Source organism: Myotis yumanensis, unplaced genomic scaffold (genome assembly GCF_028538775.1).
Source record: "Myotis yumanensis isolate MYYU_CA2020_CCGP unplaced genomic scaffold, mMyoYum1.0.hap1 SCAF_1, whole genome shotgun sequence".
Taxonomy (NCBI): domain Eukaryota; kingdom Metazoa; phylum Chordata; class Mammalia; order Chiroptera; family Vespertilionidae; genus Myotis; species Myotis yumanensis.
Genome location: NW_027223752.1, coordinates 113,617,307 through 113,682,626, shown reverse-complemented (window position 1 = coordinate 113,682,626; position 65,320 = coordinate 113,617,307). Strand labels below are relative to the sequence as shown.

General features: G+C 51.2%; 2 protein-coding genes across 4 annotated transcripts; one reads left to right on the top strand and one right to left on the bottom strand.

The window, feature by feature from the left end:
• Positions 1-12,931: 12,931 nt before the first annotated feature.
• Positions 12,932-48,968, bottom strand: CSPG4 (chondroitin sulfate proteoglycan 4). 3 transcript variants are annotated; one of them, XM_070429944.1, is made up of 11 exons: positions 48,831-48,885; positions 38,598-38,665; positions 29,141-29,304; positions 24,183-27,710; positions 22,570-23,052; positions 22,059-22,235; positions 20,275-20,473; positions 20,059-20,193; positions 19,781-19,947; positions 16,076-16,259; positions 12,932-15,778 (listed from the first exon to the last, which is right to left on the bottom strand). In XM_070429944.1, exons 3-11 carry the CDS (start codon positions 29,267-29,269, stop codon positions 13,956-13,958), a joined length of 6,825 nt encoding a protein of 2,274 aa, XP_070286045.1. In that variant the 5' UTR covers positions 29,270-29,304; positions 38,598-38,665; positions 48,831-48,885; the 3' UTR covers positions 12,932-13,955. The 3 variants fall into 3 exon arrangements, with proteins under 3 accessions (XP_070286045.1, XP_070286046.1, XP_070286041.1); XM_070429945.1 differs by having other exon boundaries at positions 38,598-38,736; positions 48,831-48,881; XM_070429940.1 differs by lacking the exon at positions 38,598-38,665 and having other exon boundaries at positions 48,831-48,968.
• A 10,017-nt stretch (positions 48,969-58,985) lies between these two features.
• Positions 58,986-62,658, top strand: CIMAP1C (ciliary microtubule associated protein 1C). The gene is made up of 4 exons (XM_070417531.1): positions 58,986-59,106; positions 59,939-60,049; positions 61,162-61,275; positions 62,066-62,658. Exons 1-4 carry the CDS (start codon positions 58,986-58,988, stop codon positions 62,545-62,547), a joined length of 828 nt encoding a protein of 275 aa, XP_070273632.1. The 3' UTR covers positions 62,548-62,658.
• The last annotated feature ends 2,662 nt before the right edge of the window (positions 62,659-65,320 follow it).

Below are 65,320 nucleotides of genomic sequence, written 5' to 3'. Positions count from 1 at the left end.
CATTTCCCCTAAGAACAGGAACAAGACAGGGATTCCCACTCTCACCACTCCTGTTCAACATAGTACTGGAAGTATTAGCCATTGCACTTAGACAAGAAGAAGAAATAAAAGGCATCCAAATTGGAAAAGAGGAAGTAAAACTGTCCTTATTTGCAGATGACATGATATTATACATACAAAACCCTAAAGTCTCCATCAAAAAACTACTAGACTTAACACACGAATTTGGCAATGTAGCAGGATACAAAATTAACCCGAAGAAATCTAAGGCATTTCTATACACCAATAGTGAACTTTCAGAAAGAGAGACTAAAGAAACAATCTCATTTATCATTGCACCAAAAAAATTAAGCTACCTAGGAATAAACTTAACTAAAGAGGTAAAAGACCTCTACTCAGAAAACTACAGGACGTTGAAAAAAGAGATAGAGGAAGACATAAACAGATGGAAGAACATATCGTGTTCATGGATTGGTAGAATCAACATCATCAAAATGTCCATACTACCCAAAGCAATCTATAAATTCAACGCACTTCCCATTAAAATACCAACAGCATACTTCACAGACCTAGAACGAACGCTCCAAAAATTCATCTGGAATAAAAAAAGACCCCGAATAGCTGCAGCGATCCTGAGAAAGAACAAAGTAGGTGGGATCTCAATACCAGATATAAAGCTGTATTACAAAGCCACTGTTCTCAAAACTGCCTGGTACTGGCACAAGAACAGACATATAGATCAATGGAATAGAATAGAGAGCCCAGGAATCGGCTCGAACCAATATGCTCAATTAATATTTGACAAAGGAGGCAAGAACATACAGTGGAGCCAAGATAGCCTCTTCAATAAATGGTGTTGCGAAAATGGGACAGATACATGTAAGAAAATGAAACTAGACCACCAACTTACACCATACACAAAAATAAACTCAAAATGGATAAAGGACTTAAATGTACGACAGGAAACCATAAAAATTCTAGAAGAATCCAAAGGCAACAAAATCTCAGACATATGCAGAAGCAATTTCTTCACTGATACAGCTCCTAGGGCACTTGAAACTAAAGAGAAAATGAACAAATGGGACTTCATCAAAATAAAAAGCTTCTGCACAGCAAAAGAAACCATCAACAAAACAACAAGAAAGCCCACTGCGTGGGAAAACATATTTGCCAACGTCATATCTGATAAGGGCCTAATCTCCAAAATTTATAGGGAACTCATACAACTTAACAAAAGGAAGATAATCCAATAAAAAAATGGGCAAAGGATCTAAATAGAGACCTTTCAAAAGAGGACATTCAGAAAGCCAAGAGACATATGAAAACATGCTCAAAGTCACTAATCATCCGAGAGATGCAAATCAAAACAACAATGAGGTACCATCTCACACCTGTCAGAATGGCTATCATCAACAAATCAACAAACGACAAGTGCTGGAGAGGATGTGGAGAAAAAGGAACACTCATGCACTGCTGGTGGAAATGCAGACTGGTGCAGCTACTGTGGAAGACAGTATGGAGTTTCCTCAAAAAACTAAAAATGGAACTCCCATTTGACCCTGAGATCCCACTTCTAGGAATATATCCCAAGAAACCAGAAACACCAATCAGAAAGTATATATGCACCCCTATGTTCATAGCAGCACAATTCACCATAGCTAAGATCTGGAAACAGCCTAAGTGCCCATCACTAGATGAATGGATTAGAAAACTGTACATCTACACGATGGAATACTATGCTGCGGTAAAAAAGAAGGAGTTCTTACCATTTGCAACAGCATGGATGGAACTGGAGAGCATTATGCTAAGTGAAATAAGCCAGTCAATGAAGGAAAAATACCACATGATCTCACTCATTCATGGATAATAAAGACCATTATAAACTTATGAACAAAAATAGATACAGAGGCAGTGCTGCCTCAAACAGACTGTCAAACTGCAGCAGGAAGACGGGGGAGGGTAGGGGGGCAGAAGGGGGGGGGGGTAAGAGATCAACCGAAGGACTGATATGCATGCATATAAGCATAACCAATGGACACAAGACACTGGGGGGTAGGGGAGGCCAGGGGATTGTCAAGGGCGGGGGAAAAAAGGAGACATATATAATACCCTTTGTAATACTTTAAGCAATACAAAAAAAAAAAAAAAAGAGAGAGAGAAAAAGGTTGGAAAGCAAAAAAGCTTTTCTTTTTCAAGAGTAGAAAAGAACACAAATAAATACCCACTCCACACTTGGATGTAGCTTTGATTCTGTGAATAATTTGGATGACAGTGAACTTTGTCTACTTAGAAACCCACGAAAGACACAGGTGCTGAATTCCATTAACAACTTGGCATCTCGGTGCTTCACTTCGGCTGATAAAACCACATGTTCTACAAGGGTTGTGCTCATAATCTTATTACCTGTTAACAGGATTTGTGCTTGGAACCCTGAGGGACCCCTTCACCAACTCACTCACATGCCCAATGTCAAATGCATTTTGATAACAGTTGGTTCAGACAGAACATAAGCCCCACTAACCTGCTTAAGGAGGCTTTAAATATTGTCCAGAAACATTTCTTAGCTCATAGTTCAGAAATTCCATATTAACACGGAGAAGCAAGCAGACCCAAGTCAGGATTTAAAAGAAGCCAGTTAAATAACCTGGAATTGGTGATATTCCAAGAGTCAAATCCCTTCTGTGTTGTTGAGAAATGGCATGACACAGGTTGTACCACTCAAGAACCTACTTCTGGGGAAAAGATGAATGACTTGGTGGTCACATTCTACATAATCAAGGAGGGAGTTTCACTGTGTGAGAGACACTATTTTCAAGGAGGAAATAATGGGCTGAGGAAATGTATGTAGGTAATTTGGTCATTGTGAAGCATAAGCAGTGGGTAGATGAGTGGATGGATCAAGATCGATAGTGAAACTCAGTCAGTGTTTACTGAGATCTGCTCACATCACCCAGGTGCCTCTAGGGAAGGGTGAACTGAATGCATCCCAACCTGGGCTTTTAACGTCCTTGTCACAGCCCTGTGCCTGGGGAATTAACCTTCCCAAGGGCAGCCCTTAATCGATCACTGATGGGAAGTGGTCTATAAACTGCCCAGCTTCCACGAAGCCTTTTTTTTTTTTTTTTTTAGCAGTCTTTTCTATGTTTCCTGGTAGGATTAAAAAAAAAAAAAAAAGAAAGAAATGTGTGCTCATTGTAAAAAAATACAAATAGTACAGAAATTCAGAGTAAAAAGTGAAAATTATGTTTCACTACATTTTTTAAGGGAGTGAGACTTTTTGAATCATTTGACCTCCTAAAAGCAGTTCACATTGTTCAGTTCATTTTTATATTAAAACTTAGGACTGCATTTCTTATGGTTTTGTTTCAAAAGCTATTTTTTAAAAAAAATATATTTTATTGATTTTTTACAGAGAGGAAGGGAGAGAGATAGAGAGTTAGAAACATCGATGAGAGAGAAACATCGACCAGCTGCCTCCTGTACATCTCCCACTGGGGATGTGTCCGCAACCCAGGTACATGCCCTTGACCGGAATCGAACCTGGGACCTTTCAGTCCGCAGGCCGACGCTCTATCCACTGAGCCAAACCGGTTTCGGCTCAAAAGCTATTTTCTTCTGGAAAAAGTATTACCGAACATCAGTGACTCAAAATATTTAAACATGCAGATGCTGGGTATATAATTTCACCCTTGTGGTTTTTTGGCCTCACTCTGTGGACCACTAAGGGCTTTGCTGCTATTTGAACACAGTAATATAGTTGCCATCTCACTACTCAGTGTTTTGTTCACTAGTTCTGGAGGAGGACTGCTTTTTAAATTTTTCATTAAAAAATATTTTTATTGATTTCATAGAGAGAGGGAGAGAGAGAAACATCAATGATGAGAGAGAATCATTGATTGGCTGCCTTCTGCACACCCCACACTGGGGATCGAGACTACAACCTGAGCATATGCCCTGACTAGGAATCGAACTGTGACCTCCTGGCTCATAGGTCGACACTCAACCACTGAGCCGTGCTGGCCGGGCCTTTAAAAAAAATTATTGCTGTGATATGCCTATTGCTTTTCGACAATGATGATCTCATTGCTACAATGACTGAACACTCAGGACATCATGACAGTACTCTAACTCAGTGGTCACTAATCTTTCTGACCTCACGGACCACTAAATTCATAATTTCAAATCCCGTGGACCACTAATATGATTTTTAAAAAAAAGATAAATACATTTGTAAAATAATGATCAAAGAACTCCCATTTTATTAATATGAAATACACCTATTTAATATAACAACATTATAAATACTTATTTAATCCTAACAAAATCTTCAAAGGTTGTTTATTTGTAACAAATTTATTAAAATAAGTTTAATTTAAGTATTACACATTTTTATTTATTTTTTATTTTTTAAAATATATTTTTATTGATTTCTGAGAGGAAGGGAGAGGGACAGAGAGATAGAAACATCAATGATGAGAGAGAATCATTGATTGGCTGCCTCCTGCATGCCCCCTACTGGGGATCGAGCCCGAAACCCGGGCATGTGCTCCTGACTGGAATCGAACCCAGGACCCTTCAGTCCACCGGTGGATGCTCTATCCACTGAGCCAAACCAGCTAGGGCAATATTAAACATTTTAAGTGTGTGATATTTGCTCCTGTTTGCTTGAAATAAGTTTATGGATTTTTGGCTCAATGATGTTCATTACTGCAAGACGGAGAGCCGTATTTATTTCAAGCCGGGACTGGTACCGAGTTTTAATTGCTGTGACTGATGAAAATGTTTTTTCGCACCCTAACTGATTTGGCTCAGTGGATAGAGCGTTGGCCTATGGACTGAAGGGTCCCAGGTTCGATTCCAGTCAGGTTCTATTCTTGTTTGCGGGCACATCCCCAGTAGGGGGTGTGCAGGAGGCAGCTGATTGATGTTTCTAACTCTATCCCTCTCCCTTTCTCTCTGTAAAAAATCAATAAAATATATTTTTTTAAAAAGAAAATGTTTTTTTCGCACAAATATGTTGTTGAAAATTAAATCAAAATTTTCATTGCTTTTTCACTCAGCAATGGGTATTCATTTTTAATGAAGATCCAAAAATGAGGTCTTGATAAGGATGACTGGAATTTAGCTTTGAGACTGTTGTCAGATGCACAAAAATTTTGTGTGCAGCCACTCACCTTGGGCTCCAGCAGAGGATTAGAGTTATGTCCTGTAATAAAAGGGTAATATGCAAATCAACTGGTCGGCGGAATGACTGGCACTCCTGCAGCCCCTCGTCCCAGCCAGCCTGCCCCTGATGGCCCCCATTGGGGTGGGCTGGCTGGACCTCACCAGTGCATGAATTCATGCACCAGGCTTCTAGTATATATGTTAAAAATAAAAAATAACTTAAAAAAAAAAGAACACATTGGAAGGAATACATAGCAGATTAGGGGAAGCTGAGGATCAGGTCAGTGAATTAGAAGACAGGGTAGAAAAAAAATATCACTCAATCAGAGAACAAAAAACAATTAAAAAAAACAGGAGGACAGCTTAAAGGAGTTGTGGGGCAGCATGAAATGTAACAATATTTGCATAATAACAGTGCCAGAAGGAGAAGAGAGTGAGCAAGGGATAGAGAACATGTTTGAAGAAATAATGGCAGAAAACTTTCCTAACTTAGTGAAGGAAAAAGTCAAACAAATCCAGGAGGCACTAAAGCTCAGCCCAGTATTGCTGACATCAGCTGGGTGGGGTGTGGGATATGTATGTATGAGGGGTGGCAAACTCCTAAGGCTCCTAGAATGAGTCTTGGGTAGTTGGACAATTGAGGCTAGTCAAACTGTGGGCAACTGGGTACAGAGTTCTGGTTCAGGGTCTCAGCAGCTCCCCCGCGCCCCATTCTTAAAGAGCTGGCCCTGGAAGGTGGGCAGTGGAAGAAGAACATGCCTCCAGCCCAGCACCAGGTTTACTTGTGGAGGCAACTCCCTATCAGATCAAGCCTTCCACAGCTTCTTTCAGCCTGATCCCCCAGAACCTGTCTCCTCCAGGAAGCCTGTGTTCTGGCCTTTCCTCCTCTCTTCCTCTAAGGTAGGCCAGATGGTCCCAGCCCAGCCCACCCTACCCCCAACTTCAGGGAGAGTCCTGTGAATCATTGGAGTGGAGGTGGAGAAGGAGAAGTCAGAGTGGGGCTGCCAGCTTCTACCCAGAACTTGACTCCCTCCTTGCTGCACAACTCACTCTCACTTCTAGAACCAAGCAAAGGAAAGTGTCTTGATGTCCTCTTTTCCAGGTGGTGACTGCATGCATTGGGCTTTCCAGGAGGACTGAGCATTTGTTTAGCACATACTATGTGCCAGACATTGAGATGGCTATAATAAATTATAATAATAACAATAACATCGACTTTGAACATTTTTTAAGCACCTACAATATGCTAGTCCCATATGCTAGGCAATTCAAAACAACTACCATTATAACAGCACTAATCATATGGTCAACATTTACTATGTCCCTTGGGTTATTCTAAGAACTTTGCCACAACAACGACCCTTTGAAAAGAAGTCTTGGCCAGTTGCTCTGTTTTGATAGGTGGGAGTGGGGCAGGGGACTCCAGCTAGCCACATCTCATGGATACCGGTAAGGATGGATGGGGCAGAAATGAAGTCAGGATGTGGGGCTCTAGGCAGAGAGTAGGCATCAAGCTCCCCCAGGCCTCGATACATACTTTCTGGGGTCAGTGAGTTAGAACAGGTAGGTGGACTTCCACGAGTTCATTGGGCAGACAGTCAGCACCCCTGCCCTCTCTCCTTTAGTTCATGGGTTCTGTCCCTAGACTGAGGTTCTCAGGGAAGATCATGGGGTTAGAGGGCTGAGGTCCTGTGGTTTGGAATCTTCTTGGGGCTCACAGGTCCTGCCCCAGCTGCCTGTCTGGATGCCACGTCCATAAGACAACCTCTTAGCAGGGCTGACTTAGAAGGGGCCTTTCTGCCCTGAGTTACCACCTTCCAGGAGCACCCAGGCTCTGCCAGCTTCACCCACGTGCCTGCTTGCTCAACGTTCTTTTAGAACGGGCTCCCTTCCCCAGTAAGACTCGACAGGGTTCCCCTGCATCTCTCTGGTTCTTGGAGCTCTCTGCTGTGGCCTCACATGTCTCGCATCGCTGGCCTAACCACACTTACTACAGAATCTAGGCGTTCAGAATCCCATTGCTGAGAGATGTGTCCTTAGCATCTGGAGGGGCTCCAAGCCTCTGGGAAGTAAGCTGCATCATTGTGACAGTCACTCCTCTAAGGTTAAGCCTCTGACCAGTGGTGGTCCATGAGGTGCCAAAGATTGGGGACTGTTGGTTTAAGGAAACCTTTGGAGCAGCGGTCGCCAAAGGTCCGTGAGGTCTGAAAGGTTGGCGACCGCCGCTCTAAATGAAAGCAGGGTCCGCTAGGTGGGGTAGCAGTGGGGATACCTTTGGCTCTACTCTTCCCTTGCTCCTGAAGGTTGGGTCAGGTAATCCCTGCAGTGGTTAGATCAGCTGCTACAGTAGGAGGTTCTGAGGAGGGGCTGTAGGGCAGGAGGAGGCTGAGTGGGAGGGGCTCTGGGTTGTCTCCTCCTCCTGAGTATTTAGTCAACTTTGATTCTATCTGAGGTGGGCTGTCATGCATGATTTGGTGAAAGTGGCAGAAGCCCATGGGTTTCTGAGCAAATAGACCCGGAGTGTCTGGGTGGGAGGGAGTCATGGGTGAGTATGGAGGGAGAGAAGAATGAGCTCTGAGAGTCTGGGAGGGACAGATTAAACCTGCTCCTTAGAAACTTAGAGCCTGGGGTCAGGTCTGCCTGGGTCCTGAAAGGGATCTGGGAACCAGAGCAGCAATTGGGCTCCCAGTCGGCACCCCTGGGAATGAGGGAAGTCAGGGGAACCAGTGGCAACTTAAGAAAGGAGGTCTAGATGGGATTGGTGGTTAGAGACCTCTTGACCTGTGGGAAGGGAGGAGTTATATTCTGGTATTAGATGTTTACTGAACATCTACTATGCACCTAACCCTGGGTAAGGCTGGAGACAGTATTGAACTATGTTTACTATAAGGTACTGAAGAACTTTGCTCATGCCAGGGCCTCAGCAACTTGGAAGGGGAGGGCAGTTGGGTGCCAGACCAGTTTGGGGACCATGGCCAATATCTGTTCTGGGCGGCAGAAGGAATAGTTAGTGTGGCAGCTTCTCTTGTTTCCACTCTCTGTGGGACAGAGAGCTTTGGGAGGCCCAACACCTCCTTCCTGACCAGGCCTTCTTCCCCCTTCTCTGCTGGCCCCTGCTGCTCCCCCATGGGTGAGACAGATGCACTCACTTGTGACTTTGGTTAAACACCTCCCTTTGTCACTCTTTCTGCATGTGGGGCCCAGAGAGGTGGGGAGGGGTCAGGGAGGAAAGGACCAGCTAGTTTGCAGAAGGCAGGGTACAGGGGCTGCTGCACTTCCCAGGGACCAGTTTTTGGGAAGTAAGGGTGGGAGTGGGCTGCTTCCTGAAGACCCTCCCCATTGGATCAGACCTGGCTGCCAGCCTCACCATTCTCTGCTTTCCTCTTTGTTTCACTGTAGGCAGGAACCCCCACATCAGAACCCTATCCCCCCAAATGTGTGGGGTATATGGGGACTTTAAAAGAGTGTAGGAGAGAAGGATGGACAGCCCAGGGTTAGGTGCTTAGGGGATGTTCCATAAACATCTATTGCCATTGGAGTGAAAGACAACACCTTGGAACAGTCACGAGGTCTGACCTCCTTCCAGCTGGGTCATTGCCTGAGTGCAGTGCTTTTCAACCGCTGTGCTGCAACACGCTGGTGTGCTGCAAGAATCTAACAAAACATGCAATACCTGACTATTTAGTAGGAACACTGGCCTCTTTCCCCTTAGATTGTCAATAAAAAACAAAAAGCAGCAGCCAACACAACAATAGCCATCCACTGTGAATGAATCAGTCATACCTAGTTTTTTGTCAGACTGACAAAAAATACATATATTTTTTGTGTGCCACAGAATTTTAGTAATTAGTTTATGTGTGCCATGAGATGAAAAAGGTTGAAAATTGCTGCCTTAGTGTGATGTTGGTCTGGTCCCTGCCTCTCATGGCTCAGTTTCCTCAGAGGTCGAGGGGGAGGATTTAAGTCAGCGTGTCTTCAACTTTGCTATTTGGTTGTGTTTCAAGAACCTGGGACCTTGTTCAAATGCAGAGTGTGATTCAGCAACTCTGGGGTGTGCCTAAGATTCCCCATTTCCAACAAGTTCCCAGGTATTGCAGGTGTTCCTGGTCCAAAGTCTTTGCCCTACTTTGAATGGCAAAGACTTAGACACTCATTGAATTTGGGCCTTCAGGACTGGTCACTTGAGCCCTTTGTGACCTCACCAGACATCAGAAGGAAGCCTTGGGATTAGCTCCCAGCTCCAGGCTAACAGTGTTGGCACTCCCCAGGTTGAGATCAGGGGAGCTCCTTCAGCCCCAAGTGAGGCTGTGTTCAGGTAGAAGAGTCCCTTCTTGGCCCTGGATGATTTAACCAAGGGCTGCTCTGTCTTTAGGAGCTATTAGGACAACTGAAATGTGAAAGAACACTGTACAATCCATCAGTTATCCTAGTGGTCACAAGACCCTCTGAGGAGCTGGCACCCGTACAGTGGTTCTCAACCTTTCCAATGCCGCGACCCTTTAATACAGTTCCTCATGTTGTGGTGACCCCCAACCATAAAATTATTTTCGTTGCTACTTCATAACTGTAATTTTGCTACTGTTATGAATCTGATATGCAGGATGTATTTAGGCGACCCTTGTGAAAGGGTCGTTCGACCCCCAAAGGGGTCATGACCCACAGGTTGAGAACTGCTGCTTTATGAGGATAGCGGCTCTCAGTTAAATACTACACCTCATTGCACTGAGAATGTAAATGTGACAGGAGGTAAGTTTGGCATTTTGGGCTCGTCTTTAGTGGCTGCATAGCTGCTCCTTCCAGGGAAAGGCCCAACACTCTCTAAAAAAAGAAGGAAGCAGACAGAGCCAGTTGCCCTCTTTTTTTTTTTTTTTTTTTTTAAATATATTTTATTGATTTTTTACAGGGAGGAAGGGAGAGAGATAGAAAGTTAGAAACATCAATCAGCTGCCTCCTGCACACCCCCTACTGGGGATGTGCCCGCAACCAAGGAACATGCCCTTGACCGGAATCGAACCTGGGACCCTTCAGTCAGCAGGCCAACGCTCTATCCACTGAGCCAAACTGGCTAGGGCACCAGTTGCCCTCTTACTCTGGGGTTCCCCTCATCAGCCAGCACACATCATGGTATGGTAGTTACTCATGGCGGGTTGGGGGATCTTCAGCAAGGGCTGAGTGGATTCTTATCTGCATTTCCCATAGCAGTTTTGGCACAAAATAAATATGCTTTCTAACACCTGACTAATCATAGCAATAATTACACAGGGATGGTGTTACCTGAGAGCACTTGGGGTGGGCCAGGAACTTTGGAGAGAGGGGTCCTGTATGTCTGGTTCCTGCTCCACCCACATGCCAGGGCTTACTCACATGTATGGCCAGGAACAAGAGACCCAACCTGAGAACTCTGCAGGCACTGCCCAGGTACCTTTATTCCTTTAAGATCTATAATCTTCAGGGCCCAGAGGAAGATGTCAGCAACCCTGGAAGTTCCCATTGGTTAGCAGAAGTGGTGGTGGGGGACCATTTCTTCTACTTTCTATTGGAGGATGATGGTTCTAGCTCTGTGGGTTCCACAGCTCCAATAGCAACTTCATTTACAGGGCCAACTTGTAGAATGAGGAGAGAGGCTCAAAAAGAGCCCATTATTTGGTACCTAAGAGGTTAAACCATTTGATCTGGGCCTCTCTGGAGCCCCCTACTCTGCTCCCCACGCCCTCTCCACTACAACCCCTCCCACTGTGGGGCACTTCCCAGTTCTGCTGGTGTCACTTGGGTCTCTGGATGAGCAAGGCATCTTGGTCCTTGGCTCATTGTGGCCAGCTTCTGGGATTGTGGGAAGGCCACAAGTAAAGAGCATAAATCTCCAGTTTGTGTGTGTATGCATGTATTATGTAGGCAGGTATTTATCTCTGTACTGTGTGTCTGAAGATCTGAAGATGCACAGCTGTTTGTACAAGTGCACATTGTGTGTGTGTGTGTGTGTGTGTGTGTGTACGTATGTATGAGAAAGAGGGTCAGAAGCTCCCAGACATTCCTGATCACTTAAATACAGGTTGGCTTCTATCCTCAATGCCTGGGAGGAGCTGGGTCCTTAACAGGAAATGGTGGATTATTTTGTAAAGTGGATAGCAATCCCCTTAAGCCTCAGGGGCATATCTGAAATCTGCAAGATCCTAGCGTAGTTGTTCACACTATTCCTCTGGTGCCAGCCCACTGTCCAGCAGAGGCTTAGAAGAGCCAGAGTAGACACTGGGGGCACGGCAGGCTGGCCTGTAACAGAGAGGGTTTGGTCAATCCTCTGGGGAAATTCAAGCTGAGGCCAGATCCTGCCTGGAGAGTCTGTCACCTTGTCTCGGCTTACAGTTCCAGGGAAATTGCTTGCTCTGGGTGGAGACTGGCCCCAGATATCAGGGCCCTGAGGATCCAGCCCTGGGTTTCTGGGAGAAGCAGAGCAAAGCATGGGGTGTGGCATAGAGACACCCTTGGCAGGGCCCTGCGTGAGGCTGGCCTGGAGGGTGCTGAAGAGACCGGAAAGTCAGACCAGGATTAGAGCTCTGGGTATGAAGGGATCTCTGTGGGGGTCCTCACCTATGGGTCCTGGCTATCCTATAGGACAGGCTTTTCCCTGTGGCAACAAGAGCTGGCTGGGCCTTCTGAGAGAGTGAAGAGGATCTAGGTGGCTGGATATAAAGGCATCAGAAGGAGGGGTGGTTCAGGGGCAGCCAGTGAGGAGGACGGGATCTCCTCTCTTGTCCTAGTTTCTGGTTTAGATGTTACAGATGTTGAGGCACAGGGAAGAGGTGACTCAAACACAGGTCAGCTTCCAAAGGCTGGTTGGGGCTCTCTACTCCCAATCTGGCTGTGCTCAGGCCTCTTCCCCCTTACTCCAGAGCTCAGATACCTCTCATGCTTCTTCTGAGGACTTTAACCTGAGGTATCACCTGGGACCCAGAATCTGTCTCCATTTCCCCCAATTCTGGGAGACCCTCCAAAGGGAAAGGACCAGAGGGTGGTGGCTCCTCAGGAACTCATTAGGGGCCTTCTTGAGACCCTGTGTCTCTAACCCACCCCTAACCAAATGACAACCCCGTGGGCCACACACAGAAATAGCTTGCAGAATCCTTGCTGCTTACTCAGCTTTTGAGGAGCACCCTTGATCCTCTTGTTGGAAGGTTAGAGGCCAGTAGAAATCTTCCTTGTGAATATCTCCATGGAGCTGAGGGCAGGTGTCTAAGGTGGTTGTGTCTCAGCTTTCCCATCATCACCAGGGCCCAGGCTTGGGGTCCTCATGTCTCCCTTACTCTCCTCACCTTTGGTGCTCTAATCTCTTGAGAGGTGGGTGGAGAGGGATAGGTCTGTGGAAGCCAAAACTCAAGCTAAGACATCTAGGGCTGGACACTGAATATCTCTTGGTTTTCTTTTTTGCTTTAAGCTCTTTGGAGAGAGCCTAGCCTACGTGTACTAAACCAAAGGGCTTTGGTCCCATCCCACAGAAGAAGCAGAGATCTGGAAGGTCCCACGAGGGGGAGGTTCAGGGCTCCTGTAGCCTTGGCCATCCTGCTGGCTTGGGGACCAGGGGAGTGCAGGCTGATGTGGACAAAGGCCCAGTGCACAGTCAGACAAATAACACACAGCTGTCTAGAACAGTGATGGTGAACCTTTTGAGCTTGGCATGTCAGCATTTTGAAAAACCCTAACTTAACTCTGGTGCCATGTCACATATAGAAATTTTTTGATATTTGCAACCATAGTAAAACAAAGACTTACATTTTTGATATTTATTTTATATATTTAAATGCCATTTAACAAAGAAAAATCAACCCAAAAAATGAGTTCGCGTGTCACCTCTGACATGTGTGTCATAGGTTCGCCATCACTGGTCTAGAACCTCTGAAGCACCGTTTATCTAGGCCCAATGGAGCCGAGTGTCCCAAACTGCCTGCCCTCTAGTCCTCAGGGGAGCACAGGCATTACAGTGCCCATGGCCTCAGACCCTGCATGCTCCCTAGCCCAACCTGTTGCAGGGCCACACATGCATGCTTGCATAGCCCTCATCCCATGCAGGTGGAAATGAACTGGCCCCAGACCCTCCTTCACCCCACATGGCCAGGGACTCCATCAATCTGGGCTAGCTCAGCACCATGTTAAATACTTTCCTTGCAATCTCCCTTAAATAAACCCATCCCCAGAGCAACCCGCCCACCTTGCACTCTGAACATATTCTATTGGCTTCTGCCTTCCAGAGGGTGGAGAGGCTTTCTCTTCCTCCACTCCAGGGTATACCATTTCCCTAAAAGATCAGGGGGAAACATTTTTCTCTCAACCCTGGGGCAGAGACAAGGGGAGGCCTGACTTGGAGGGACCACCTAGGAACCCTGCCTGCCCCTCCCTTTCTTTTCTTCGCCTTGCCCTTAAGAAGGTTAGGGGTGACTCACCCAATGTCACAGACCCAGTACCCAGAGTCCTGACCCATGTAGGAGGTTGCTCTGGTTTTGATAGCCTAAAGTTTAGGTCCTAAACTAGCTTCAGGGCAGGGGACTGACCTCCCAAACCTGCCTCTGTCCTTGGCCCCTTGTAGTTCTCCAGGCATGGAGTGAGCTGGGGAGATCCCAGTTTCTGACTCCACTCTGTCCCAGACCCCTGAAACTTCCTCCCAGCACCCTCCATCCCTGGTGTCCTCAGGTCTTTCTGGCTCTGTGGACACTCAGACAGTACCAGGGCATTGGGGCAATGGGGCCTAGGCCTGAGCAAGCCTGTCCCTGGCCTGTCAGCGTCTGGGCCAAGGACAGTCCTTATACCCAGTACTGGCCATTTTTGAGGGCAGGGTTGGATGTCCGGCAGAACTGCAGAAGCTCTGGGTCCTGATGGCCCCCTAGTGGGGGCCTCTGGCCAGGCACAGCTGTGAGTGGGATGGTCTGGCCAGGCTCCATTTTTCGGAAGGTCTCCGTGTCTCCGTCTCCGGCCAGGCCGTTGCGGGGCTTGGCTGTCAGCACCTGGACGTGGTGCTTGCCTGTCTTATTGCGTTTCCGGAGATAGAAGAGCAGGGGCAAGATGAGTGCCAGGAGCAGGAGGACCAGGCACACGGGGATGATGACACTGAACATGTTGTCCTCGAGGAAGCCCAGGAAGCCCCCTGTGGCCACAGGCGGCACGGGGCTGGAGGCTGTTGGCCATGGCTCACCAGTTGGAGGGCTGCTCTCTGGCCTCCCTGCTTCTGTCTGAGCAGCCTCAGGGAGACTGAGCAGGGCCACGCTGTAGGACTGGGCCGCATTGTAAGGCTCAGTGGCAAAGTCCAGCGAGGCCACAGCAGGTGGGACACCTCTTGCCCACAGCTCAAGAGTGAGACTGTCACTTGTGGGGCCAGGGGACCTACTCTCTGGCCTGCCTACCTCCAGCCCAAGCCTTCCATCCTCAAGGTCCTGCTGTGTAAACTGCTCCACAGGTTGGCCGTCCCTGGGCATACGGACCACACGGCCATGCCTGGGTCCTACCAGGAGCCGGAAACAGGGTACACTGCCTGTGTGGTTGGCCAACTCACCTGCATCTAGGATGGTGGAGTCCAGGCGTAGGGTGGCACCCTGGGGCCATGGCCCACCTGCCCACACATGCAGCAGAGCCCTCACAGTGACATTCACTGTGGCTGATGTATTGGCACCTCTGGCCAGTGCCAGGACATTGAAGTGGTCGTGAGAGGAGGAGAAGTTGGTGAAGGCAAAGACCACCTCACCCTGGTCTACCTGGACCTGGCTGAAGGCTGTGGCTGGCTGCCCTCCCACCAGGAGATGCCCATACTGAGGCCCCTGGGTGAGGTGGTATGTGGCGTCTGGCTCCTCTTGATCTGAAACCACCCAGAGCTGCTGCCGGCTCAGTGAGGAGTGCCCTAAGGCTTGGGGCACCTCTAGGGGTGCCTGCAGCTGCACCTCAATGGTGGATGGCAAGACATCCACGGCCAGGGACATGGACAGGGGTGGACTGGCCCCGTCAGACACGCTCAGCTGGAAGATGCCTGCCACACTGCTCCCATTGGCCACGAAGGCTAGCCGCCCTGCATCCACATCACCCTGGGTGAAGTGCCTCACAGGGCCTGCACTGGCTCCTGCCAGGCTCAGGAAGCCATTGTGGGGTGCTCGTTGCACCTTGAACTCGATCTCCTCGGGAGCTGAGTCTGGGTCCACCACACTCAGCTGGGCCCTGGAGATTGAGGCGCGGGAGCCGCGGGTGAGCCGAAGTGGAATGGAGGCCTGTGGCAGAGGTGGCCGCTCATTCACATCTCGCACCGTGATGGTGAAGGCCTCTGAGGTTTGGGGTCCTGCCAAGGGGGCCCCTGCCGACCCCTGGAGGTGGGCATGAAAGCGGAAGCCATCTGGCTGAGTGCCCCCGCCACCATGGGCATACACCAGCTGCCCTGAGGCCAGCTGGGACTGCAGGAAGTGGGGCTGCCCAGCATGGAGGGGCTCCTCAGACAGCAGCAGCTGGCCCCAGGCAGGGAACTGCGTGACCTGGAACAGCACATCGTGCTCTGGGCGCTGGGATGACAAAACACTGGCCAGGAGGTTGGAGGCATCAAGGGCAGCCCTGGTAATTTTGGCTCGCTGGCCTTCGGAGACCCAGAGACCTGCAGGTAAAACACAGGCTATTAAGGTTCAGTCCACACAGGGAAGAGCCATGGACCTTCAGCTGGGGCCCCCAAGGCAAGGTTTGCCTCCCCCCTCAGACCAGGTATCCCAGGATGGGGTTCAGAGTTTTCAGGAGGAACAAGGACCATGTCTCCCTTCTGACCTCAAAGCCTCTCTATCTGCCCACCCTCTCTATAACATCCCAGGTCCTGGGGGCTGACCCTGGCCTTGAGTCCACTCCTCTCTGGGCCTCTCCTAGTGTCCTCCTAACTTTGCCAGCCTATCATACTGTTCACCTTCGTTCCTCCAGAGACGGCTGGGGCGCTGGGGACAGGCAGCCTCAAAAGATACAGCCACAGCAAGGGTGGTGGCTACATCAGGGGCAGGAGGCGAGGCCAGACGGAGCTTCAGAGTGTCATGGGCCTCCCAGAAGGGCTCAGCAGGCATCTTGTGCTCATATAGAACATTCCCGGCATACACCTGTGGGAGACCACCACCATTGGAACAAGGCAGGTCCAACCTCTGTGCCCAGCAGCTCCCTCCCATGCTGGCATCTCCCTCAGACCATCCCTGGATTATGGCGATAGCCTCCTAGCCTTATTCTACGCTCTCCCAGTTGTGCCTGCCTCTGGGTCTGTAATGTGCACTCTCACCGTCTCAGGGGCCACCACTAGGCAGTCATATGGCAGACCCAGGCTTTGCCACCTTGGGCAACCCTCTGAGCCTCTGGGGAAAGCAATATTCTACCTTATTTCTCTCAACAGTGGTCTTTCCTCTTTTGCACTGATCCTCGCCCCTCTTGCCTACTGAGTACACCTCTTTTACCGTCTCCCCTTTTTTTCATATGGTGTCAATTTTGCCCCAAATGGATCATTCCCAGCATTATGCAGCCATATTATTCTTTCTTCCACCTTAAAGAAAAACCTTGACTTCACTTTTCCCACAAACATTTGCCACCTTCCCCTTGCTGTTCTTTGTAGCAAACTGCAAAAGAGTAGCTTACACTGGCCAGCTGGCATGGCTCAGTCGTTGAGTGTAGACCTATGAACCAGGAGATCATGTTCGATTCCTGGTCAGGACACATGCCTGGGTTGTGGGCTTGATCCCCAGTAGGGGACGTACTGGAGGCAGCCAATCAATGATTCTTTCCCATGATTGATGTTTCTATCTCTTTTTTCCTTTCCCTTCCTCTCTGAAATCAATAAAAATATATTTAAAAAAAAAGAAAAAACAGCCCACACTCCCCCCATGATGTCCTAAGTGTACTCCACCCAGGCTTTGCTCCTATTCTGGCCAGGGGCACCAGTGGCCTCCGTGTTGTTAGATCTAATGGTGGGTTGTCAGGCCTCATCTTGCCTTGGATGTCATATGTGAGCATCCCTTCCTAATGCAACTTTCTCCAGGATGGCCCCCTGTCTTTGTTTTCTTCCTACCTTAGTAGTTGCTTTTTCACAGACTCTTTTGGTCCCTTCTGTTCTCCCCAACATCTATGACTTGGCCTTGAGATTCTTCTCCATATACAGGGAGGCCCCACCTGCTCTCATTTAGTCCTCAATGCCAGCTATGTGATGATCTGCTTATGTGTACCTCCCACTCGGACTGCTCTCTCTGGAACCCCAGCCTCTCATATCTACCTGCGTCCTTGGCAGCTTCTTGGGGATGTATAGTGGACATCTCAAACTCCGCATGCACCATGCAGACTCCTGGCCTGCCCCCCTTTCCATCTTCCCAATGCGGAAGATAGCAGCTCTGTTTTTCTAATGGCTCAGGCCAAACTCTGGCATCATCCCTGACTTCCCTCCTCTTCCCACACCCCATCATCTGTGGCCTGGATTATGGTGATAGCTCTCCTAACTATGGCCTGCTTTGGCCCCTGCTCCCCTCCTCCTACAATTTATTCTTAATACAAAAACCAGAGTGAGCTTTTAAAAAGTAAGGTCATGTCACTCTTGCTCAGATTGTGCAATAGCTTATCATTTGACTACAGAGACCCCATTGTGACCCCATTACCCTTTCGACTTCACCTATGACCACCCTTCCTTAGCAAGTCCAGTCCAGCCAACCTGCTGCTTGCTAGGACTGTCTGCATGTTAAACACCAGGCATATTCTTCATTTCCACAAAGAAGTTCCTCTCCCCTTCTGATCCTAATGTGTTCTCTTGGCTTATCTTTTGTTTTCTCCTTTTAGAAGACACAGAACTATTTTCACTCACTCAGAAGAAAAGGACTTGTGCAATAGCAACATGGAAACTGATTGGTGTGGAAGACTTTAGGAGAGAAGGGTTGTGATGACTGGGGAGCACAGCCTAGTTAAAAGGGTGGTTGCTTCTCATCTGATTGCTGTAAGAGGAAACACAGGCCTTTTAAAAAACTGGAAATTAGCTTTTTTTAATTGAAATTTCTAAAGGTTGTACGTTGACCATTAATTAAAAAAATATTGAATGCATTGTGCAGGCCGTTGGCCAGATGTGGCCTGCAAGGACAGCCAGGTGTGACCTTTGGCCTAGGCTGAAGGGTGGGCAGGAAGGAAATGAAGACCCCTGGGAGTGAGGGTGGGAGGCTGAATGCCTGGGCACAGGAACATCATGGGTGGGAGGGGTCTGCTTGAGGGTGGGGCAAATCACAGGCAGAGTGGAGAGGGTCCCCAAGCTCTGGGAGCAACCAATGTCCTCTAGGGAAAGAAACCTTGGACTAACAGTCAGAAGGCACAATCCTGGCTTTGCTTCTTACTAGCCACGTGCTCTGACGTTTCACCTGACCTCTGTGACCTTCAGATTTCTTATATGCAAGATGGGGACACCTGTTCCCTGACCCACCCAGCTCAGAGTATTGTGGGACAGTGGTGGATGTCAGATATCACCAAGTCTTCCCCAGCCCCCTTCCTCAAGGGCAGATGGGTCTCTGCCATGCTCCTCTGCATAGCACTGCCAGCTCACCCCCTGTTGACTGTTCAACCTGGTCCTTCAGATTACTGGGATGTTGGGAGAAGCACTGTAGGGTGGGGGCAGGGCTCAGGAGGCCTAGTCTATTCCCTCCCACTTCCTGGGCATCTGATGATAAAGGCTCCCAGGGACTCAGGTGCACAGCTGCTGCAGCCTCCAGCCTACTGAATATTTCATTATAGGGAGGGGCAGGAAGAGGGCCATAGCAGAAGCCAGGGCTCCAAGAGAACCAAGAACCCAGGCCTAGTGGATGTTGATATGAGAGACCCAAGAAACCTTTCCCACTACCATTAAAGACTCCCCTTTCCTGAGGCCTAAAAGCTCCTTACCTGCTCTGCCTTTGGGAGAACCAAGGCTGCCCTGGCACCTCTTGCACATAGAAGGGGTGTTAAGTGATGGCTGCTGGTACTGGTACTGTTAGCACAGAGCTCTGTGATCACAGCAGCCCTGTAGTCTGAGTGTTTACTGTTAGCCTCTGCTGTGTTTTAGGACAGTCAAGCCCTGAAACTGCAGTGATGGACAGATGGCAGCTCCACTCCCCACTGGACCTACTCAGCTGCCTTCTGTCCACTCATGTGCTCCCAGGACCCACTCTGCTTCTTGCTGGCTCCTGACCTGAGACCCAAGCTCATACATCTGTCCACAGGCCCAAATTGTCCAGGGGAAGCCTCCATTCAGGGCTGCCTTCATCTCAAACTCCATCCCCTGAATCAAACACTGCCCCTCACCAGCCACTGGGGTGTACTAATGTCCCCCAACCAGTGCACACTTTCTAGCTCCTAGAGTCCAATTTTATTTTCCTTCTGGAAGTCAAGTCCCAGGACCTGATCCCTGTTCTGAGCTCCTTGACCTCCTGCATCCTTCTCTCTCACCATGGAACACTAAGTCCCATTTGCCTTAAGGGCCTAGTGGCTCCTGGAGAGCAAGGCATGCATGGCCTGGGTCATAAGAGGTTCAGGGAGTGTGCTGCCAATTATGCTGGATCTGGTACCCGTATCCATGTGTGTCCATGGCAGAGTAGGCCACCTAAGATGTGGCTGTAGAGAGTTGAGACCTTACCTCAGCCTGAGTGAAGTTCATCAGGGCCTCCTCAGTGCTGCCCTGCTGGGTGTGGAACAGCCGGCCAAGCTGGGGGCCCTGCACCACCCAATAGAGCAGATGGTGAGGGTCAGTGTCTGTGCTGGAGGTGGCTCTCAGGTTCTGGCTGCTAAGCGGCTGGACAGATCCTATGAGAGGCAAAAAGGGCCTGTCAGACTCAGACCAGGGGCCAGGCAAGGCCTGTGACTTCTGGAGAGGCAGCATGACCCTGGTGTGCCACCCATACTTGACAGACCCACCTGGGCAGACAGTTAGTGTTCGGCTGCCCTCCAGTGAAAGGAGTGGCTGCTTCTGGGCCATCACGTGGAAGAAGTGTCCAGGGGAAGTGTGCTTGCCATCAGAGAGGCTGAAGTGGAAGCCTCCATCCAGGGCTCCTGAGGGCAGATGTGGAATTGGGTATCAATGGCCCATGCTGGTACCCTCTCCTCAGGGTGTCCCCACATCTCAGCACCCACCTCTGTGTGAGAACAGCACAAGCCCACTGTCCAGCTGGGCCTGTGTGAAGCTGTGGGCCTCGGTGCCCGGTGTTGCCTGGAGCACTACTCGTCCATTGCTGGGCTGCTCGATGGTGTAGACCAGGTCCTCGGGCTCTGAGTCGCCGTCTGTGCCCTTAAGGGCTGCCACAGGGATGGGCACAGTGCCCCCCTCCCACATCTGGGGACACAGGCCTGTGAAGGTTCTGCCCCCACCAATGGCCATTCTGGGCTCGTCTGCACAAAAGGTCCCACCCTATTCACCTTTCTCTGTTACCCCAGGGACCCCAGTCCCAGGCTCCCTGCTCCCATCTGCCCTAATCCTGACTGTCCCTCAAGGACAGCTCTTGTCCCTCTACCTCAGGAAGCTTCCAGCTCTCACTCTCACAGGCTTCTCACCTCCAGAACACTCCAAGCCGGGCCAACAGCACTGCTTAATCTGGTTGTCTCACTGGCAGGGCAGAGGTCTCTCTCAGATCCTCCATAGTGAGTCTGGGAGGCAGGGGCTGGGAACAGTAATTTCGCCTGCCCAGGATACTTAGAAATGGGCTCCCCTTCCAGATGAGGGAGGGGACGGGAGGCAGGGACAGCTGGAGAGGCTGATGGTTGGCCACCACCCTGAAGCACTGAAGCAGCACTGGGAATAGGGCAGTCACAAGCCTCAGTGGGTGGGTGAGGCCTGCCTGGATGCAGACTGCCCCTCCCTATGCTCAGAGTGAAGGGGAACCTCCCTCAGCCCTCCTACCTGCCAGCAAGGCAGGATACCATTCCCAGAGTCCTGTTACATGCCCTGCTGGGTCAACAACTTGTGAGCAGTATTGGGGAGGGGCTTCCAAACCTGGAGAACTGAGGTCTCTGGGATGCCTGGACTCCCTCTCCCAGCCCCAGCTGACTCCTGCCAGAGCTCTAGAAGGAAGACCACTATGGTTGAAGGCTCCTGGCATGAACACAGTGGACAGCACCACCTGGTGGCTGAGCTTCCACACAGTACCACCTGACTGTTCTCCGGGGGTGAGGGGTGGGGAGCAGGGGGTGGGGTAGGGGGACAGCCCTTAGCCTATACCCTACCTTTTGCTGGTCTCCCTACCACTGAGCAGTAGCACATCCTATATCACAAAAATGCCCAGTGCTCATGTCACAGACAGCCTGTCAGCCCTCTTTCGAAGCCTCCCATGTCTTCTGCTGACCTGGAGTCCACACCCTGTCCATCGTTGTCTTGCTGGGTGAAGCCACACCCTTTCTGTTCCACCAATAACTAGTTTTGAGACCCTAGAGAAGTTTTGTCACCTGTCTGGGCTTCAACTTCCACCTCTGCTGAATGGGGGCACCACTGTTGTGCCCCATGTGGGGGCAGGGACTTGGGGAGCCAAGCTGTGAGATTTACTTGCTGGGGGTGGAAGTGGGGAGCTTAATGGCTCCTCACCTGGAGTCCACCCTTAAGGGCTTGAAAGAACTTTCTTCAGGAATTCTGGTCCTAAGCCATAGAAAAACCCTTCTGTTGAGAGTGAGCCCAGGAAAGAGCAGTGCCAAGCGTGGCCATTCACAAGGTTGCCTCCTGTACTTATAAGTGTCCAAGAAGAAAACCTCACACCTATGTTCTATTTTCAGTGCAATAGCTCTTCCCTCTTCCCAACAACCTAGTGAGGCACGTGACATTGTCCCTATTATAAGGAGGAGGAAACTGAGGCTCAGAGAGGGGGAAGCTGTGTGTTGGGCCTTTCTCCAGGAGGGGATGGGGGTGGGAGATGGTTCTAGAATGCTCTCACCTGCAGGCCTGTGTTTGTGGTGAGGACAGGGGGTTGGTCGTTGACAGGCAGGATGGTGATGGCAAAGGATACGGGATGGCTCTGGCGGTCCATCTCTGAGGCATTAGCCACTAGGATGAAGCTGTCTGTCCGTGTCTCGCTCCCATCATGAACATAGTGGATCAGCTGTTCTTCCACCTGCAGGCCGGCCCAGGCTGGAGGTCAGGCTCAGCACCCTTCATGCCCTACCCTCGGATGGGGGAGGAGACTGAGTCCCTTAGCACTTCAGTTTCTGCAGGTGGAGACAGCCCTTTCTCCCCGAGTAAAGGAATGAAGGAGTGAAGGAAATGGGATCGTCATTTCTATCTACCTGGTGAAGAAGGAATGAGGTAAGGCATCTGAAGCAAACATGGTCTGTAAAGGTGGGCTCCACGCCTCCTCTCTTCACACATCCCCAGACTGGGCACCCCTAGGCTCCCTCACTCTGCCCCCAGAACTGGACTGTACCCCTGGGAACTCCCTGACAGCATACCTCTCTCCAGGAGAAGGTGCTGAGGGTCCTGTTTTGAGCGTCGTCTTCTCTCCGCAGAGCCCCGTGCCGGGGTGACTCTAACACCTGCAGGACAAGGCCTGGCAGCATGGGGAAGTAGGGCCCAGTGATGCGGAGCAGCGGAGGGGCCAGGGTGCAGGTGCCACCCTCAGGGATACTGAAGTTCTGTGCCTCCAGTGGGATGGTGGTGGGCAGCACCTCCAGCTCCATGTGGATACCCTCGAGGGGAGCACCCAGGCCTGAGGCCACATCCAGGGAGAAGGTATCACTCCAGAACTCAGGGCGGGAATGCAGGTATAGGACCCTGCCCGCATCCACGGCCTCCTGAGAGAAGCTCTGCACGGGGTCCAAGATGGGTGGCTCGGCTGCAGGGGTGGCATGAGACAACATCACCAGGTAGCCAGCGCTTGGGGGGGTCTTCACTGAGAACACAATCTCTGCAGGTGGCACTGTCTCCTGGGCTGCCTGGTTAACAGAGGGTCACAGGGACTCACCACAGGCACAGGGGAGGCCGTCATGACCTCTGAGACACACTCCCTGAGATGGACACAATCTCACATCCTCAGATTCAGTGACATAGACATATAATTTTACTAAATACTGATGTGCGAATAGGGACACACAATCATCCCACACGTGTGTGTACACACACACACACACACACACACACACACACACACGCTGTCCCACCTCCACTATTGTCACTTCTCACCACCAGAGAGCGCCCCATCCTTCTTGAGGCACAGACTCTAAGACACTATAGGTTCCGTGGGACTTGCAGACCCTGTCTAGATCCAGGGCTGCTGGATGCTCCCTCACCTGATTGTCCACCCCCAAGTTCACATTCCTGATTCTGTGCCTTTGCCTGGGCCTGTAATATGGTTCCCCCCATTTCCTGCTAATTGAAATCCCAGACTCTTCAAAGCCTGGCTCAAATGCTGCCTCCTCCAGGGCAAAGACAGCCTGATGCTAGATATATATAGTCACATTCTGACAAAAGCCCAGACAGCCAGAACCACAAGGGGCTCAGAAATTGACAGTGTAGGAGAATAAGGTCCAGAAAGGGCAAGAGACTGGCTAAGATCACAAAGCAAGTCAGTGGGCCTGCTGGGAGGCCTGTGGTTGCTCTGTGAGGTTCCTGGGGGTTCAGCAGCTCTCTTCAGACCATGAGTCCTAGTCTGAAGTCTGGGAAAAGAGCTGAGGACATGGGAGCCTGGGGACCAGCTAAGCCAGTCTCCAAGGCCTGTAGTCCTCAAAGTTTGTGTCCAAGAAAACCCTCCAGAGAACTTATTGTTACTAGAATACAGATTCTTAGGCTCAATTCTTAGGCTTCAGAGGTTTTGTGGCCTGGGAGGGGCCCAGAAACATGCATCGTTAACCACAGCATGTACACATATGGAGGTACACACAATGCACAGGTAGCTTTATGTACAACAAATTCCCCAGAAACTCTTGGGCACACAACATGCATGTGAACAGGAGCATACCCAAGGCATGTACATACACCTGACCCAGAAGCCACCACAGGCATACCGGAAACATCCAAGCACACACAGCATGAAGGCCCATATGCTGCTCATCCCCCAGCCCTTTACCTCCAGCTGATCCTTTCTGATCTTAGCCGCCTCTCCCTGGAAGACATAGACCTTCTTGTGCTGGACCAGGTGCAGTGGGGCCAGTGGCCTTTCTAGGGCAATGGTCACTTGTAGGGTGGCATTCGTGTGCATAGGTCCTGCATCTACAGACAAGGCCAGGGTATCATGGGGGCTGAGGCTGCCGTTGTGGCTGTAGAGAACGGCCCCATTCAGCAGATCCTGCTGAAAGAAGGCTGTGGCTGGCTGGCCTGCCCGGAGCAGCTGCCCCCATTGTGGGCCAGCTGTGACATGATAGTGAACCTCATCCCCACTGCGGATGTCTAGGTTGGTGTCCAGGTGGAGTACAGCTGTGTCAATGGTGCCCTGGCCTCCTTGAGGGACCACGAGGTTAGAGTCATTGGCCACATGGAGGTAGGGCTCTGAAGCCTGCACTTCAAGCAGTGTGGTGGCCTGGTGCTGCCCATCAGACACCTGTAGCTGGATCCAGCCGCGGTCAGCCCCGGAGTGCACGAATAGTACTCGCTTCTTCCTGAGGTCCTCCTGAGTAAAGCGGTAGATGGGCCGCATGGGGTCATCCACAGCCACAATACTGCCAAAGAGGAGGTCCTTGCGGGTCAGCACCAGTTGGGCATCAGTAAAGCCAGAGTCAGCATCGCTAAAGGCCACGTCATCTGTAGTGAGTAGTCGCTGCCCACCCCGGGCTACATGGAAGATGCGGCTGATGGTCTGCACGGGGGCGTGGTCATTCACGGGCTGGATGGCCACTCGGAAGACACCACGTACCTCCTCCCAGGCCATGCCACCGCTGCCCTCCCCCTGGCGGGTAGCTACAAATGGAATGTCATCTTCTGTGGTCTCAGAGTCATCATGCTGGTACACCAGCCGGCCTTGCAGCAGGTCCTCATTAGTAAAGGATGTCACCATGATGGTCTTGTCTTGTGTCCCCTGCCACGTCAACCTCCCATGGCGGGGCCACTCCATGACCTCATAGAGATAGCTGGCACTGTTAAGACTCTTGATGAAGAGGTGGTCAGCGGAGAGGATAGCCTCACCACCTTCAGGGACTGAAAGGAGAACATTGGTGAGGACAGGAGCATCTGGGTCACCACCAATATGGATGGGGAAGGTGTAGAGAGGGGAGAAGTGTGGCGGAGCTGTGACACGGAAATGGAAGACATCCTCGACCACCTCTGAGGAACGTGCTGTGGCCCCATATGTCACCCTTCCAGCTTGAAGGTCATCTTGGGTGAAGCCCTGACCTTCTGATAGCCGCATGCCCTGGAGTCGAAGATTTCCTTTCCTGGGGGCCTGAACCACTTCATAGTGAAAAGTGGTGGGGCTCAGGCCTGCCTCCTCTAGGGTGGCCTCCAAGTGGGCTGTGGTAAGGGCCTCCTGCCGGGTGTTCTGAGTGTGCAGTGGCTCCAGCCGCAGCAGCCACACGGTGGCTCTCTGGACTGTCACAGGGAAGGACAGATTGTTTAGGGTCTCCTGACCCACCTGCACCTCCAGGGTCAGTTTCTCTACCATGTCCTCAGCATGGTGCTGTGGGTCAGTGCTTAGGTACCTCACGCGGCCCTGTTCCACGTCCCGCTGGTGAAAGGCCTGTGTGGCCCACCATTCTGCACCCTCTGCCCCGCCTGATCCCTGCTTCTGCAGCTCCCCGAACTGCAGGGCTCCAGTGACTCGGAATAGCACACTCACATCCTGCTCTACAGCATTTGTCTCCACTGACAAGTTGGTGGGCAAGACCAGTGCAGCAGAGCCCTGGGCCAGGCGCAACCCTGTGTTGTGGCGGATCTGAATGGCTGGCCGGATAGCCACCACCTTCAGTGTGGCCAGGGAGCTGGCCTGCAGCCCATCGCTGACCCGGAAGATGAGGTCCTGGGCAGGCCCACCGCTGTGGACATAGACAAGGCTGCCTGCCTCCAGCTCCCGGCAGGAGAACTCGGTTGCTGGCTCCCCGGGTTTGTCTCGGCGTTCCACGGGGCCACTAGCCAGGAGCTGGAAGGTAAGGTCCTCGCAGGGGGAGTCTGGGTCATAGGCCTGGAAAACCTCAGGCCCCAGTGGCTTCTGTGTGTGTTCCAGGATCACCATGAGGCTGCCATGTGGAAAGATGACACGGGGTGGGTCATTGACAGGGTTTATCTGGATGGGCAGAATGTAAGTTTGGCCCCTCCGAAGGCAGGAGGGCACGGGCCCCTGAGCTGTCACTGACACCTCCAGCACCAGCTGGTCGGAGGTGTCCTCAGAGCCATTGTGGACAAAGCGGGCCTTGCGGTTCACCACATCTAGGAGAGTGAACATTTGCCGAGTCCGCGCGCCCGGAATGTCCAGCTCTAGCTTGCTGTGTCGCGGCCCGCGGCTCACACTGAACAGCACCTGGGATTTGCGCAGTTCAGCCTCTCTCAGGTCCAGGGTGGGTTGCACATGCCGCCATTCAAGCCAGGCTGTGCCACCCTCGGCCACTACCAAGGGGCTGATGGTCAGCAGTTGGGTGAAATTGTCAAAGATAGGAGGCAGCCCAGATTCAGGCACACAGGGCTCAGGCAGCTCCATGGCTGGCCAAACTTCAGGTGCCAGGGTGGAGAAAACTTCATAGGGGCCATAAGCATCCTCTTCATATTCATCTTCCTCAGGCTTGCAGCCGGCCACCATATTGCGAGTCAGCCAAGCCTCCCGGAGCCCCCACCTCTGGCCATTGATGCTGAGGTCCTCCATGCAGCCCAGTAGGGAGACACTGACAGCCCCAGTGGCCAGGCCCAGGCGGTGTTCCTGGAGGTGGTGAGAGGCCTCTGCATCTAGCCCCCCGAGGAGAAGACTACCACGTGGCTCCAGGTAGCTGAGGACCCCACGGTTGGAAGTACGTGTTGGGTACTGGTCCACGGAGATTTCCAGCTGGTGAGCATCCATGTGGACACTGACCTCGTGGGGCTGTCCATCGGCCACAGGCACACTGTTGTGGAGCAACACAGTGCCCTTGCCTTTCTCGACCACAGCTCGCAGGTGGCCTTCAAATATATCCAAGTAGATGAAGTCCCCACGCTGACCGCCTGCCTGGAAGGCCAGGGGTGCCTGCTGGCTCCTTGTGATGAGTGTAAACTCCAGGGTGCCTTCATTCCGAGTGCTCCAAGGAGGGAAGGCTGCCAGTGAGTGGGGCCCAGAGAAGCCCAGGGCCACATCATCACCAGCAGAAAACTCTTCAGCACAGCCCTCATGCACATCTGGGCTTAGTGGCTGAAGGAGGCTGTGGCCATTGAGGGTGGCTGCATGGAGGCAACCCCTCAGAGGTCGGCTGGTTCCCCTCAGGTAGGGCAGGCCCAGGCTTCCAGTGCCCCCCACAAAGAGCCCATAGGGGACCTTCAGAGGCCCCCCTGCGACTGGGGTGGAAGTGTTGAGGAGCCCATCTACTGACAACCAGGCCCAGCCATCTGATATCATTAGACCCACTGTGTGGAGGACGGAGTCACTCAGCAGCATCTCTGATGGGGTCTGCAGCCTCAGTTCCTCCCGGCCTAGGACAAGTCTGACCTGAGGAGAGATGGGGAGTAGGGGAGGCAGCCCTGTGAATCTACCACTTTTGCTGGAAAAGCATAGTTGGTCCCTAGGGCCTAGGACAAGGTCTTCTCATGCCACTCTCTCTCCTTTCTGTCATCTCTTATTTTCTAAACGCTCACCAGAATGATCCCTATGAGGCCTGGATAGCCTCTGGTCTCTGATATGAGTCAGATGTGGTCCCTATCCACAAATAACTGATATCTAGAGGATGCTCTCCTAGACATTCAATCTGGGTTAAAAAAAATTTGTTCCCTCTTTCCTTGGCTGGGAGATGCTAGAAAAATTACTTTGGAATATAAAAGATTTCATCATGGGCACCTGGGAACCCCCTGCTGAGGGCCCTGAGTGGGGCAAACATGGAGGGTTACCAAAGCAGCCAGGCTCACTATTCAGGGATGGGGAGCCCAACCAGAGGTTCTGCATTGTGAAGGTTTAGTAAGAAAAGCTCCGTGACCTAAAGTGAGGGGAGATCCTAGGGAGAGAAGAGGGACATGGTTTTGACTGCAGGACATTGACACCAGAACTGACTCTGGTGCAATGCTCCCACAACCAGAAGGCAGAACAGGTCCTGGCAGAGTAGGGGAACTGAAAGAGCAGAGCACTATTAATGAGACCTTGGCAGTCCAAGTAGGGAGCACCTCTGTAGGGGTGTGGCCTTATTGCATCTGGCAGAGAGGAAGGGTATCAGGACCAGGCTATAACCAGGCCAGGTTTAACAGTGATATCTTATGGTAGTGAGAAGCAATGGCAGCAGCAGATGGATTGATGGGTGATCAGGCCGTAGTCCTCTCCTCAGTGTGGCCTGGAATCAGCTGACTCTCATTTGGACTAAGACCTTGGGTTCTCAAACTCTTCATGGTTAGGGAGAAGCCTCAAGATAGAGCCAGAGGAATCCTTGCTAATATAGCTTGCAGTGACTTGAAGGATTAAATGGGAAAACGAGGAAGCTGTGGCAGTACTGTTGTTACCATCATCTACAGACATGATTATTGCTAAGCAGAGTCCAGGTGATCACTGGGTGGGGTGGGGGTAGGGGGAGGGAGAAATGTCCATGCTGAGACTTCAAGGAGAGACTAGTGTTAGGTGCAGGGAGTTGGTGAGACAGGCATGAGGCACAGGGAGTTGAGTGAGAAAACACCTGGCAGCAAGAGACTATAGATAACCAGGGAACTGAAAGCCATTGGAGTAGTCAGCACCTAAAGGCCAGCTAGAGTTGTGGTAAGAAGTGAGATTGGAGAACAGGAGGGAAGAGCAAGTTCATGACAGACTCACAGCTTCTGGGATTCAGTTGTCCATCTCACAGTGGAGAACTTGAGACCCCAAGGTGAAAATGACTTGCACAAGGTCACATAGCTGGTTAGGGGCCATTGAAAGCTAGAGTTCAGCAGGGAGATGTCACTGACCTGCAGGCGTCCAGAATTGAGCTGCAGGAGGAGGTGGTCAGCTGGGCCTGCTGCCAGGAGAAGCAGGGCTTCACGCTGGGATGTGGAGAACTGTAGCTGTAGGTCTATGTTGGTCAGAACTGTGGCCATTAACACCTCCAGGTGGTTCTCACCGAAGAAGGAGGCTGTGTGAGAGAGGGAGTTTTAGTCAAGTCTCAGACCCTTGCCTGGAGGAGGACAGGTGCTACAGAGTGAATATGTGTGCTGTAGGGAACGGTTTCATGCTGGCGCACCCTCATGGTCTTCCACATGGCTGTCCCATGGGCCTCAGCCAGATCCCAGCACCTGCTTGGTCCTGGCCCCAGAAGGTACCCAGCCTAGATTTTGCCTCTGAAGAAGGCCCAACCCAGCAATTTCAAGCAACTCAGGTCTCCTCTTCAGAGGTTCCTGGGGCCAGGGTCCTCTATCAGCAATGGCTCTCTTCCCCTCAGCCCCAGCAGAATCTGGGTCTGGCCCCTCCTTGGCCCAAAGGAAAACCATCACTGATGTGATCACCTCTCTTGGTGGTCACAAATCCCAGGACTGGAGTTCCAGAAGAATCACCTTTACCCTCAACTGATCCCTGTTCAAATTTCTTCTCCTAAGTACCCTTACACTTTGGCCACTTTGCATGCTATGCCCCACCTCCGTGGGTTGGCTGGGGCCTGGTGGTGTTGCTGTCAGGCAGCTCACCCATCTTTGCTTTCCTCTTGGGCCATGCTCCCAGCTGCTTTTGGGGGTGGGCAGAGGCAGCTTATTTGGTCTGAGTCCATAGAGAAGCAAAAGTTCTAAGGCCAGATGGAGGCCATGTGCAGTGCTAGACCCCAAATGGGCCAAAACTTCCTGCATCACCCCATGTTGCATCCTGCGGTAGAGCTATTACTGGTCCCTGGTGAGCAGTCAGATCCGGTTCCATTGTTTGCAAGCCAGGGATGACAACAGCTGAGTTCTCTAAGGCAGGGTCTGAGGCTGAAGACAAGGCTTGGGAGGAGCTGAGGGTCTGCTGGGCAGGCCCGTGAGCCTCCCAAAGCAGCAGTGGTTTCATAGGGTTAGTGGTCACTGTCCAGGGTTCCTTTTGTCCCATGCTGGGACACCTCCTCTTTTTAAGTTGCCACCTCCTTCCAGGCAGTTTCCTCAAATTAGCCTCTCTTGCCCTCCAACTTGCTGCTACAATTTCTGGTCTATTCCTTTGTGGAGATTAGGGCCAAAAATAACTTTGAGTCTGTCCCCCAGATGTCCAAGGCTGGGAGAGGCAGACAGTAATGGTTTAAAAAGATGATTCATCCCTGTTAGGCTTCCCTTAAACCCCATGTGAGTGAATAAAGGCTGATGGCTTGATAGGGATGGTCTAGCATTGGCTATATACCTACTAGTCCCCGGCCAACCTGAACCAGCTGATGTGTGCCTGAAAAAATAGCCACTGGAGGAGTCGGAGGCATGTATGCCCTACAGGCAGTCAGCACTATGTGAGGGATGTCCAAGGATAACGCTTTTCCACTTGGGCTGAGCTTACAACCCTTATAGTCATCTCCTTTGCTGGCACTTGCTGGAAACACAGGAGCCTTTGATTGGGGAGGTAAAGGAGTCAAATAAGAACTTCAAAACCAGCTGAGAACATGGCCCAGTAAGCCCAGCAAGGCCAACAGACCTTGGTGCTGGTAAGGGACACGTCAGGGGACCTGTGGGTAACTTACCTTCAAGGACATCGATTCTTAATAACAAAATGCAGCACACTACACTGAGGGCACACACAGTTGCAGAGGTTGGGGCACGTGGCCCCTGTAGAACAGGGCCACCATGGTGGTGGACCAGAGCTCATAGCAGCTGGCAATAGCTGGTTGTAAATTTTTAGGGATATTGTTAGCCAGGTGATGTTGCCTGGTGAGAATATTTATACCATGATGTAAAGAGGCCAAAACCACAAATCAGGGCTCACTCTCTCCCAGAGAACCTGTTGCTGAACATTTACCTACCACCCACAGAGAGAGGGCCCAGTTCTCTCCCCTGTGTGGGAATGAACCCACACACCCATCTGTACTCCCTTTTGCTAAAGGTGGATATAAATCTGTTGGGGCTTGGCCGGTGTGGCTCAATGGTTGAGCATTGGCCAGGAGGTCATGGTTTGATTCCTGATCAGGGCACATACTAGGGTTGCAGGCTCAATCCCTAGTGTGGGGCATGTAGGAGGCAGCTGATTAATGATTCTCTCTCATCATTGATGTTTCCATCTCTCTCTCTCTCTCCCTTCCTTTCTGAAATCAATAAAAATATATTAAAAAAAATAAATCTGCTAGGGCATGATCAAGGTCAGGGCTCTGGATTAAGCAGGAATTGAAGTAGATGGCTGGCTCTAACCAACCTGCCTCCAGTGCCCTGCCAGCAGCCAGTTTGGCCTGGTTCTCCAGGCCCAAGTGGGAGGGCAGCAGGATGTACTAGTAGAGGTACTTTCCAGAGGGCTGGAATCTGAATGGGCTCATTGAGGGGCTGGACCCTGCTGTTTCTAGTGGGGCCAGGCAGGGAAAGGCTCACACAGCAGCCTTGTGCTATGCTGGGAGTTCACAGGCCAGGGAGCCCCTCCACCCAACAGAGGCTTCTGAGGCCTTGCTGGCCAGGGTTTTGGAAACTCTGACAGTCCCCCCGCCGCCCACCTCGCTGCCTCTACTTTCTGTTCTTCTTCTGCCTCTTACTGTCTCTGATGGCTGCAGATGCAAGAACCTAGAATCTCTGTCCTGGGGAGGGGGCAGTTGGAGAGGGAATTTGAATGAATAGGTGGTACAGGATAAAGAAGTAATGAGCTAGAAGTCAATCCCCAAGGGCTTCCTGGGGGAGATAAAGGTGGCGTAGAGGAGCAGAGAGGGAGGGGAATAGGAAGCAAGGACAAGGACAAGGACAAGTGAGAGACCGGCAGGAATATATAGGCTCCAGAATGTTGAAGACAGAGGAGAGTAGAAGGAAAGGTAACATGACTAAATTGGGCTTAGTGGCTGCTGGGGATTTGGGTGGTCTGGGAGGAGAGGAGGAATTAGAAATGTCTGGAGACCTCCCCTTGATTCTCTTGGGTCAAGAAGACCCATGATTCATCAAAATACCATCTCAGGCCTGCAGCAGCTGGAGAAGGGCCCATGCTAGGGTTGGAGGCTTGATCCCCAGTGTGCGGTGTACAGGAAGCCTCCCGGTCACCATTTTGTAAAATGAGCACTCCTTCCAATCCTTCCTCCTCCTGTCTGTTGGGATTATTCCTGGAGGTCCCTCCCCCATCCAGAGGTTTGCTCTCTAATATGGGTGTGCAGAGGGTTCATGTTGTGGGCTGCCGGAGTGGTGCCAACCTTTCAGAATGGTGGGAGCAGGATGCTCCACAGGGTCAGGGGGATAAGTGAAGGAGCAAGAAGAATCCCATATGTATGAGTTTCTCTGCCTAGAAGAAGGAAGATAGGTGAGTGTCCAGAGTAATACAGATGTGTATTTTCATGTGTGTGCAAGTGTGTGGGTGGCTGCTAGGGGTGTGTTTTGGATTTGCATGAGGCTGCGTGTTTGTGCATGTGCGTGTGTGCGTGTGTGCGTGTGTGCGTGTGTGTGTGTGTGTGTGTGTGTGTGTGCTGGGAGCTGCCAGGACAGAACAGTGATTGTGCCTAGGCCTGTCTTGCCCCTCAGTGCCCACCCACAATGACTTGGCTGGGCCTGGCTCTGTGAAAGGGGCCCTGTGTTCCTGGAGGGTTTCTGCCCCTCCTCCTTGGCGCCCATCCATCTAAGTCTTAGATTCTAAGAGGTTTACTGAAGGTGGAGAAGGCCCATAACATCCCACCCTTCCTGCCCATGAACAGGGCACTGCTGTCTGTGCCCAGGGCTGGGCAGCTCCATTCCTCTTCCTGAGACAAGGGCTGGGAGCACAGAAAGAGCTTGTGTCCTTCCCTACCAAGCCCCTTCTCACATGGGGAGATGAAGCTTAGGCCAAGGGCCCCTAGCAAGCCACCCTCTGGCAGGGCACAGGTTATGTGGGCATCTTCTGGCTCCCTGGGGGCACTCCTGGGACATTTATGAATGGGAACCTGGCTCCTGCTCTGCAGGGAGTCGGGGGGAGGATCCTAAACCTGAGGCTTACTTCCATGGTGATGCCCAAGTGACTGCCTGTCAATAGGCTCTTGTGACAAGGGGCAGAGTATGTGCACATCAGGCTGTCGACCACCTCCCAGGCTAGGGACAGGTTTCAAGTATGGTGCCTTTCCAGTCGGGGATGGGGATGGGGGGAGTGGGCTGCTGCAGACCCTGCTCCTTCTGAGTCCTGAGGAATAGGCTAGCCAGACTGTCTCTCCCTGGCTCTGTCCCATCTCTCCTCATCTCTGTCCTGGCTCTTCAGTCACCCTGCTGCTTGTCTCTGCCTCTGTTTTCCCTCATCTCTCCCTGTCTTAGTCTTTGCCTCCTCTCTTCCCTCTGCCCCATCCTGGTTGTATCTGGGAATATCACCCTTGCTCCAGAACAGTCTAAAGAGTCTGGCCTGGGGCCTCTTGCCTTCTCAGCCTGGTCCCCACTTCCTGGGTTGTGGGGACCACAAAATTCTCTGTAGCCCTGCCTGCAGTAGGGGGACTTGGCTTCCATTTCTTTGAACACCCGAGGCCCCAGAGGAGAAGCAATTTGACAGAGAAAAGCAGAAAGCCTGCAGTGCTGGCCTTGCCACCTGTCTGGGCACCCCCACCCCCACCTCACGCCTCCCTGGCAATTGATTCCTTGTGCCTGCTCCTGCCACATTCCTGGTCGCTTGGGGGCAGCCAGGCAGCCCCACAGCCAGCATGCGTCATGGGCAGCAGCAGCATTCCTGGGTGTTTGCTGCTGTCTGACTTTATAAGGGAGAAAGTTTGGGAGCTGAGAGCTGCTGGGCAGGATGGCCAGTGGGGAGTGCCTAGGCGCACAGTCAAGTGTGGGTGGTGGGAGACCTCAACATGTGTTGTTGAGGAAGGACTTATTGGTACAGAGACAGAGCAGGAGCTGAGAGATGGATGGTGAGAGAAGGCAGAACCATATTCATTCATCCACAAATACAATACTGAAATGATAGGGATGTAGAAGGAGAACCAACCTAGGAAAGACAGAAAGCCTGAGAAAGATATTAAAACTGAGAATGGGCCCTAGCAAGTTTGGCTCAGTGGATAGAGCATTGTCCTGCGGACTTGAAGGGTTCGATTCTGGTCAAGGACACATACCTTGGTTGCAGGCTCAATCCCGGCTTTGCACGTGGGAGGCAACCAGATGATGCGTCTCTCTCTGTCTCCCCCTTTCCACTCTCTAAAAGTCAATGGAACAATATCCTCAAGTGAGGATTAACAATGAAAACAAAACAAAACAAAACCACACCTGAGAATGGAAAATAAAGACCCTTCCTCCACAAAGACTGAACTCAGAGATCCAGACTGAGACCTGAGGGAGATGGGGAAGGAAAAACCCAAGAGAGATGGAGAAGGCAAGATATCGGCAGTGAGCCTGCTGCTGTGGACAGGAGCAAGGAGGGTGAGGAGGGGACAACCCGCAAGCCAGTTGGGGACAGAGGGGTTCCTGCTCTAGGTGAAGCTGTACTCTTCCACTATGGGTGAATCCGGCCCGTTTGAAATGAATAAAACTAAAAAAAAAAAAAGACCGTACCCTTTCATGTAATGATGTTTACTTTGAATTTATATTAGTTCACACAAACACTCCATCCATGCTTTTGTTCCAGCCCTCCGGTCCAGTTTAAGAACCCATTGTGGCCCTCGAGTCAAAAAGTTTGCCCACCCCTGCCCTGGGGAGTCTGAAGAGTGGGGTATTCTGGGAGTGCCAAAGCAAGGGTGAAGGGTCCTTTGTCTTCATGGGTGTGTTTGTGAATGGCCCTGTGTGAGAGCAGGGATGGGCCAGGTGTCCTTCCCCTGTAGCTGGGCCCTCCCTGAGGTCACCTCAAGCCAGATCCCCAGTATTCTGCTGCCCAAGCCAGGGAACCTCTAACGAGGCTGGGGTAGGAAAGTTCTCTCTGATTTAGAACCTGATGGGGCTGGTATTCCCTATGCTGCTCCCTCCCATTGCAGAGCTGGGAGAGAAAATGTACTGGTATGAGAACTCAGTCCCATGGAGCAGCGCAGACCCTAACCCTTGCACAGTGGGTAGTGGTGGAAGTGAGTGCAGAACAAGAGAGGATTCGGTGTGGTGGGCCCAGCCTGTCTCTGAATACTGGACCTGCCAGGGCTGGCTGCCTGGAAGACGCTTATACACCTGGCACCCTCAGTGCTTACTACCTGTGTCCTTGGTTCCAGATGGAGTCCATAACCCAGGGCCATTCAAGCACCCTCAAGGCACGGCCATAGGACCAACAGCAGATTAGTTCAAAGTCATGGGGAACTTAAAACAGTGGCCACTCCTGTTCCTCTCAGGAGACAACAGCTTGTCCCAGTATAAAAAGTGTGGGAATCACTGAGGGCAGGCTGTTGGAGAGGCTCCGTACTTGTGGGCAAACCCCTATCTTTACATCTCAACACTACAGAGACCTCAGCTGTGGTCCCCATTCCTCCACACTTGGAGAACGCTTGACCACAAGACTCACTCTCAGGGTACTTGACCTTATGTTTGGTTGCCAAGGAGTACAGGGCAGGACAATGGCTTCCTCAGTTATTGGCTGAGCCCTGACCCTGGTCACTGGCCTCAGCTACTGGTCTTCTAACCAAGCACCTGGAGGCCACCTATACCAAGAGCCATACACTGAGGTACATGTCCAATTTAGGAACCCCTCTGGAAGGTGAGTGCCTCTGGGGAGGAAGCAGGGGACTAGTGGGGTAAGATACAGAGATTGGTCCACAGACACTGATCAGGCAGAGTTGGTGCCCTGGGCTCCCAGCCATGTGTTCCTACCCTGGGGCCATGTGGGACACAGAGGAAGTGGGAGAGAAAATGAAAGGTTTTGCTGGAAGAAGCAGCCCAGAGTCCACCCAGGCTGGAAGGCTGGGGCAGGAGGAAGCAGGGCCCTCAGTGGAGTCTTTGTGGAAGCCTGCTGTTCTCCAAGCCAGAGCATGAAGGGGTGGGGCTTCTGTGACTTGAAGCAATTCGGAAAGGCCTTTTCTTGTCCTGTGATTTTCCTCCTTATAAAGGGAGGATTTCTAGGCCCTCATCCATATTCCCTTTCCCCTAGCTTTCCTGGCCCTGGAGGGAATATGGGTCCCTCATCTCAGTTGACCAGGCTGAGGTAGGGGTTCTGGAGAGAAGAAAGAGTGAAGGAGCTTGCCTGGCATCTGGCCTGCCCAGCCCCCACCCCCAGCAGGGTCCCTGTGAGATTGCTCTCATTTTACAAGTGTGAAAACTGAGGCAAGGAAGATAGTTACCTGTGCTAGGGCATAAAGAGCAGCCGTGGAAAGGGATTCAAGACCTTGTTGATGTGCTTCCTGAGCCTGGTACTGTAGGTGTCAGGGTGTGGTATGCACATAGAAGCGGGTGTTGATTGCTATGTGTGACTTAGAAGTGGAGCATCTGCCTGAGTGTGAGAACTGGCCCCCTGCCTGAGGAAGACACACTTTTTCCCTTCCTGTCCTTAAGGCTCCCTCTTTCAGGGTTGGGGGTGGTAGAGGGGGGAGGGAGTGAGGGAAGGGGAGAGCTTTTGTTTTCCATGCATGGTTTGGTAGCTGGCCTCTCCCAGCATGGCTGGCTGGGGTCTGGCTTTGGGTCTTCAGGGCTGGCTGAGGATGACACGTTCCAGAAAATAGTGATAAGTGACTCAGCACTGAAGAAGGTCCCTCTCTGATCTACCAGCCCATAGAGGTCTTAGAGGTCATGGAAGAGGCTGGAGAGGTGGGAGGTGTGGTTTCCACCCAGGGTGAGAAGCCTGCCTTCAGGAGGCTGAGGGGCCATCCCTTCTGTCAGAATCCCTTCTGCTCTGGGATGAGAAATCCCTGAGGGAAGGCTGTTGGAGAGGTACCTCAGGGCTTTTCTGAGCCTGGCAGACAGCTTGGAGACAGTGAGTGTTAGCTGGGATGGGGGAACATTGGAAGCCAGACAGAGGTCTGGACCAATTTGACCCAACCTGTGCTCAATAGGCTATGTGCCTTAGAGAAGACACCACTATCTTTGCCTTAGTCCTCCCATCTGAAATATAGGGAAGGGAGGTAGGATGACCCCACAGACAGAGGTTCCATGTCCAGAAGACCTGGGGGAAGCAGAGGCTTGGGTCAGGAACCCACACATACACTATACTCAGAGCCACATGCTGCCATACCCTCTCTGGCCTCAGTTTTCCCATCTGTGAAAAGGGACTTAGGTGTGGAGACTGACACATACACCTAAACCCTGGCCAGATCAGCCTAGCCCAGCCCAAGAGGAACTGCTGGTGGAGAGGTGTGGTCACTACAGTGGATACAGCAGAATTCACCTCTGGCCTAAGGGCTGACAGGCCTGGCCAGACTGGAAATTCTTGAGAACAGGGCCCAGAGCCTGTGTCCTGTGCCTAGGGCATCTATCATCCAGAAGGACTAGACACATGTACTGACAGAGGAAGTATCAGCACCTAAGGGAATACAAAGATTAAATGAGGAAGCATTTGGCCCATATGAGGGATTTTCTATTGGCAGAGCTGACAGCAGATAGGCAGAACAGCAAGCTCCCATACCGGTGGCGTGCTGCCGGGAGGGTGTGGCCTGTGAGGGTGGACCAGGTAACCTAAATGTCCTTGCTAGTGGCCTCTGTGCCAACCAGGTACCCCAGAGATCCCCAGACTGAGTCCCCCCACGACAGGCTTGAATCCTCTTGGCATAGGTCCCTACCTAGCATGCTCACTAATTCTGTAACCCCTCTAGCCTATCAGTACCTCCAAGCTGTGCCCATACTACCACATTCTCTAGTCCATCTCTCTTTCCTGGCTTCAGGTACCACCTCTTTGCTATGGTACCCACATCTCTGTCTCTGGCACTGCCAATGACCCCTAGACATCTACACCAGAAACAACCCTAGGAACCCCCAAGCCCGCCCATCTCAAGCCAGAGTCAGTGCCATCTCTGCTCCCCATGCAGTGAAGGTCCCACCACCCACCCACTGCTAGGCAGAAATCTAAAAGTTGTTTCAGACATTCTCTCTCCTCCCTCTTTATGGACACCCATCCTACCCTTAAATTCTCCTTCAAATTCATCTCTCCCTCTTGCTCCTCTGTGCTATCCTGCAAAGCAGATGGCCACCATCAATTGCCTGGCTTATTAAATTTTCTGCCTTGTTTTGCTAATAGCAGCCACAGTTAACCTAAAATGAAAGTCACTCCATTATCCTTCTTTGCCTGGAAGACTTTGATGGCTTCCCATTGCCCTATGATCAAACCTCAACCCCCTAGTGCAGCACTGATGTGGGGTGCTGGGTGACCTTGCCCCTGATCCACAGGCTTTCCTGTGCACCTCCCTTGAACACCCCACGTGCCACCCTTACCAGATCTTGGGCTGTTTTCCATCCATACCTGTCAGGTTCTTACTCCCAGCCTCTGCTCAGGGCCTTCTACGTGGTGAGCTCTTCTTTCTTCTCTGCCTGTGAAATGCCCTCATGCTCCTTCATAAAAGTTCTCCTCATCCTTCCCCACAGCCCAAAGCTCCTCTGCACTGGGGATGCAAAGACACTCCACTGTGGCTTGGGGAGTTGTGTCACTGTCACTTCTCTCCATGAACACTATGAGTCTTGGGATAAGACTGGCTGCTTGGTGAAGGGAGATGGGAAGAAAGGAGGACGGGCCCAGGAGGATGAGAGGGGCAGCCATATTCCCTAGTGGACTGCTGGCAAGGACGGCACCTGGGGGCTTGACCAGCTCTACCCAACCTGTCTCACCTCCAGGCTTCTTTCTAGTCCCCCTCTGTCTTTTAGGGCCCCAGTGATCAGAGGCAGGGGCCTGGACACAATGTCCCCACCCTGCCCCAGCCAGGGAGTGCTTTTCTGGGCCTGTGGTAACAGAGTCTGGTGCTTGTTTTTAAAGAAAATAGAATCAGAGCCCCTATTTATAGCTGGAGTCCATAGCACAGACAGGAGATAGATGGGGTTTGAGGCTGTGCAGGCTCCAAACAGGCGGGGGAAAGGCAGGGAGGAGGAAAGGGGCCTCCAAGGCCCCCTCTTTACTACCCCCCCCGCCCCCCCCCCCCCCCCCCCCCCCCCCCCCCGCCGCTTTCTCAGCTGCTAAGGAAGTGCCTGTGGGATCTTGACACTCCCTGGGACAGGATATAGCTGTGTTTTTGGACAGGGGAAGGAGGGGACTTGGTTGAGGGAGATGGAAACTTTCTCTTTGAATTGGTCCCTGGAGCCCAGAGTCTCTGTGGGAATGGGTGGAGGTGAGGTGTGTCATGTCTACTGGGAAGGCAGAGAAGAACCTGTGGAGGTGCCAGCTGCAGAGGGAGCACTTTGGACTGCCACCAAGACTGGGTAAAGGAATAACAGAGCAAGGCCAGAGAGATGGGGCTGACAGAGGCAGAGAGAGAGACAGGGATGGGGGAAAGTTCGGCAGCTCAGTTGGTTCTGTGGAAGGAACATAGAGAGAGCAAGGAAAGGTTTGAAGTGGGGGCTTCTGTCCCACAAAAAGTCTTCCTGGTGGTCTGGGCAGAGTGGTCACAGTCTGAGTTGGATCCAGTGAGTGAGGAAAGGCAGGAATTGAACATCTCTGTGTCCTTCAGCTCAGAAAGCCAAGCCATGCTCACTCCTACCCTGCAGGGCTCACCAGACCTTGGGCTGTTTTCCATCCATTGCCTGGAGACCCTCTGTTCCTGGCAATATGCTGTGGAAGCAGGGCCGATGCAGATGGGCTTTGTCACCAAAATCCCTGAAGGACTGTCCTGGCAGATGGGGCAGGGTAATGCCAGGATCATTAGGGGCAGGTCTGGGCTCTGGATTGCTAGGGGGTGAGTTCCTCAGGCCTGGAGGCGCTAGCCTGAACTCACACCTGCTGCCAGCCTCTATTCTGACTCCTCCCTCATTTGGACCTTTGGGGGCTGCAGCCTGAGGTATGTGTCATGGAGACTTAGCCACACTGGTGACTCAGACAGTTAAAAAAAGAAGCAGCTCCAAGCGGTGACTCAGCTGCCTCTGGAGGGGCTGGGTGGGTCTAGCTGGTACAAGACGGGGTGGTCTGGGTTTATTTTTGGCAGGGTGGGGCTGGAATCAGGGGGTGTAAGATGGGAAGTGGGGATGGAGAGAAGCTGCTACTCTCATTCCAGGAGAGCCCCAGGGCTTTGTGCCACAGAGAAAATCGGTTTCCCAATGCCTGGGAGCTCTGGCAGGCTGGGTTGCCTCTCAGTCCTGTCCCAGGCCCAGCCTACCTTGTTATGTGGCCCAGAACAAGCATCTGGCTCTGTCTGGACAGAAGCAGAGTCTCCTGTCCTGTTCCTAAGAGGCTTGAGCTCAAAATTTTAGAATTGACCTTGAAGGATGAAGATCCTACACAGAGACCCAGAGAGGAACAGAAGTCTGACTAAGGCCACCCAGGTCCCTACAACTTCTCCCCTTCCCCAGGGCTGTCAACAGTTGAAGGGACAGGCTCCCATCTGAGTACAGAAGTACCCCCTTATTCATGGTTTTGCTTTCTGTGGTTTCATGGTAAACCATGGTCTGAAAATATTAAATGGAAATTCCAGAAATAATTCATAAGTTTTAAATTGTGTACCATTCTGAGTAGTGTGATGGATCATCACTTTGTCCAGCATCTCTCCACACTGTATGTGCTCCCCACTTCTTTATCACTTAGTAGCTGGCTCAATGATCAGATCAGATCGGCTGTTTTGTTCAAGTAATCCTTATTTTACTAATGGCCCCAAATTGCAAGACTAGTGATGCTGGTAATTTAGATATGCCAAAAAGAAGGCGTGAATTGCTTCCTTTAAGTGAAAATGTATAAGCATACCTTAGAGATATTGAGGGTTTGAATCCATACCACAAGAATGAAGCGAACTTTGCAATAAAGTGAAGAACACAATTTTTTTGGTTCCCCAGTGCATATAAAGGTTATGTTTACACTATACTGTAGTCTATTAAGTGTGCAATAGCACTATGTCTAAAAAGACCAATGTACATACCTTAATTAAAAATACTTTATTGCTTCCCTGGCCAGTGTTACTCAGTTGGTTGGAGTGTTGTCTGATGAACTGAATGTCATGGGTTCAATTCCTGGTCAGGGCATATACCTAGGCTTTGGGTTCAATCTCCAGTCTGGGAGTGTGTGGGAGGCAACTGATTGATGTATCTCTCTCACATCGATGTTTCTCTCTCTCTCTCTCTCTCTCCCTCCCTCCTTCTTGAATATTCTAATAAAAATTAAAAAATACTTTATTGCTAAAAAATGCTATCCATAATATGAAAATAGCACCAATAGATTTGTTTGACAAAGGGTTGCCACAAACATTCAATTTGTAAAAAAAAAAAGCAATATCTGTGAAGCACAATAAAACTAGGTGTGCCTGTTTAGGAGAGAACATAGTATATATAGGATTCAGAACTACCTGAGGTTTCAGGTATTCACTCGGGGTCTTGGAACGTATCCCCCATGGATAAGGGGAACAACTGTACCTGCACCTGGAGGGGCTCAGCTGGGCTCCAAATGGGTGGCTGGAAGCATGTGGGCACCAGACACCCAGAAGTAGAGTCTCAGCTAGCAGCTGGGGCCTGGATTTTATTAGCTATTAGCTCATATCCGGGGAGCTAGCTGGGATCTGCCCAAAGGTCTGTTGAGAAGAGTTACCCCTATGGGGGTGAAGGTAGAGGATGCCCACACAGTGGGATTTTAAGCTGGGGGCCCAGGCTCTGGCTAGTTTATTATCCAGAGTGTCCCTCCAGTGACACCCTCAACCTCTCCAGCTGCTCATTTCCTGAAACTCACTTTCCCTCACCTCTACCAACCCTGATCTCACACATACAGGAACTCATCACCAACATCCCAATGGCTCCAAGCAGTCCAGGGCAGAGAGGATCCTCCACTCCCTCAGTTTTCATTTTGCTCCTCACTATGCAGTCACTGCCACTTATGAGTGGTGGTAATATCCCCATGGGAACTCTGGCAATTGAGCCATCTCATAGTCCTGGACTTTTGCCCCTACCTCTGAAGAGGCCCCCGAGGGGTGGGCAAATGAAGAGAAAGGCGGTTAGGCTCCCTGTCATGTAGGAGGTGCTGGTGCCTGTCCTCTCTTTGTCCCAGCTCATCTGCTTTTGGGCAGGTCTGAGTGTCATTTGGTCATCTGTTCAGCACACATTGATTATATTGCACTCTGGCTCAGTGATATCCATCTAAGGGACTATTAGGATTTGGGTCAGGGCTGGGAGGGGCTGTCCTGCTTCTCCTCACAGTGGGAAGGGTGTGTAGGTCTCAGCCAAGAGGGTCAGTCAGATGCAGACTCCCTCCCCCCCTGCCCCTTTTCTGAAGGGTCCTGGGCAGGCTGTCAGTGGCTGGCTGACAGCTCCCTTTGGAGCCTACCTCCTCTTTTCCGTGTCACTTTATCCCACACAGACCCTCTCACAGGGCCCCCACATCCAATACCCGACCTGGGGACCTTTCTGAAAGATTCCTAAGCAGGATCCCCCATCTTGCTGGGGCTGCCCCCATTCCTGAAGGAGATGGAAATAGAGTAACAGCAACCTCAGGAGCAGATTCCTATTCTAGGTAAAGGGCTTTCATCCTTGATGAACAGAAGAAGTAGGAATTATTTATCCATTTTAGAGAGGTGAAAACTGAGGCTCAGAAAGGCCAAGTCACTTGCCCAAGGTCATGCATCCAGTGGTAGGGCTGTAATTAAATTCTAGACTCTCTAATACTGTGTTCTTTACCATTATGTTCCTGCCTCCTTCATCCCCCAGCCTGTAGAGGTTCCCAGAGCTAAGGACTCACAGTAGGGAGAGGTGGGGCCTGAGTCAGAACTGAGAGTGGAAAGGGAGCTCAAATCACCCAAAAAGGTGATTTGTTCCTTTCCTGACCACTGTGGGAAGTGTGTGTGTGTGTGTGTGTGTGTGTGTGTGTGTGTGTGTGTGTCTGAGGCCTGCCTGCTGGCTGGCCTAAAGCTGCAGGAGTGCGGGGCTGGTCCCAGCCAATGTGCATGAGGGAAGGGGTCAGGGAGGGGTTGGTGTCGTGGGAATCAGCATCCAGGGCCCACTGATATTTATAGTTGGCCCTCCTGAAATGTGGGTGGGGGAGGAGTTGCTCTTAGGTGGGAACGGAAGTTGGTCTCCTCTTCCCAGCCCCCTCTATGTCCCCAGAGAGCAGGCTGTCTCAGGCCAGAGGCCTTGCTCTGGTGGTGGAGCTGGGGCTGTGTGTCCTGAGTTGGGGGTTTCCCCCAGGACTTCTGTCTCAGGGGCTGGACACTCTCCTTGCTAGGCTCTAAGCCAGGCTACTGAGCAACACGGTATGTGTGCATGCCCATGCTCCCACTGGGTGTCACAATGATGGAGGTCATGGACCTGGGGGCAGAGGCCAGATGAAGATAGGGGAAGAAAGGCTTGTGAGCTCATAGAGATGCGAGGTGGGGGCCAAGAGGAGGGCAGACCAGGCTGTGGGCCTCAGCAATCAATGGTTAGAAAGGGTCCCAGAGGTGGTGATGTTGGAACTGAGCCTTGAAGGATGGGGAGAAAAAGGGAAGAGCAATTGCAGGGAACCGACTGGGCAAAGGTGGAAGGGTACTAGGGGTTATGGGTTAATATCTGCTGTCCTAGTTCATCAGTTAGGCTGTGGGACACAGGATCACTTTGAATGTGGAGGCTGGTATTTGAGGCGGGGACAGGCAGGTGGCACCATGAGGCTCTTGCTTACCTGGTTGCTTAGGAATGTCCCATTTGGCTCTAGGAGGGTTACGAATGGGATGCTGGGGCATGAGAGGCCAGGTCCCCAGGCCTGGCTGGGAGGAAGTTGGGACTGTGTTCTGCTCCCTGACTTTGGGTTTCCAGACTGTGTCCCCCTGGGGAAGGACAACTTCCAGGGGTCCTTTGTAACAATCGTGATTTGGATTCTCTGAAAGCCAGGAAGTTCTTCCTTGTATCTGGTCTGAATCTCCTATGCTCTCAATATGTTTTAACTCAAAGCAATTCATTAGTTTTCAAGTTTTTTAAAGCCACAGAATACTTTATCAAAAATAAAACCTCAATTTATAAATGTTTAATCCATGAAACTGCTATGCATGGATTAGGGTGGGGCATGTATACTATATTTCTAGATATGGGGATGTAAAGCCCTGGAGCACCCTGGGCACAGTCTGGAAACCCCTGGTTGGTTCAGTGGTCTCTATGCCCCTTTGTGGGTCCAGTCCTGTGTTCAGCAAGAAGTGGAGACCCCTGAGAAAAGCAAATAGGAGGTCTGCTCTCAGGGAGCTACTGGTCTTGTGGGCAAGGCCACATCTAGACCAGGGTATAAGGGCAAAGAGCAGAGAGGCCCAGCCCCTGCCCAGCTAAGGACTTGCTTGCTGTGTGACTCTGAGAAAATAGTTGCCCCTCTCTGGGTTCTGGTTTCCTTGTGAACCATGGGGGTCTGGCCTGGGATCAGCAGTCTCTGCAGTAAGGTCTGGGAGGGGAGGCAGTCTTGCTGACCCACCATGACAGTTAAGTCATGGGAGAGACACACACTGAAACAGTTTAGCATGAGCAGTGGAGGGAGGCCTGGCAGAGCCAGCTCCTTCAAAGGCTGGAAGCTGGCAGGGCACGGGCAGGAGTTGAGTGGGAGGAAGGAATGGTCAACAGGATAAGCACTGTCCAGAACATGGGTGAGCCATGCCACCAAGCCATCTTGCCGGCAGCCCCAGAGCCACTCCCCTACATTGGAGACAAATGTGATTTCCTTTGCCATTCCAGCTGTTGGGGAGGAGTGCAGAGCTTTCTTGAAGAGGATTTGCTTATGCTATGAGAAAGTGGAGAGGATTTGGAGAGGTGGGGTGTTAGAGGGGCATGGGGGGATGGGAACAGAGATCTGGGGGCCTCAGGGAGCTGTCTCTCCCTTGATGACCTGTCTCTCTTCCCTGCTGGGGGCCCTGGTGGTGGCTGTCCACCTGGTTTTATATGGGAGAACCAGCTGTTGTTGGGGTGAGTGAGAACACCATGGCCTGTGTGCCCAGAGTGACCTGAGGCCAGTCCCTCCTGTTCTTTGAGCCTCATTTCTTCAACTGTAAAACATGGATGTCCTTGACTTGCAGGGCTGTGAGGCTTCATGGCAATATGATTAGCCTTCCCACAGGGTATCTCTGGAAGTAGAACCCCTATTATAACACAGCTCCATTCTCTCCCCTGTTTGGAGTTATGGACTCTCCTGAGAAGCAGGAAGAACTAGGATTTCCTACCCCAGAGAAAATCCTAGTACAAAATTGTTCAGACCAATTCAGTTAATTAAAAGATGACTCCTACACATTCAGTAACAATGAATACAGTACTTCTGAAACACAACCTACATTTGCACCCGGAGAAAGAGTCCTAACTCTAGAAGGCTCTACAGAACTAGACATATGCTGGGGCAGGGGGCATGTTGGAAGGAAAAGGGGAGCTGGATGGGACCGGGAACTGGGGGACAGGCAGTGGAGGAGCAGAGGGACCAGGCAGTGAGTAGGCTTAAGTCCTGGACCCAAAGGCCCCTTTGTTCATTTGCTCTTGGCACCAAATAGGAGCCACAGCTCAGCATAGCACCCCTGGTTCCATCTTGTCCTCACCTCCTTCCCCCTCAGGCATCACCCAGCCCAGGTCTGTGAAATATGGGGCTTGTATTCCCAGATAGGGAGGCAGCAGCCATCCTGGGCTCCTGGCAGCAGCTACCCACCCAGGTCTGTGAGGGCAGCTGGCTGTGTGCCGGGTTGTCTGTACTCATGTGCGAGCCCACATCTGTGTGCACCAATGAGTGTGTACGTCAGGGTTATTTCCAACTCCCCCTCCCCTGCCTGCCCCCTCCTGGGCAGCACGCCCAGTTCCCAGACTGAGCCTATACACTTCCTCTGAGAACTCTCCACATGCCCCACTTCCTTCTAGCCATCGCCAATGGCCTGGCCCACCTGGCCTGGCCCCCTTCTGGGCCCCCTAGGCGGCTGCACTGAAAGGTCCTTCTTATCCTGCCCAGGCAGGCAAACATTGGGAGGGGGCTCAGTTATACTTGGTTCTGAAACAGTTTTTCTAGAGTCTGGGTGGGCTGGGCTGAGGGCCCTAGCCTGTGCCCTGCCCTGAGGCTCAGGCTAGTATGTGCATGGCTCAGATACTGTTCCCCCCAGACCATCCAGGGAGTCTGCTCTGGTTCAGTTCCTTGCACCTGGTCCCCCCATGCTCTCTAAGAAAGACCCATTAGTTCAGAGCCCCCATCAAATTTACACAGGAGCCCTCCCTGCCAGGTGCTCTTCCCTGAGTTCCACTTCAACCCTCACCTACCTTTCAAAGGCAGCTACACCCGTTCTATGCTCACTCTGACCTCCAATTCTGTTATCTCCACATCAGCTCAAACCCAGTCTTCTCCAATGCTTGTTACTCTGCTGAGGGCCTCCCACAGTGCTCTGAAGGAGCTGGATACCACACTTACTCCCTCAGAGCAGGACTGGAGGCTCTTCCCTGGCAACTGGGCTTCTCTGTGGGACTTAGGGCACTTTGCGTCCTCCCTGGGGCCTCAGTTTCCCTGTCTGTACAATTGGAAGGCTGGACCAGATGGTTTCCAAGGGTGCTCAACTCTCAGGTCCCATGACCGAGATGCCCAATGTGCCTCACTCTTGTACCTTGAGGGCTTTTGGGGCCAGGGGTGTCTAGGGGTGGTAGGAGTGATGCCCTCCTCAGGCAGGGGCTGTCCCTACTGCAGAGACCAGGAAAGGGAGTTAACCAGGTGTGGTGACAGAGATGGGTTTTTGGAGAGGAACTCTGCCTGGGAGGGGGAGAGGATACCAGGTCACCCAACCCCCACCCAATTCCAAATCCTTCCTAAAGGCAGGGGTTGGCTTAATGTTATAAAGCCCCAATTGGCATCATGTCATCTCCTCTCTAAAACCTTTGTTGGCTCCTCAGCAGGGCATAGGCAGTGGGTTGCATTTTGCCATTTAAAGTTTCTGGGCCCCAGTGCAATTGCTTTTCCTAGCTCGTGTTCAAAATGTGTCTTTCAGCCAGGCTGCTGGCCTTTCTATCTCAACATCCCTCTGCTCATACCACCTCAGGGCCTTTGTTCATAGACCCCCTTCCTGGAGTGTGACCTTTCACACCCTCCAAGCCTTGGCTCACGGATCATCCTCTGCCTGGCCTCAGCTGCCTCTGGGTTTCTTTTCTCCATACCCTTTATCAGGATCTTTGCAGACATGACAGGAATTGCTGTTTGAGTTCTAATCTGCTTTTCTAGCTCCTGAATGAAACCAAGTTCAGCTTATACATTCCTGTGCACTCCTCACTGCCCAGCATGGTACCTGCACATTGTCGATGCTGAGGAGGTTTTGAGAGAGGCTCTCAGTTGAAGCTAAGGAAGTGGTGGTACTGGAACCTTTCCCTTGGCTGGAGGCTGGGGAGCTACATGAGTGAACCTCCCCAGTCACCTCAGATGCCCACCACATCCCATCTCTCTAGAGACCTGCCCATCACCCACGCCCTGAGACCTTGGAGGATGGAGTCTCTGGCGCTGGGAGTAGCAAGCCTGGGGATCTGGCTCTGACTCACCCAGTATCTGTGGGGTTCTCCCCTGACTCATTTCCCTTCTAGTGGTCTGAGCCCATGGAAGGGAGACTCAGGTCCTTCCTCTGCTCAAAGTTGCTCTTGGGAATGGTCCCAAAAGTTGTAGGCTGAAGCACTGACTCATACATGGGTATAATGACTGATGGGTTCTGAGGCCACAATTCTTATGCTTTCACTGAAGGAAGAATGCTGCAGTGGTGGGATTTCTGGCATTGTGACTGAGAGGGGACACATCCTAGCACCCTTCAGAAGGCAAACTGTCATCCAGTCTCTGCTGGGGTTAGCCACCAATGCCTGGGACAGGGAGGTGTGTCAGGGGTTACCCAGAGCTGTCTGAGGGACAAGCCCCTGTTGGAGCACAGGATATGGAGAGGCACCAGCCCTGACTCTAGGAGGCTGAAGAGTGGGTGGTCCTGTCTGTCACCAATCAAGACTTCTCAGTGAGGAGAGAGGAGAGAGAAAAAGACAGGAGGGGGATGAGGACAGGAGGAAGGTGGCGATGAAGAAGCCAGACAGAAAATGCATCTGTGGACAAGGGCAGTAGGAGCAGGAACTGAGCTGGGAGGCAGCTGGAGGAGACCAGAGGAGGCTGGAGGAGGTGGAGGCTGAGGTGCCTGTGCCCCATCCCCCCAGCATAGGGTGGGGCAGGGTAGCTCCTTTCCTATTTCTTGCTTTTCAGCACTCCCCATTCCTGGCCTGGGTGGCTGAGGCTGGGGTACTTTTCATCACTGGGTGTCCTTTGGGCACCATGTGGTCACAGAAAGCCTATTGGGCTCAGGGAGCTCAGACAGCGTTGAAGGGGCTCCACTGGGTATGGAGAACAATCCTACATGGTGCCATGCCCTGGGTAATCCCTCTCTGGGGCCAAGCTCAGGAAACCAGAGCTCATATAACCCTAGATGGAGAGTGTCTCTCCCGGGTGGAGTTCCCAGAGACCCCAGCCTGGGGTGGCAGGAGCACAGCCTCCTTGTTTCCTAGTCTGGAGGCCACTTCTGGGGCCCATCCCTTTTCTCTGTCTAAGGAACCCTCCACAGCTCCTGCCAGTCTGGGTTGGGGTCTCAGGTCCCTCACTTACCTGCAGATGCTGGTTCTGCCAACATAGCCAAGGTCAAAGCCAAGGCCAGGACAGGGGCTGGGATTTGGGGCCGAGGATCTGCGTGCATTGCAGCGGGCTGGCAGCCGGACTTGAGCGCCAAAGTCTCCAGTTGAGAGAACTCAGCTCTTCTGGTGTGGGCTGGGGCTCCCAGTGCACATAGTCTACTTAACTCTGGGGGCGGAGCAGCAGCCCAACCAGCACTCGGGTTTCAGGCCAGGGCTCCCTGCCTGTCCCCACCCCCCCACCCCCCACCTCCCGCTTCGCCCCCCCCAACAACCTTCTTAAAGGGCCCATGCTAGGCTACTCCTTCCTATGGAGGGGTGAGTGGACCCTTACAGCTCAGTCAGACCCAGACCCCACCCTGAATATTTGGGACCAAGTCCCAGAAGAGATTAGACCTATATGAGTTAGGGTGGCCCAGTTACTTTTCTTCCTTTTGCCCTTGCAAGGATTGGAGGCAATGTCTCATATTAGGGCTAGGAGGAAGGGCCCCACCCCACATACTGCTTTTGGGCCTCTTTGCTTCTGAGGTCTCCTCAGGATTCCATTTGGGCAGAGAGGCGTTACCCTGGGTCCGACACCTGCTCTATGCCCACTGGTGTTGCAACCTTGACCTTCTCCACTCTGCAGAGCCTCAGTTTTCTAGTATGTAGAGGAGAGATGTCCTACACTCACCCAAAAGGCAGGAGGGGTTCTCAATTCCGTGGTATCATTTGCCTTAGAATAGCCTTGCGAGGTGGGTAGAACCACCCCTTTTCCCATTTCATGGAATAGGAAACAGGCTGAGAGCAGGAAGTGGTTCTTCAGTTCGCAGGCCGATGCTTTATCCACTGAGCCAAACTGGTCAGGGGAGGAAGTGGTTCTTTCAAGGACCCCAGGTGGAGATTAGGTCCCTGACCATTTGGTACCCAAATCCCAGGCCCCCTGACTCCTGAATTTGATTGTTTCAACTTCCTGGGGCTGCCTCCTGAAAATCTGGCCCTGGATTTAGCTTCTACCTAACAGTTTCAGGCTGGAGCCTGGCTCCCTCCCAGGCAACAACCTCATCCTGTCCCAAACAGGAGTGGAAAAGGCTATATTATTATAGAGTTCCAGCACCTAGAGGCTCTGCCTGCTCTCTGCTGGTCCTGGCATCAGCATTGCCTGGCCTCAGTTTTTATGTCCAGCGAATGGGTGGACGTGTACCCCTGCAGTGCTCTCCCTTCTTGTATCAGAATTCCTCTATCACACCTGCCTGCTTAAGCCCATCCTCAACCCCATCCCACCAAGTACTCTCTCCCCAGCCTCTCCCCTTGACCAGTAACATTCTCACCATGTGTACAGCATTTCACAATTTGCAACAAAATTAAGCTCCATTTGAGATGAAGAAACTGAGGCTTAAAGAGCTTATGGGACTTGAGTGAGTCTACACAGCTGCTAAGAGGTGGAACCAGGTCTTTTGATCCCAAGCCCAGCACTCCTACCACCAAGGCACAGTGTGATAGTGCTAGGTCTGTGAGGTGGTTGTGAGCACTGGTCTTGAACTCAGCCCTGATTTAAAATTTCAGATTTTTCACTTAACTGTCCAAACTTGAGCAAGTTGCTTTACCTTTTTGGGGCTCAGTTTCCTCATTCCTAAAATTGTATTTGTGAGTACTAAATGCTTTAATGTATTTCAAGTATCTAGCCCAGTGCCTGGTATACAGCAAGTGTTCAACAAATACTTGTCCTTTCTCCTCTTTTTCTGTTGTCCTACTGCACATCCGCGTTTCCGTTTGCATACAGCTTCACACTCTTCATCTCCCTTGAAGGAAAGCCCTTTGAAGGCTGAACTTTCCCCTTCAGAGGCAGCTGCATATAGTAGACGCTCAATAAATGCATTGTGGGTTGACTAGGATGCCAGTTGCTGCTGCTCTGTGGGGATTTTGGCAAACCTAAAAAGTCTCATCTAGGTCACCTTAGAAGGCCTGGGGTGAGGCTGTGCTCAGTTGGTCTTAGTGGCTTAGCTGATTCTACAACTTGCTCCTTTTTTTCCCCTTCTCCCCTAGTCAGCAAGGCACCTGGTCCTAGTTAGGGGTTAATTTCTGGCCAAATGTGGGCCTGGGGCAGGGGATGGCAGCTTCTGGGAAGACTGTGTTTGGAGGAATAGAGCTTCCATTTTAGGAATGAAAAAAAAAAAAGGTTGGAGAAGGGCTTTGCCTCTTTATGAATCACAAACTTGGGGGGAGATTTCCAGCCATCCCATCTTCCCATTCTTCCCTCTCTCCATGTTCTGCCTGATTCCTACCCACACAGATTTACCCACCAGGAGTCCGCTGTCTGTGGAGCTGCCCGTTGCAGTTCAGGATGGCGTCAGGATTAGCTCGAAGCCTCCCTTGCCTTGTCGCTAGCTAGGGGGAGAAACAGGCCTGGAAAAATAATGGCAACCCATGCTGCTTCTCTGCTGGGCCTCCCAGTTTATAAAACATTCACCTGGTCTCTTGACGACCCTGAGAAGTGTGTGTGTTAGGCGACCATGCTTCCTTTTCACTGATGAGAAAACTGAGACTATAATGGAAAAGTGATGCTGGGGTTCTGGCACATACAAGCCTGGCCTTTGCTCAGCCTGTAGCCCAGCATTTGAACCCCGGACCAGTGCTGAGTGGCATCATGCCAGGCAGACTGGCAGAAAGTTGGGGCTCTGCATTGCTTTTGAACTGGTTCCTGACTACTTCCTACTATCTCAGAGCAAAATCTCTGGACTGGGCAATGCTTGCTGTCTGCTCCTCAATTGTCCCCTCTCAACCTCCTCAGCATGCCCCTGAGACCCCAAAGCTCTGGCATCCTCAGGCCTTCTCCCTCTGCATTCTGACCTTCGCCATGACTTTCTCTGGCTTGGGTTGGCCAGGTATCCTCAGTGACCATCTCTGACTGCTCCTGCTTCCCTGGCTACATCTCAGCTTCCTCCAGGAAGCCCTTTCAGCCCTCCTTCCCATCATTCACCTCCTTTTCCACAGACTCCCTGGAGAAGTGATGTCTCTGTATTCTCCTCATGCCTAGCTAGGTCAGGAAGTCTGACTCAGGGTCTCCCCCATCCCCTTGACTGACTCTTTCCCAGCAAAGCACAGGACAGCACTCCCAGTTTGGGGAGAGGGAGACTCAGAACACATTCAACAAAGAATAAAGCAGGATGCCCACAGTCCAGGGGTGGAGAAGGATTCCAAATTTTCTGAAGCTACACTGACCTGTGGTATGTGCTGCCTCAGTTTCCTCAAGAGATCTGCTTCTGGGAGAACAAACAAGAGAGCCCAGCATCACTCCTTTCTCTGCAAGCAGAACTCAGCCAATCATGTTGGTCAGGCCCCCCTGGTCACGCTTACCCTCAGTGCTTCTGGGATTAAGAATGCCTGCTCTGGTAGTGGCTGTGGCTTGGTCCTGCCCTTAGCCACGGCCTGGCACTCTGAGTGACTCCATATTTTGCACCCTGAACACCTGGGCCCCACCCAAGGAACCTGTGACCAAAGCCAGCTTGCTAGTAAATGGTGAGTGCTTATGCCCTACATGGGATGGTACCTGAGCTAGGGTGTGCTTTCACTATCCAGGTCCTGCCCTCAGGGAATTGGCCTTCTGCCATGAAGAACACAGAACCCAGACCACTACTGTGCAAAGAGACACAGGTTTTTGTCCCTGATTCTGTGCCCCTGCAGTCTCATGGGCAGGAGCTCCACATCAGCAGGCCCCAGGCCTGGGCCTCTGACAGGGGCCTCTGCTAGGAGTGGTCTTGCTTCTGCTCTAGGCTGAAGGCATTGATGGAGCTCCTCCAAGTGTAGAGGCCAGGCACAGGAGGGGTGGGGCAGCTATTCCCAACAATTACAACATTCAGGAGCTGAAATATCATGTTTGCTGCCCGCAGCAGCCGTCTGTGGGCTGGAGGCCAGTGGCAGAGTTTTGCCCTGGCCAGGGACAGGGTCTGAGCCATGCCCCAAGCCCTTCTGGACAGACAGACGGGGGGTGGGAGGACCCTCTCAGAGCCTCTGTTCCCAGGAGCAGACACTCATCATGCATACCACATCCACAAAGGCTGTGGCTTCAGTGGCTGTGACCAGCTGGCCACAGCTGACTCCCTTGGGGTTGCACTATTTCTAAATAGTGGTTCATGTTGTTAACCCTGCTGTGCCCCACCAGTGGACACCCAGTTACCTACAGAGAAAGCCTTGGGAGGGGGAACAAACAGTCCCTGTTTGGATGGAAAATCTATGCACATACTTGCTCAGGCTCTAGCATAGGGCAGGCACATTTTGGGGACTGTGGAGGGCTTTCCCAAAAGGATGAGAAATACCTCCTCAGGACTATGAATGAAGCTTCAGTGGATGTTAGGGGACGTGGGTCTGAGCTGGCAGCTGGGCAGGGCAGTGGAAAGAATGTGAGGTTAGGAGCCAGAAGTCTGATTCTGCCAAGCCTTTTTGTGTGGCCTCAGGTGAGTCACTTCACCTCTCTGGACCCTAATCTGTAAATTGTAGAGCCACTGTAGCACTTGGATGATGCTCTCCAACAGAGGTGCTAGGGCTTCATAAACTGTGAAGGACAGTGCCTGGTGGTTATGTTGATGGGAAGTATTGATGGTAGGGTCCTGCTCTCTGCATGACTCCTGGGAGTCTCTTGAAGGAAAGGCAAGACTGACAACCAAGACCCAGCTGGAGCCAGCTGGCAGGGCTTAGCTGTGTGGGACTTAGTGGGTATGCCACTCTACACAAGAACAGAGAGCTTGCATTTTGGCCCCATTGGCTAAGTGTTCTTGTGCAGTAAATTACCTGTGGTAGCCAGCCTCCAAGATGTCCCTCAGTGGTCTTCTGGCACTCATGCCCTTGTGTAGTCAGCTTCCACATTGAATAGGGCTGACCTGCATGATCAATAGGGCATTGCAGAAATGATGGAGAATGACTTCCAAGACAAAATTATAAAAGACATGGAAGCTTCTGCTTTGCTCTCTTCTGATTGCTTGCTCTGGGGGAAGCCAGACACCATGGCCTGAGGATAGTTAAATAGCCTGTGGAGGACCCATGTGGAGAGGAACTGAGTCCTTTTCCAACAGACAGCATCAACTCACCATTCATGTGAGTGGCCATCTTGAAAATGGATCTGCCAGCCCCATTCAGATGACTGCAGGCCCTACTTGTGACATCTTGACTGCCACATCTTGACTTGGAGCCAGAACTATCCAGTTAAGCCACTCTTAAATTCCTGACCTACAGAAACAGCCTTAGATTTTTTTTTCTTTTAAAAAAATTTTTTTTATTGATTTTTTTACAGAGAGGAAGGGAGAGGAATAGAGAGTCAGAAACATCGATCAGAGAGAAACATTGATCAGGCACCTCCTGTACACTCCCTACTGGGGATGTGCCTGCAACCAAGGTACATGCCCTTGACCGGAGTCGAACCCGGGACCCTTGAGTCCACAGGCTGACACTCTATCCACTGAGCCAAACCAGCTAGGGCCAGCCTTAGATTTTGAGGACAGTTTTGTTATGCAGCAAAAGGTAGCTGATACAAACCTGTACAACTGTAAATGGTAGTCCAGTGAGCCAGATTGAAAATGTGTCTGGGACTCACAGAGTAGAACTCTGCTTCTTTGAGGAGGAGTGACGTTTCCTTGACCAATCAATAAATAGAGTCATTCATTCATTCAACAATATTTCTCAAGCACTAGAGAAATGTTAGGCACTATGCTGGGGGCTGGGGACCCAAGAGTAAATGACAGAAATCCTGCCTTTGGGAGCTCACAGACTCCCCAAGTCACTTGGTGATTGTTGGATATGGGGAGTAGGGACAAGTGAGATGTATAGGACAAACTCAATTTTCTAGTGTGGGCACTTGGATGGATGGTGATATCATTCATTGAGATAAATGGGTGGCAGGGGCATCTCATGAGAAAAGCTTTGGGCATGTTGATTTAGAGATGCTTGTGAGAAAACTAAGTGACACTATGCAGGCTGTCAGATATGTGGGTCTAAAGCCCCTAAAATGGTCTGGACCAGAGGCATATAACTGGGAATTGTTGGGGTATAGTTAGTGGGGCTGAAGCAACAAGAGAAGATAAGACTACCCAGGCAAGAAGAGTGTAGTGGCAAATGACAGGAAGCCCCAGGACTGAACTCTGACACACCAACATTTTTTTTCTCCTCACATTTTTTTTTTTTACATAATTTCAGACTTCCAGAAAAGAAGCAAGAACATTATAAATATTTCTCGCATACCCTTCATCTAGATTTCCCAGAGGTTAATATTTATCACATTTTCAATTCTTTTCTATGTACGTGCATATATTTTCCTGAGCTACTAGTATTTGAGAGTAAGTTGCAGACATACTGCTGCTCCTTTATCTTTAAATACTTCAGTGTGTATTTTCTAAGAACAAGGACCGTCTTTTTCACAATCAGAGTGCAGCAATCAAAATCAGGAAATTAACATTGGTACAATACATTTAACTAGCCACAGACGTTTTTTCTAGTTTTGCCAATGTTCCCCAATAACATCCTTGATAGCAGAGTGTTAATGTAAAAAACATTCAAGCCTGTAATGAATTTTTGTGAGTTTATTTGAGCCAAACTGTTGACAATTGCTGGGAAGCAATATCTCAATGGATTGGGATAGTGCTCTGGAGAATGGTGGGTTTTCCTCTATTTTTATACATTGCAATCAAATGAGGAGACGTAGGTGGGTTACCTGAAGTCCATTGGTGATAGACTAGAGAGGGGGTGGTGGTGGTGGTGGTGGGGTGGTGGTGGGGTGGGGGGAGGAAACCTCTGGGATTGGATAAAAAGTAAAATGATGGACACATACTTAGGTGGGTGCAGGAACAATTAACATGGTAACAATGAAGGAATTTGTGGTATCTGTCCTGGTGCCCAGGCACATTAGGTTGTGCCCCAAGAGGTCCGGAAAAAAGGAAGTTACAAGTTACCCAGACATTTTAAGGGTATGTTATTACAGATGCAAAAAGACAGATAGGCTCAATTAAGGTAAAGGTTGACCTTGTCAGTGAAGATACCAGCCTAGGACGTAACTGCCCGCCATAACTGCTTTTAGTTAAAGTTTAATTTCAGACCATCGTTTGTGGTTACTTTAGGTCTCTGAGTTTGCAAGACCGCCACGCAGGCCTTCCCTGAGTTTGTCAGGTAAGCATGTGACCCCTTTTGTCCACAAAAGGAAAATTCTGGCTCCTATGTTGCACTTAGTTGTTATATCTCTGGAGTTTTTATTAATCTGGAAAAGTTCTTCAGTGTTTCTTTGTCTTTCATGGCATTTCAGAAATGTTATTTTGTAAAGTGAATCTTGATTTGAGTTTATCTGGTTTCTTCATAATTAGGTTCAGGTTATGTATCTTTGGTGGGGACAGCCCAGAAGAGATGCTGTGTCCTCAGTGCGCCCTTTCTGGAGGCACACAACACCTCTCTGTCTCATTGTGGATGATGTTAACGTATGTTACTTGGTTGATGTGCTACCTGCCAGGATTCTCTCTATAAAGCTACTGTTTTCCCTTTGTAATTAATAAGCATGTGCCAACATTGAAAGGTTGGTTGAGGAAGAAGAGCCAGGAAGAAAGCTTGTGAAGGCACATGGGGACATGGAAGGAAGTCCAGAAATCTTAGAACCAGGAGGAGGTGCTACAAGGAGGGGAGAATCGTTAGTCAGTTTGGTCCAGTACTGCTGAGAGGTTAATTGGGTGAGGGTGAAAGTGTCCATTGGTTGCAACTTCCACATGCAGATCATAGTTGAAGTCTGAAGCAAGCCTGTGGAGAGTCGAAGCATGAAAGGGAGGTGTGGACAGACAACAGGGAAATGCTGTGAACTGGAGGGATCTAGGTAGTGATGGAGAGGTGTGCGGGGCCAGGGACATGGTCTGTGATAGATGGAAGAATGTAGGATATGTAGAGTGAGCTAAGAAGGGGCCCGATGAGGGGTTAAATCGGAGAGAGGAACCATGGAGAGCAAATGTTCTTGAGGAGGCAGAGGAGGTGAGAGTCTTAGAGGGTCCTTCCCAGCCCCAGAAGGAAGTGAGAGCAGTTGATGGTGGAAGCAGGTGGTTCTGATGGTGTGGCAGGGAGAGGCCTCCCTTTTCTTAGCTGAGGAGGAGGTGGAACAGGGGCTGGAGGGAGGACCAGGCATGAAGAGGGGATGAGCCATGCTTGAAATGATCTCTGGAAAGGGAGACAGCAAGCTGACCAGAGTGGAGATGGGGTGGATGACATGAAGGCAAATCCAGTGTTCAGGAGCCATGAGCTTTCAGCTCACTTTTGACAGGGAGTAGACACTGCCTGGTGGGTACTGAGGAGACAAGGGACCCTTACCTTGGGCTCGAAGGGGCAGGTGTATGGGAGACAGAACAGAAGCTTTGGAGAGGACAGATGTCTGTCTCTAGGGGTTAGCTAGTCTCTGTGAAAGCTGGAAGGAAGGGAGCTTCTGAATTCAGAGCAGAAGCAGGGTGTAGAATGGCTCAGTTTTTCCAAGAGAGCTGTGCACAAGGATGACAGCCAGGAGCAATGCAGGTGGTAGTGGGTGGGGGGGAGTAGAAGGAAGGCTCCCTGGGTTGAAATACCAGGAAACTCCTCCCCCGTCCTCCCTCCCCACCAAGACCAAGAAGGTGGAGCTCCCGGCCCCACATCTGGCCCCTATTGGCATGAGGCCATCAGGGCTCTAGCCCAGTAAGCTCACAGCTTCCTCCAGGAAAAGCTGACGAGGATGGGGTGTGGAAGCAGCACTGCCCATGGCCCCAGATGAACTGAAGTAGGGCCAATCCCTGCTTTGCCAAGCCTCACCTCTCCAGAAATCAGAGGCTCGGCTACTCCATAGGTGATGTGAGGGCATGGGCAGCTCTGCTGCTGTTGGGGTGGTACCTTGACATCTGTTCTGAGCCTTCTGGTCCAACAAGGGGCTTTTGGAATGCCAGCATGTATGGCTGATCCACTCCCCATCTTTATTGTGCCTGCTGGTGGGAATAAGTGCTCAGCAGATTTTGGTTTCCATTAGATCAGAGGCTGTGATCCAAAGAGAGCCCTGGGTTTTGTCCTGGTTCTGTTTCTGCTACTGATGTGAGGAGAAAATTTGGGCAAGTCCTTCTCTTTTTTGGGTCTCAGTTTCCTTATCTATGTACTGGTGTTGTGACAGATACCCTCTCTAAAGCCAGCTGTCATCTGTTCCCAGAATAGAAACCCCTCTTACCTGGTTCCCACCAAATCCAATCTGAGCTATGAACTGGTTGGTATAAGCAGGCCCTGAGCCCCCCAAAACTCGGGATTTTAGGGGTGAAGAGATCTCCAGCATTTCCTCTGCCCAGGGGCTCATACATCAATCATATGTTTTCTCTCACACTCCCCTCCACCCAGGGGTGCTCCTGACCACAGGCACAGGAAGTGGCTTCTTAAGGCCTCAGAACTACCCCTCCATCCTCCTTTATTTGTTCCTCATTCCCTGCCTGAAATGCCAGCAGGCAGGCAAGTATTCCTTGAGCTAGACATAGATTTCTATAGATACTGGCCTTGGGATAAAATCTGGAAAGCTATTGGACCTTAGTGTGAAGTAATTGGCTTTATCCTTTCCCAAGGAAACAGACTTTGATAGAAGGGAGGGATAGGTAGGAGGGGCAGGAGGTAAAGGGCCACCCTAGAGGGCTATGCAGGCTTCAGGAACCCTTGACCCATGACCTACCCATTCTTTCTATTCCTTTTCCCACCCCTAGGGCACCCACCAGGAGTGAAGTTCTGGCTCTGTCACTCTACTTCTCTGTTTTCCTTCCCAGACCGTGTCCTGGGAACCCTTCAGGCAATATAGCCTGGTTGGGTGGAATTCTTAGGGTTCTACAACTGAGCTGCTAGCATAGAATTTCTATGCCACAGTTCAGGCACCATGGCAACTGACAGAAATAAACACCATGCTTCACAATCTATGTTCTGCAGTGATGTCATCTCCAGGTCCTGTCTCCTGGGCCTTGTGGCTTGCTGCACCCTAGACTGTCTCAGCTGCTCAAGCTGGAGTACTGTCTTCCTTCTCAGCCCCCACGACACCTCTGGAGTAGGGAAGAGTAGATTCAGGAGTTTGGGCAGGGGAACCTGGGATAAGCCCCACACCAGCCCAGCTCCTTGCCTGCTGCTTAGATGCTATTGGAGCTTGGTTCCAGCCATGAAACTGCCCAAGGGGTCCAGGAACTCTGTGTTCTACGGGCAGCACCCAGAGAAGAAGGTGCAGGTGCCCTCATGGAAAGAGGTGAAGCAGACCCCTGTGATCATGGCGATGATCAACGGTGAGAGCAGAACGCACCCTGACCCCACCCTGAGCTTGGGCCCATTTCTCTCTCTGCTGGGCTGCTGAAGGTGTTCCAGCCTTCCTGCCTCGTCTCCTGCAGACTCTCTTTGAAGTCCACAGAAGATGTGTGCCTCCAAGCTGAACCTTGCAGGCAGTGATTAACTGCTGGGAATTTTCAGGGGGGAGGTAGGTAGGAAAGGAAGGGAGGATGTGGCATGGAGTGAAGCCACCTTTAAAAAAAGGCTACGGATTTATTGGAGCCTTTAACCCAGCTTTAGCTCCCTCCCCTTCCCTTGAGCCTTAATCTCAAATGAAAGTAGAAATATTAATTTTTACTACATTGCTAATGACTGATTATTGCTCTGTTTGGGAGGTGGTTTAGTGCATGGTTAAATGTTTGAGCTCAGTTGGCTGATTGTCTCAGAATTTTCACATTACCAGCTTTTGTGACTTTGGGAAAATTGATATTTTTAAACCTCAGTTTTCTCATCTGTAAAATGGGAAAAATGATAGTATCTACCTTACAGAGTTGTTGGGAGGCTTAACTGAAATAATTCATATAAAATGCTTAGTATATTACTTGGCACAGAATAAGTTCTCAATTAATTGTAACTATTACCTTTCTTATTATGCAGTGCCTATCCGAGGGAAATTACATTTATCTGGGAACACTGCCTTTCGTGCAAGGAAGCAGCTTGATGGTGGGATTTGTGGTAGTGTGATATCAATGGGAGCAAAGACCCTGAAGTTCTCATGGGGCACTGTACTTGGGGCTTCCTGCCTCTGATCTGGTTGGCCCAGAGTGAGCATTGCTCTGTCTGTTCTCATAGGTCCGGGGCCTGCCAAGTACTTGCAGCCATCCTGCACAGGCTACCTAGACCATGACAGCTCCATGTTCCAGGAGCCAGCCTGCACTCTGCACACTCAGCACTCAGAGAAGCGTGAGTGTTCCCCACACCTTGGGTGTAGGCTTATTGTTAGACGTTTGGGGGTGGCAATGAGAGGAAAGGAGCTTTTATCTGTAGCCACAGGTCCGTGGGAATGCAGGCCTGCCCTGAACTGGACACCAAGGTTATCTGCTAGGTCCAGATGGATGTCAGCAGGGATGCCCAAGTGACCCACACCTCTGAAGGCAACTCTGTGGGCATCTCCCAACTGGACCTCCCAAGGGAGCTTTAGAGGGATGCTGTCACTGTCCAGCTGGCAGAGCAGGGTCTCCTTTCTGTCTGGTCATTGGCTGGAACCCTTCAGTTCTGGCTATTATGGATTCACTTGCCATAGCAGCTGGGCAGGAATAGCTGGAGATTGGGGGAAAGTGGTGGGAATGGTGGCCTCCAAGGCTTTCCAGGTGGCTTGGAACCCCCTGTAAGGGTAGGAGCATTGGATCACAAAAGAGCTGGAACTGCTGGCCAAGGCCAGCAAGAGGAGAGCCTGGGCAGGAGTATGTATCTGGGGGTCTGAGATCTAGGGTGCCTGCCAGACCCCTTCCTGGGGTGACATATTCACCTCAGCAGGGTACCCCCATAACTGAGGCTGGGCCCCCTTTTTATTATTGACAATATTACCGATATTCCCCATTCCCCCACCCTTTGCTTCCCTGCACCCAGTCCCCATCCTTTCCCAGGCCTTCACCACACTATTGGCTGTGTCCATGGGCTATGCATATATGTTCTTTGGTTAATCTCTTCCCTTTCCCCCTCCCTCCTGCCCTCTGAGGTCTCTCAAGTCTGTCCCATGCACCCATGCCTATGGACCTATTTTGTTCATCAGTTTATTTATTTTGAGCCCCTTTTTAAAACTAACAATAGCCACTGTGCCTATTATGACCCCTTGGCACCATCACTGACTAGTGGGCTAAGCTGCTATGCAGCTGTCCCTCTGGACAAGTTCTTGAGAATGTTAAAAGCCCCATTTTACAGATGAGGAAATCAAAGTTCCCAAAACACCCAAGAACCTGAGGAATTGAGAAGGAACCCTTTGCTCCTTTCTTGGGGAGGAGGGTCTCACTGGGGACAGACTCTGGGACTGACTGAGTTCTGTGGCTGCCTTGCAGGGATAATGGACATATGCAACCCTGGGCCTTGCTATTTCCTGAATCCCAAAATAACTCGGGTTGGACTGTCCAGCTGCCCGCAGATCCCCATGGCGGAACGCATCTCTAACCTGTGTAAGATGGGATGGGGAGTGGGGTTGGGAGGTTGAAGAATGGAGGTCTACCCTTAGGACCTGAGCGGGGTCAAAGGATCATGACTCTCCTCTCCAGGTGTGTCTGTGGATGCTGGCATCTCCCTGCAATGTCACATCAAGACACTGATGTCACCATGTCTGTGTCACAGTACTTATGTGCTGAAGCCAATGTTATGCATGTGTCAGGGGTGATTGTTATGATACAAGGGGCCTCATATAGGGGCAGCAATATCGCTATGCTAATGAGCTCATGGACTGTAGTGATTTCAGGATGTTTTCTTGGTGTTGCCATAGGGACAATGTCAGAATGCTGACAGCCCAAGGTGACATACTGATAACACTTGTGTTTTTTTTCTTTTTGTTAATCCTCACCTGAGAATATTTTTTTCTCCATTGATTTTTAGAGAGATTCGAAGGCAGGGGGAGAGACACAGAGAGAGAAACATCGATATGAGAGAGACACATTGTTGGTTGCCTTCCGCACACACCCTGACTAGGGCTGGGGATCAAGCCTGTAACTGAATATGTACCCTTGACCAGAATCGAACCTGAAACCCTTCAATCAATGCTCTAACCACTGAGCACTGACTAGGGCATGGTTTTTATATTATGACAATAGTGTCACATTCTTATGTCAGGATGGCCTAAGTCCCTCACCTGCCCATAGATCCTGTAGGGTTGGAAGTCTCCCTGTCCAAAGCTAAGGTGGCTCTAGTGAAGTCACATCAGGCTAATCAAGGCCTCAGTTCCCCACCTTCGCCCACTTTCAGGCCTGAGCTCCACCCCAGCCTCCTGCCACTACTGCTTGGAGAAGACCCACCCTCCTGGAGAACGCAGGGCTCCGCAGTACACTTTCGGCTACCGGTGCCCATACAGAGTAATGGACCCCAACCCGGCCCCCAACCACTACCAGCTGCCACTCTTGCTGGGGCCCAACATCCCCATCAACCGAGCTGCTCCTTGCTATAGTTTGGCCTCCGCAGACAACAACTGGTTCTACAAGAAGAACGTGGCAGGAGGTCCTGGGCCAGCCATGCACACCCGCCCTGAGCCATCTGTCTACCAGAACCGCAGCCCCATCTACAGCATGGCCAAGCGCTTTGCCTACCCAATGGACCACACACCTCAGCCTGGACCGGGTTCTCATGATGTCCAGCTGGTTACAGTACACAAGCCCCGCACACCTGCTTTCACCATGGGTGTCAAACACTCACCCTACCTGTGCCCGCTGGTCATTGACATTCACAACTGAGGGCCCTCCTGGTGTACTCACTCACTCCTCCTCACAGAAGATATTTTCTATAGCAAAATGAGCAACTTACCAAGGTTTTGAGTAGCAGAGCTGGTGCCTGCTGTGTTTAGCACAGAGAAAGTATTAAATAAATATTTTTATTTTTTTATTTCTTCATTTTGTAAATGTTCATGACTGCTTCCTTTGGGCCCTGCCCTGGATGAGGGGTGGGGATACTGGGAGGCATTACAGGTCAATGTCTTGGAGAAGTTCTGTTCTGGCTCACCAGGGGAGGCCACATGTTCTCAAGAAGCCTTGGGCAGAGGTTCCAGAGAGCTGAGTTCTAGTTCTAACTTTGCCACTAACGTGCTGTGTGGTCTTGTGCAGCTCCTGCCCATCTCTGGGCCTCGGGATTGCATTTTGTGCAGTGAGGGTGGGGGAAGACCTGGAGGATGATCCAGTTTCCTCTAGGTCCAGAACTGTGTGACTCTGAATCCTGACAGTGCTCAGTACCTTAGAGGGGAGAAGGGAAAATGGGTGGAGATAGAGGATGGAGGGGTCACTCTGGTTGGGAAAGGGGGAGAGGTGAGTTTTCCTGGGGGAGGGACTCAGGAGAACAAGCAGAGACAGTGTGTAGAAGGAAAGGTATTCCTGGTGGTGGTAAAGATAAGAGCAAAGGCAAGTAGATGGGACCAAAGGGTGCAGGGCAGGGAGCTGGGGAGGCTCAGAGGGCCCAAGCCCAGGCTGCAGGAGGCTGGCTGGTAATGGGACCAGATGGTAGTCAGCTTGGAGTGGACTCAGGCTTTGCCCTCTGGGCAGTAGATAAGATGTAGTATTTTCAGAATTCTTTGGGCAGGGAGAGAAGGTTAGCAGGATGGGCATAGCCTGAAAGCTGCAGTCAGCCTAGGGAGGAGGCAAAGGGGCTGAGCAGGCTGCTAAGAGGAGGGTCTGCATGTCACATGCTGTCTTTGGAGAGTCACTTGTATGACCCCACCCTCAAAAGCTTAGCCTAGCAGTGCTGGTTAGAGGAGGAGCCGCACACCAGCCAGGAGGGGGCGGCGTTGCTTCACTTCTGAGTCCAGGCCTTGCTCACTGCCCCCGCTGGTTCTGACTTGGCTTTTGGCAGCCAGGTGCCAGCTCTGGGGAGGCTGGGGTCTCTGGGACTGGTATTTGTCCTTCCTTAATTCTTGGTATCTGGATCCCCCATTCTGACTTGCTCCTTTCCCTGGACACAGAAGGTATGAGGGGGACTTCTACCTCTGCTCTGCAGCTTGGGGCCAATGACAGGAGGAGGGAGAGGGGCTGGGGGAAGAGGAGAGGAGGCAAAATGTCTCCCAGATCCCATGGCTCAAGGAGAGGCACATTCTTCTGCATCCATTGCCCCAAGAGCTAAGAGGCAGGAGAAAGGACCACTCAATATTCTGATGTGTCTTCTGGCTCATCCTTATGAATCTGAGAAATATTCAGGCTTTAATTGAAAATGAAAATTGGCCCTAGCTGTTTTGGCTCAGTGGATAGAGCGTTGGCCTACAGACTGAAGGGTCCCAGGTTTGATTCCAGTCAAGGGCACATGTCCAGGTTTCGGGTTCAATCCCCAGTAGGGGGCATGAAAGAGGCAGCTGATCAATGATTCTCTCTTATCATTGATGCTTCTATCTTTCTCTCCCTCTCCTTTCCTCTCTGAAATCAATAAAAATATATTAAAAAAAGAAAATGAGGGGGGGGGGGGAAATGGCGGAGGCTTAGACGGACGTGTTGGTGCTTTGTCCCGGAGCAGATAGGGGCGAGCAGCTGAAACGGGTAACAATCAGCCCGATCAAGCTGGGGAGGTTCAGCTGAGAGACAGTCTGCAGCCAGGAAAGACAGAGAACTCCTAAAAAATGCGGATGGTTAGAGATTGAGGCTGTAACCTCCCCCTGGGCATCAGCGCAGCTGCAAGACCGCGCCATCTTGGGTAGCGGTTACCGGCATCCAGAGATCGGCTACTAACCCGGCGGCTACTAACCCGGAGGCAACGACTCGCAAGCAGCGCGACTGCAAGAGCCCAGAGGAGACCTGCACCCCTCCACGGAAAGCAGATTCAAGCAACAGCGGCCTCCTGATCACCACACGCTCTGCCTGCGGAACAGTTGCTGAGTGTAAAGTCTCCCTCCACCAGCCAGAAGAGCCACCACAACTGTGAACAGCACCCACCAGAGGCTCTGCTATCAACAGAGGAGCCGCTGCTACCACAACCGCCCAAGGAGCAACCACAGCCCGAGGAGCCACTGCCACCCAGGGAGCAGCCACTGCCACCCAGGGTCCAGCCACTGAACGACTCAACAACTAGTCATGTCAGTGAGATCAAACATGGGTAGACAAAGAAACCCCCAAAGGAAAGAAAAGGAGGACTCGCCAGAAAAGCAGCTAAGTGAGACAGAGATATGCAACATGACGGAAAAAGAATTCAGAATAAGGTTCCTAGACTACATGCACCAGATGTTCAAGAAGCAAGAAGAAACAGATGAAAAACTCAACTACTTATGCAAGAAGCTAGAAGAAACAGATGAAAAAATCAACAACTTAAGTAAGTCCCAAGAAGAAATGAAGAGCGACATAGCTGCAATAAAAAACACCATTGAAAGTATCAACAGTAGACTGGGAGAAGCGGAGGACCGAATTAGTGAATTAGAAGACAAGGAAGCAAAACACACTCAAACTGTACTGCAAATGGAGAAAAAAATTAAAAGACAGGAGGAGAGCCTAAGGGAGCTTTGGGACAACATGAAACGAAACAACATATGAATAATAGGGG

Excerpts from the sequence above, each read along its gene's own strand:
- CIMAP1C (XM_070417531.1), top strand. The coding sequence starts at position 58,986 with ATGAAACTGCCCAAGGGGTCCAGGAACTCTGTGTTCTACGGGCAGCAC. Across the intron at positions 59,107-59,938 it reads GATCATGGCGATGATCAACG|GTCCGGGGCCTGCCAAGTAC; the intron begins GTGAGAGCAGAA and ends CTGTTCTCATAG. Across the intron at positions 60,050-61,161 it reads CACTCAGCACTCAGAGAAGC|GGATAATGGACATATGCAAC; the intron begins GTGAGTGTTCCC and ends GCTGCCTTGCAG.
- CSPG4 (XM_070429940.1), bottom strand. The coding sequence starts at position 48,918 with ATGCACGCAGATCCTCGGCCCCAAATCCCAGCCCCTGTCCTGGCCTTG. Across the intron at positions 29,305-48,830 it reads GGCAGAACCAGCATCTGCAG|CCTCCTTCTTCGGTGAGAAC; the intron begins GTAAGTGAGGGA and ends TCTCTCACACAG. Across the intron at positions 19,948-20,058 it reads AACACTAACTGTCTGCCCAG|GATCTGTCCAGCCGCTTAGC; the intron begins GTGGGTCTGTCA and ends TGCCTCTCATAG.